This window comes from Heterodontus francisci, chromosome 38 (assembly GCF_036365525.1).
Source record: "Heterodontus francisci isolate sHetFra1 chromosome 38, sHetFra1.hap1, whole genome shotgun sequence".
Lineage (NCBI taxonomy): Eukaryota > Metazoa > Chordata > Chondrichthyes > Heterodontiformes > Heterodontidae > Heterodontus > Heterodontus francisci.
In genome coordinates, this window is record NC_090408.1 from 11,017,007 (window position 1) to 11,089,095 (window position 72,089).

At 44.3% G+C, this 72,089-nt stretch overlaps 1 protein-coding gene across 1 annotated transcript; it reads right to left on the reverse strand.

The window, feature by feature from the left end:
- Window positions 1–7,879: 7,879 nt before the first annotated feature.
- mesd (mesoderm development LRP chaperone) lies at window positions 7,880–41,213 on the reverse strand. The gene is made up of 3 exons (XM_068017725.1): window positions 41,006–41,213; window positions 37,986–38,218; window positions 7,880–8,656 (listed from the first exon to the last, which is right to left on the reverse strand). The coding sequence occupies exons 1-3, from the start codon at window positions 41,150–41,152 to the stop codon at window positions 8,428–8,430; spliced, it is 609 nt and encodes a 202-aa protein (XP_067873826.1). The 5' UTR covers window positions 41,153–41,213; the 3' UTR covers window positions 7,880–8,427.
- Between the last annotated feature and the right edge of the window lie 30,876 nt (window positions 41,214–72,089).

Genomic DNA, 72,089 nt, shown 5'->3' on the forward strand with positions numbered 1-72,089 from the left:
CTCTATCCCCCTCTTCACCCACCCCCCACCCTCTACCCCCCTACCTCCACCCCTCCACCACAGTTGAATATCTGAAGTGCAGTTGCAAAGTCGGGGAAATAGCATGCAAAACAAAACCTCAACAATTCTGGGTTTAATTATTGAAAAGTTTTATTAAGTTCATTAAGTATCCGAGGAACTGCTGTGCATGGATACATGAGTGTTGTGTCCAGCATTCCCGTGAGACAGACAGGCCGAGTCTATGCTATGCACAGCTAAAGAGATTGTTCCTGGAGAGCCTTGGCTCTCTATTCCACTACTGTATTGTCCATGTGAAGAAGGCAAAGTCACAAGAGTCTGAGCTCAGTCTATTCTTGGTGAATGTTCCCCAAGCGCATCCCAATGTGCATTCCCAATTCATCCATAAATGCAATGTTCCTTTCCACATCATGATGAGCTCCGCAGCATGATCCAGTTGCCTTCGTTGCTTGAATGCTGACCGTAAGTCTCGAGGATTGTTTTCTCGACGGCATGTTTTACATGAAAAGAAGAAAAGCAAATCAGAGTCAGAGCTTGCCTCCCTCCATCCACTGAAATTACTGTTGCGCACACCTTAAGTTCTGCAGTGAAGGCACCAATTGATAACGTCGCCAATGAAGCACTTATTACGCACCTCAGATGCAGGAATCATCACATCCTTGCGTCATCTCCTGTACTGCCTCCTTTGCTGGAATGCCGTCCTTAAGTGTCAAGGATTGTTTTCTCAAGGGCACATTTTACATGAAAGGAAATAATGAAAGAACATCAGTGTCAGAGCTTCCCTCCCTCCAATGAAATTACTGTTGCGCATGCTTTATGCTCTGCAGTACAGGCCAATGAATCACTTAGTACCCACCTCAGCTGTAGGAGTCAGGATGATGTAACTGCCCCTATCTCGTGATGGTTTCAATGATGCTCTCAGGGAAAACATGAATGATGTGAGGGTGCTGGAAAAAGAAGCACATTTCTTTTGGACTATGAACATAAAGCAGGCCATTTAGCCCAGCTGTTCCCTGCTAGTGGTTAGGCTACTCGTGCGTCTTCCCATCCATTCCCATTTAATCCTGCCTACTACTATCAGCATCATCTTCCATTTCTTTCACTCTTATCTACCTTTGCCTTAAGGCAACACTGAGGATGGAGAATGGTGTGGCTGCACTCCACCTCACCAGTTGTGTACGCAGCAAGAGCATTCACATTTGTGCTACCACTGGACACGGCATGCTTGTTTCTTTTAGTGCTCAGTCTCTTCTTGCTGAATGTTCCCCAAGTGCTTGACCCCTTTGGACGCCTTCTCTGCTTGACAGGCAGCAGCTGGCAATTGCGGAGTCTCACAAGGCTCTGCATGGTTGTTTCAAGGGCGGATGGGGAAACATGTGGCTGTGTGTCCACGTGCACTGCTCGGATGGGTGCAGGAACAGGTGGCTGTGTGTCCATGTGCACTGCTTGGATGGGTGCAGGAACAGGTGGCTGTGTGTCCATGTGCACTGCTTGGATGGGTGCAGGAACAGGTGACTGTGTGTCCATGTGCACTGCTTGGATGGGTGCAGGAACAGGTGGCTGTGTGTCCACGTGCACTGCTTGGATGGGTGCAGGAACATGTGGCTGTGTGTCCACGTGCACTGCTTGGATGGGTGCAGGAACAGGTGACTGTGTGTCCATGTGCACTGCCTGGATGGGTGCAGGAACATGTGGCTGTGTGTCCACGTGCACTGCTTGGATGGGTGCAGGAACAGGTGACTGTGTAACTGAACAGCAAGGAGAGGCCAGGGAGTGAAACGCTCAGAATCCATGGATTGTGGCACACGACTGATGTCCAGCGCATGGCCACCTCCATCCGAAGGTGCTTCCGGGCAATTGTTGGGCAAATTAATTGGCACCATCTCATCAGCCAGTCCTTGTGTTTATGGTGCATGCACAGAAAAAGGCACTCCTCTTCCGCTCCGCTGCTCCCCCCGTCCCTCCCTCCCTCCCTTCCCTTCTTCCCTCCCTCGAAGTGTTTTCAGACCAACTTAACAACAGGGACTGGAGCACATGCAGTGCCCCAGACAATGTAAATATTTTCAGAGCAACTTACCTTGGAACAATCTCCTCTGTCTGATAAAAATGAAGCAAATGTCCAAAATGACTAAATAATTGAGATAAAATGCCCGCCGAAACCTCTCCTTCCATTTTCAAAAACTCGCGCCGAAGCTTTCGGAAGATTGACGCACATGCGCACACGGGCTCCGGCCATCTGTGCACGCGCTGTGGTCCGGTTTGCCAGGACCAGTTTGCGCATGCGCAGAGGCCAACCTGGCGTGTTCCCCGAAGATGACGTCACGCGATGACATCATCTGCGCATGCGCAAACTGGTCCTGGCAAGCCGGACCGCAGCACATGCGCAGAGGGCCTGAGACAGTGTGCGCATGTGCGCACCGCGGCGCATCCTGTTGACGTAGCGTTGTCATCAATCACTTTGTTAAAAATTAAACCCTGTTACAATGAGACCGGGTGAAGTCTAAAAGGGACCCTAGACACCTTTCTCACCTGGTTGTACACAAGCAAAAGGGAGGAGGGTGGAGGAGAGAACAAAGGGGAAGGTGTTTGATAGGGCAGGAGAGATTAAATAACAAAGCTGTCCTGGGACAAAGGCAAAGCGGGTGTTAATGCTTGTGGTGAAAGACAAAGCATTAGTCCAGAGAGAGTGTTAATAGCAGAATAATGAGCAGCTCTGACTACATGAAAAGCAGGCACATGGTTAAAAAATAAAATATTTTTAAAAGGCCAATCATGCTCTGAAGTTATTGAACTCACGGTTCAGTCTGCAAGGCTGGAGAGTATCTAATCGAAAGATCAGGTGCAGCTCCTCGAGCTTGCGTTGATGTTCACTGGAACATTGGAGCAGATCAAAGGCAGAAATGTTGGCGTGAGAGCAGGGGGGAGGGGGTGGAAAGTGTTCAAATGGCAACAACCGGAAGCTCGGGGTTATGCTTTCAGACTGAGCGGAGGTGTTCAGCAAAGTAGTCACCCAATCTCCCCAATGTAGAGGAGACCGCATTGTGAGCAGTGAGTACAGTAAACTATATTGAAAGAAGTACAAGTAAATCACTGCTTCACCTGAAAGGAGTGTTTGGTGAGGAGAAAGCAGGTAAAAGGGCAGGTATTACACCTCCTGTGATTGCATGGGAAGGGGATGAGGTGTCCTCCAGTGTGAGCCACCACCAAACACATCTTCCCCTCCCGTCAGCATTCTGAAGGGATCATTCCCTCCGCAACACCCTGGTCCACTCTTCCATCACACCCAACACTTCACCGCTTCCCATGGAAGTGCAGGTGTAATACCTGCCCTTTTACCTCCTTTCCGAGCATGACTGGCCTTTTTTTATTATTTTATTCCATGTGCCTTAAACTGGGTGTTTCACATTTGTGTTTTTGGCTGGGGCTGTTTGTTATTCCGTCATTAACACCCTTTCTGCACTAATGCTTCATCTTTCACCACACCACTCGCACTCTCTTTGCCTTTGCCCCACGACCTTCTTGTCAGTTAATCTCTCTGGCCCTCTGCCCTATCACACACCTTCCCTTTTGTTCTCTTCCCCCTCACCCCTGCTTTACTTGCTTAAAACCTATTACATTTCTAACCTTTGCCAGTTCTGATGAAAGGTCACAGACCTGAAACATTAACTCTGCTTCTCTCTCCACAGATGCTGCCAGATCTGCTGAGTATTTCCAGCACTTTGTTTTTATTTCATATTTCCACAGTATTTAGCTTTTATTGCAGTTATTTTATGGTATTGCCTTTGAACAATATTGTATTTAGACAAAACATGGAATACAGTGGTTCAAGAAAGTGGCTCACCACCACCTTCTCAAGAGCAATTGGGGATGGACAATAAATGCTGTTCTAGCCAGCAACGTCCACATCCCATGAACGAATTTTTTAAAAAGTACTATATAAGCTGATATTTCAATGGCACATTTCAAAAATTGTCAAGCTATTTTTAACAGTTGCAATCACTGATTAGGTAAAATCAATTGATCTCTTTAGAATGGGTCACTTTAGCACCTATATAGGCTCTGATAAATGTTTCCCTTCCAGAGATTGGTATCTCCATCAGCACACATGGCACATTTATTAAATGTTCCATTGGCATTTTACAAACAAGTTGCTAATAAATGTCATGGTTCTAAATGTAACACATGATGCAAAGCTGCCGTCATAAGTATTATGAGAATTACAAAGGAATAAAGTTAAAGTAGGAACAAAATGTGTGCTGACTCATGAAAAAGATTAAAGTATTTAAATATCATTGAAGTAATTAGATGGAAAAAATCCATTACAACAAAGACAAAAATAACCCTTATAAAGCAATGGAAATCCCTAACATTTCTGGATGTAAAACACTTAACTGAATTCTCTTTTCACGACACACAGTTCTGATGAAAGGTCATCAATCTGAAATGTTAACTGTTTCTCCACAGATGCTGTCACATTTTCTGTTTCTCTTTTCACTATGCACAAGGCATATGCCAGTTTCAGAAGGGCGAGAGATGGGAAGGAGCTTAAAGCATGCACAAGTAAAGGATTATTAAGCCCATATATGCAGTGCATCTGCTTAATTGTGTTTAAAAATTTAAAGCTCAACTTCCATGGCGCACTGCTCAATTTTGTTGTGGGCTGGCAGTAGAGGGCATTGAGACAGAGATCTGTAATGCTAAATCTCTGTCCACTTTTTGTGCCTATCTCATTTAATACCAGCATTACAGCGAACAGCATAGGAAAGGAAAAACTTGTATTTCTCTTGTGCCTTGCACAATCTCAGGACATCTCAAAGTGCTTTATAGCCAATGAATTACTTTATAGTCACTGTTGTAATGTAGGAAACACAGCAGCCAATTTTTGGACAGCAAAGTTCCACAAACAAGATAAATGAATACATATTTAAATGATGTTGGCTGAGTACTGGTCAGGATAATGGGAGATCTTCAAATAGTACCATGGGATCTTTCACACCTACCTGAGAGGATAGACAGAGCCTTACTTCTCACAGGCAATTCTAACATTAAATAACTATTTTTTAACTATATCCCATCAAAATTGTATATTATTTTATAATGCTATTTCTAGTTGCAAAGAAAGTAACATCCACCACCAGCACTAAGAAACTAAATCAACTGATTTTTATTTAGTTAATGTTTCAAGTCAATTACTTTTGATTGGAAATAGAAAGCTAGATATGTGACAGGTTTAAGGCAAGAGCCAGGAAAAGAGGGTTGAGGAGGATAGAACAAAGGGGAAGGTCTGCGATAGGGTAGAAGACAGGAGGAATTAAATGACAAAAGGGATGATGATGCAAGGTAAAAGGGGGTGATTTTGTCATTTGCCCCATTCTCCCCTGCCTCTATATTTGCTTTAAACCAGTCACATCTTTATCCAGTTCCGATGAAAGGTCATTGCCCTAAAATCTGAATGGTTTCTCTCTCTCCAATACTGAGCATTTCCAGCATTTTCTGTTTTTATTTCAGATTTCCAGCATCTGCAGTATTTTGCTTTTGTGTTAGTGTTTTTTCTAGTTACTTGATTACTGAGTGAAAGCTTCAATTAAGAAAGATTATCACCGACCCTCATTCGGCACAAAGTAGAATTTGAAATTAATGCCGAGGTATAAAAGCGTTATAGAAATGGCTCAATTTTCCTTTTAACTTAAAGGTAAAAATACCCAAGAGTGGAAGTAGCATTGTTTATTTTGGTTGTGTAAATCTACAGATACAAGTTCCTCTGAGGCACCATTAGACTTTTGGACCACTCATTCTACTGCAGGCACAAGTGATGAACTTAGATCTGAATACAGAAATAGAGGTACTTACGCTCACCAACACTGGTTTTTAAACTGGGTCCCTAGCTAAGGGGTTAGCATTAGACAAACAAATTGTTTCTGTTGCTCTTTAGGTTAATTTCCTGTAACCTTTGAATAATTAAATGTTTAGAAATTATAGCAGGGTCTTCAGGCAATGTCAGTATTTGCAGGGGCGTTTGTACTATATTTTTCCAGCTATAATCAATAGAAATAAAATATACAAATACTTGGTTCCCATTTACGAAAGAAAAACATAGCAGACAGTACTTACAGCACAAACAGGCCATTTGGGTGAACAGCTCTCTATTGATGTTTATGCTTTACATGAACCACCTTCCACCCCTCTTCATTTAAACTAGTCAGCATCACCTTCCATTCCTTTCTTCCATAAAAGCATCTGTGCTATTTACCTCAACTACTCCATGTAGTAGAGAATTAATATTCTGACTACGCTAAGAGGTTTCTCCTAAATTCCTTATTGGATTTATTAGCGACTATCTTCTACTTATTGCCCCAAACATTGGTCCCCCCACCCAACCCGAATCACATCTCCCCTATCAAACCCCTTCATAACTTTAAAGACCTCCATCAGGTCACCTGTTAGTCCAATTAATTTGAAACAGAAGCAGTTTATACATGCATACTGCCAATTACTGATGGCTTGAATAAATAGTCATATTTAACAAGTCACATATGGTACTAATTTTAATATGCAAGTTAGTGAATGAATATCAATACAGAATGGCAACTTTTTTTTTTAAACTGCAAAAGTCAAAGATGTTAATCGTACTGCAGACTTGTGCCTAGAAAAAGGACAGATTATTCTAATTTCCAATCAGTAAAACCTTGTGTAAGAGGAGCATTGGCCCACTTGGATACTTTATTGCCTGGGATCCCAGGGGCAATCATACAGTGTTGCAGTATGCCCAGGCTCACTGCTTCTGCATGTTAGGCAGTCTTTTGGCCCTCCATGATCAATTGCATGCTTTTTTACCTCCATACAGTGTTTAAGCCCACTATACTTCACTAGTAACAACATCCAGCATTTAAAAACATTTGTAGAAAACACAAAAGTGACAGGAGATGAAAAGGCCAGACACTAAATCTTTCCTAAAGTGGCAATACCAAACTGAAGCCTCATATATTTTGGTCTATGGGACACAACTAATAGAATAACTCAAACCTGTTGCGCCAAATGATGTTTCTTTCTCCGGATCCTTCCCCCCCACCCTTCCAAAGTGGGACTAAGTTTAGTGAAGGATGCAGGAAGACAAATTAATTTTATCCACCCTACTAAAAGGTGTTAGTAGCTGCATCTGCTCCAGCACTGGGAAGAAAAATGTAAGAGTTCCCCACCACACACCGCCCCTCCTTCCTTGCAATTAGCTGGACGCTTCATTTGCTCAGGACACTGTCCCACTTGTGAAGATAGCGCAGGGTAGCGTCAGCAGCCATCTGCATCATGTGCTTACGCAATGAAATTGGAAAACCCTTTCGGAAAGAATCGGCACCGGTACATCGAGTCATTACAGAAGAATAGTTGCACAAACACTGCCTCCTTAGAGCAAGTGAAGCTTGATCAGTAAATTTCAGCACAATTAATTACGGTTGCTACAGCAAGAGCAGTAGGAGGTCAGACAACATATTTGAAGTTCTAGGCAACTTTCTACAGCAACGGAATGACACCAGCTTGTTCTGACGACATTATACATGAGGTCCCATGGTTGCTTCATTCTATAAAAAAATTATGTACGTAGTAAGATAAAGTTAGCAACTCAGGAAAGTGGTGTATATATTTATGAGCGATTTTCTTTGAAACATCCGAAGTTACTGACAACTAAATTGTTTCTTTGCCCCGCATATGCAAAATATGCATCTGCAAGACTGAAATGTACCATGTATCATGGCTACAGTGCAGATTAGACATAGATTTGGCTCTGTCACCATGAAGGCTGATGATGGTGTGAAGACAATACAGAAACATACATGAATGCAGTACAGAATGTGTGAATACCGTCTGAAACATCTTAAAATCAGTTTAATACATAACACTGCTGAATTGGCCATATAGTAACTGGATTTTCGATCATTTCACTGAGGTTAGAAACCGTATGTATATCGAGTTAGTCACCGCTCCTAAAAGGCATCAATACAAAATAATGGCCTGTGTCAAAAGAGTACTTAAATCACAAAAAGAAACTTGCATTTACATTGAAGTGTAAATCAGAACAAAATGAAGAGAAATCCCATTCAGTGTTGAGGTGCAAGGTACAGGTAGCAAATGTGATTTATAAAGTCTACCGACTGTACCTTCAGTGGTTTTCATTTTTACCTTTTTTAAAAGGTTGAAACTCAAGAAAACGTGATGCAGTGCCTTCATATTAGGAATGAACGTTAGGGGTTCACACTGCAGTTTCACCTCCAAAAACTTGTACCGTGAGCTATAAAATCCTCCACCACGGATTTAATAATAGCTCCATAATAAGAAATCTCAACATCAAAAGGCAAGCTAATACAAAAGAAAATGTCATTTCATTTAGTATGTGAACACCATCTAACTCAACTTCCGTCATAGTTCATTTTTGTTTGCTCGGTTGTCTTTCTGTGAAACCGTCGCATCTTTTTTCTTATCAGACTTGATTTCATTTTTCTTTTTCTCTGCTCCTTTTCCAGGATATACCTGCCCTTCAACCGTAACATCTGCACAGCGATCCTGATTTATCAGGAAGTCTTTAATCTCCCATGCGTAGCTTCCATCACGCAGCATAAATATGGCACGATCAGAACCAACAACAAATCTAGGAAAGGAAACAAGAAGGTGAATTTTTCTCAAATCTAAGAGCAGAAGTACCCAGTATCCAGATGACCCAATCAAAATTAAGAAACCTTCAATAAACACGAGACAAAGTGACAGGAGATCGATCCGAACCCCCAACCCTATACTGACAAAGTTACTTATTTCTGCTGTACTTTTACAGTCAGGCCTTTCCATTCCTTGTGCTGAGCCTAGGAAGTGCACTTGCTTTTTAGCCATTTGTCTATGAGTGCATGGGAACGAAGGACAATCAAATAGACTAATGGAATGTTGGCTTTTCTCTCAAGGGGTCTGGCAAACAAAAGGGTGGAAATTTTGTTACAGTTGTATCGTTCCTTGGTCAGACCCCATCTGGAATACTGCATTCCGTTTTAGACACCACACCTTAGGAAGGATATATTGTCCTTGGAGGGGGTGCAATGCAGATTCATGAGCTTAAAAGGTTACATTAGGAGGACAGATTGCGTAAACTTGGCTAGTATTCACCAAGTTCTAATCAAGTTGTTTAAAATCATAAAAGGATTTGTTAAAGTACAGGGAAGCTATTTCCTCTGGTGAGAATCCAGAACAAAGGAGCACAATCTTAAAATTAGAGCTAAGCCATTTAGCGAAACCAGGAAGTGCTTTTTCCACACAAAGGGTGGTGGATATCTGAAATATTCTCCCCAAAAGACTGTGGAAGCTAAAACCAAAACTGAAAATGTTATTAGACTAAGAACATTGAAGGATATGAATCAAAAGGCAGCTAAGCAGGACTGAGGTACAGATCAGTCATGATTTAACTGAATGGTTGAACAAGTTTGAGGTGCTAAATGGCCTACTCCTGTTCCTATATGTTCCAAAGGTCATTCCTTGGCTAATGTTGCTGCATTTTCTTAGCCGCATGTCTCTCTCCGCTTGCTTTTGTTCCTTCATGCATTGGAAAAACGTACGAGACAAAAATGAATGTGAGCTCCAATTTTATTGCCCCAGTCTGTCTTTCACGCAGCATGATCAGCCACAAGAATCCTTCAGCAACAACTTGCATTTATATAGCGCCTTCAATGTAGTAAACCATGCCATGTTTTCATTGAGCATTATCAGACATAATTTGACAATGGGCCACAAAGATATTAAGACAGGTGACCAAACATACCATCAAAGAAGTAGGTTTTAAGAAGCAAATTAAAAAGGAGAGGAAGGTAGAAAGGTTTAGGAAGGGAATTCCAGAGCTAAGGACTCAAACAGCTAAAGACACAGCTGTCAATGGAGGAGTGAATGAAATTGTAGATGTGCAAGAGGCCAGAATTGGAGGAGTGCAGAGATCTTGCAGGGTTGTAGGGCTGGAGGAGGTTCCAGAGATATGGAGGGCTGAGGACATGGAGGGATTTGAAAGCAAGGGTAAGAATTTTTAAACCAAGATGTTACCAGACTGGGAGCCAATGTGGGTCAGCAAGCACAGGGGTGATGAGTGCATGGGACTTGGCACAAGTTAGGATACGGGCAGAAAACTTTTCTGGAGCATGAAACACAAACATCTGAAACCTACATTCATAGCTAGGACTACAGGCTTACCGACAATAACACTAACATACAAAATATACAAAAACAGAGAGAAAGACCAGCTGGTCCATCAAGTCTGTCTTTCCCAGATGTTTGCACCTAAGAATCAGTTTTCTTTCATCCCGCCACCCATGGACAGTCTCACCTGCCTGCACATCAGGAATGCTCGAGAATATAGCACAAGGTTTTTACACCCATAAACTGCACAGCTGTTTCCGAAATGGAAACTTCAAGTTTGAAGCAATGGTTCAAAAATAGTGAGTCATTCAGATGATGTCCTAACTTAGGCTACAATGCGATGACATCAATGGGAACATCTCTCACCCTCTTCAAAGAAATGAAACAGTGGAGGGGAGACAAATACAAACTGAGTTTCAGATTTTAAACGTTCAGATTAACTCACTGTTGAAAGCAATGCAGTACATCAGCCAGACCTCCAAAAGCTAAATGCTCTGACAATTCAGAGGAAAAGCAAGAGGTTAAGATGGGAATATATAGGAACTCTGGAATACAAGACATAAAAAGGGAAATAACTGTTTACTGCACCTCACAAGAAAGTTGCTGAAGGTCCTCTCAGGTGAGGATGTAAGCGTGGAGATTCTTATCTTTTGGTCCAATATTCTTGCGGGATTGTTTGTGATGAACTCAATGTCAAATAAAATAGATAGCACTCACTCTGAATTATGTTTTTTTTGTAAACTATTGTTATGCATTACCATCCGTGGATCTTTGATTTCAGTTGGTAAACATTATAGACCTGTGGCTATCCAATGAATTAAAAACTTTTGACATCTCATAAGAATCTATTGCAACATACTGAAAAGTTTGATATGTGCATGGGGGAAAATTGATCAGCTCAAATGTAGACCTCTTAGATTATTCAATGTCCAATTCAGGAACAAAGTGTCTCCTAACAACGCAGAGAGAACTATCGCCGACGTTATCAGTGGGTTGGAACATTTGCCAGCTTGCCAGTATGAATCTGCGCGTGTGCATAACCATGTCACCACACAATGATGCCAGAGCGTTGCCTCACCTCTCAATGGCTGCAATCGTTGCCTCCATTTACCCCCAAAAGTACCCAGCTTATCTGATCTATGTGACTCAATATCATTTTATTTTATAATGCCTGGAGAAGCAGTCTTAGGACATTTTATGTTAAAGTTCCTATACAAGTTGTTGGTGTTGGCCATCTTCTGTCACTTTTTTGATCTTAATTCTCCTGCATTACTGGGTTTTCATGATCGGTGGCGCTGTTGCATTATCTTTGAGACGCTGACCATCTCTGGCTCAGCAGCATTGTGGCAGTCGGCGTCAGGCCCTCTAGTCTTCAGCTTTCAGGTGAGTTTTAAAAAGAGAAAACACCAACAGCTAATTTACAATGGGCCCCCTGCAACACCTCAATAACACTCACCAAGGTGGTCTTTCCCACCTACCTGACCAAAGATGATTTGGAGGGCTTGAGTAATAAAGAGAGATTGGATAGGCTGGGTCTGTTTTCCCTGGAGCGAAGGAGGCCGAGAGGGGACATAATAGAGGTATATAAAATTATGAGAGGCATAGATAGGGTAGATAGCCAGAGTCTGTTTCCCATGGTAGGGGTGACTAAAACTAGAGGGCATAGATTTAAGGCGAGAGGGAGGAGGTTTAAAGGGGATCGATCAAAGGGGTAAATTTTTCACACAAAGAATAGTGGGTATCTGGAATGAGCTGCCTGAGGAGGTGGTGGAGGCAGGAACAGTAGCGACATTTAAGAGGCATCTGGACAGGTACTTGAATAAGCAAGGCATAGAGGGATATGGAATTAATGCAGGCAGGTGGAATTAGTATAGATAGGCATTATTGTTGGCATGGACGCGGTGGGCCGAAGGGCCTGTTTCTATGCTGTACGACTCTATGGTACACTGATTGTGGGGGAGAGGTGCGAAGAATCAGAGAAGATAAAGGAGTAAGCAGCGAGGAAGGAACGTTTTTTTTTTATTCGTTCATGGGATGTGGGCATCGCTGGCCAGGCCAGCATTTATTGCCCATCCCTGCAATCCATGTGGGGTAGGTACACCCACAGCGCTAGCGGTTAGATACAACTGAGTGGCTTGCTAGGCCATGTAAGAGTCAACCACATTGCTGTGGGTCTGGAGTCACATGTAGGCCAGACCAGGTAAGGACAGCAGATTTCCTTCCCTAAAGGACATTAGTGAATCAGATGGGTTTTTACAACAATTGACAATGGTTTCATGGCCATCATTAGACTAGCTTTTTTTTTTAAATTCCAGATTTATTAATTGAATTCAAATTCCACCTTCTGCTGTGGTGGGATTTGAACCATGTCCCCAGAGCAATACCCTGGGTCTCTGGGTTACTAGTCCAGTGACAATACCACTATGCCACCACCTCCCTTAAAGTGCTTAAATATATTCCTGCTTACAGCACGACCCCAATTCAGCAGTGGGGTGCAAGAATATCTCCTCCTCGCCCTCCTCTACAAGCAACATCCCTGAAATCCATAGACCCTGGCTGGAATCTTTCATGGGAAAAGATGACCTTCAGCACTCAGCAGCTGCCTCCTGAGCCCAAAAAGGACTGAATAGGGGTGGGGCAGAAAGAAAGGAGAAGCGTGAAAACAGTGTTAACAGGAAAAGAGAAAGCAGATCTCCAACTTATCCTAAGCAACACACAGGAGATGTACCAGCCATGGCCCAGTGGGAGTAGCACTCTACTGAGTCAGAAGGTTGCGGGTTCAAGTCCCACTTTAGCGACTCGAGCACAAAATCTAGGCTAACACGCCAGTGCAGTACTGAGGGAGTGCTGCACTATCAGAAGTGCCATCTTTCAGGCGGACAAAAAGTTTAGCATAACTTCCTAGCTTTTGTACTCTATGCCTCTATTTATAAAAGGCCAGAATCTGACATGCTTTATTAACTGCTTTGTTTACCTTCAAATATCTTGCACTCCCCTTAAAATTGTACCTTAAGCTTGTAATGTTACCTTCTACCAAATTGTATTGCCTCACACTTGCTTGTGTTGAATTTCAGCTGCCATGTGTCCACCCATTCCACCAGATTATCTGGTCATCAGATTGCTGTTTGTGGGAGCTTGCTGTGCACAAATTGGCTGTTGTGTTTCCTCACATTAACCACAAATCAAAAGTACTCTGGGATGCCCATATGTCATGAAAGGCATCATAAAAATGCAAGTCTTTTATTTTACTCATGTAAAAGTAAAATTAGAGGTATGTATACGTCTGCTTCCTGTTTAGTCATACTTTGATTTTCATACTCACGTATGTGAGATCCTTCCAGCTAAATTTACAAATAGAAAGTTTGAATTTAGTGACAAGTCAGAGTTACAGGAACAGTGATAATATATATAAAAAAGAAACCCATTGATATCACATTTCAAAACCTTTTCATCCAACATTTTCTTTCTAACATGCAGGTCCCAGAATATGGCAACTAATATAAAAACTTCTATTTCACAATAGCATAATTTAGTTTAGTTGTCTTGTGGATCTAAATTCCTAATTAGCATGTTTACTCAAGATACCTCTCCAAAGCTTGTGCTTCCACTTGTTTCTCCCTCTCCTACTTATAATTCCTGTAACTCAGCATCATTTATTTTCAGATTCAGAAAGGAGAGAAAAGAGTAAAAAGAGGGGAAAAGAGAGAGGAGGCGATCTTGAAATTTATTCCAGCAGCTGCAGTAGGTAGGGTAAACATTTTTTCAGGAACCAATCAAGTCAGACTTGCTGTCACTGGGCGGAAGTCTTCTGGTTCTTGGTGCAATTCCCCTGCTTTCACACTCACCCCTTTAATCTGACTCACCATAAACACCACAGGTCTGCTAGCAATACTAAAAACTATACAAAAAATCAACACTAGATAGAATGCTCCATTACCAATACAATCTTAAAAATAATGCAAAAGCAAAATACTGCGGATGCTGGAAATCTGAAATAAAAACAGAAAATGCTGCATACACTCAGCAGGTCTGACAGCATCTGTGGAGAGAGAAACAGAGTTAAGTTTCAGGTCGATGATCTTTCATCAGAACCTAAAACAATTGGATACTTCGGACTTGTATTTCAAACCTCCAGCCTGAACCAGACAAGTACATTTCAATTTAACCAAACAAAAATTCAATAATTTGAACATTTATTTAAAAGGAGGTATAAACTGACATTTATATAGCACACTGATGTTACTACTTGCAGAATACTTTTGAAGTGGAATCACTCATGTAGACAAGCACAGCAGCCAATTCACACAAAGCAAGATATAGGAACAAGAGTAGGCCATTTAGCCCCTCGAGCCTGTACTGCAATTAAATCCTTGGTTCCAAATCCCCAATACCCTTGTCTAACAAAAAATTATCAATCTTGGTTTTGAAATTTTCAACCTAACCTCAATGTGGAAAGGGAGGGGGGTGGGAGCGGTGGTGGGGGAAGAAAATAAAAAATGTCCCATATTTTAACTGAGCTTTGTGTGAAGAAGTGATCAAATTTTACAAGTTTATAAAAACTTCAAAGATCCAGATAATTGACTGAACAATGTGTTTTGGTGTTGGTTGAGGTAGGAATGCTAATTCAGACACCAGGAACACCCCTTGAATACCATGGGATCTTGCACATTTTCCCAGAACTTGCTCCAACATGCTCCCAATTTGGAGAAATCTCTCAGTAAAAGCAATTAACATCTAAATGACCTCAGGATATACCCATTTTGAACCAGTCCCCAAGGGAGTACATTTTATGACCTTATAGGAACAGGTCAGATTAAACAAAACCTCACTTCAGTAGCTAAATACTACATCCGTGCTCTAGACCCCAGAGCGCACATAAATAACAGAACACAAGATCAGCTGGTATTTCCAAAAAAGACCAAGAGTAAAACATATTCTGACATTTGAAAAATTGAATGTCAGACAGCAAACATTCACACGTTACTGCCTAATCCTTCTTGTACCCTGCGTCAGAAGGATGAGTTCACTTTTTGGATAATCCAGTTATTTCCTTATTCTATCAATCCTGCCTTTAAATTTAAAATGAAGTGTTTGAGTCACCATGCAGTCACCAAATAGTAGTGTGCCTTGTTTACCAGTGTGCAGAGTCTAGGATACAGTTCACTGGCCACAGAGAATAGATCACCACCTAAATTAGTCAATTGTGCTGAATCAGACTAAAGAACTTAAATGCAAAGTAGGACAGTCTCACCACAATATGCATCACTTCATTTAGTCATGTAAAGAGCAATGGGGAATTTATGCAGCAGGATGTTACCAGGATATTTTTCCCAGATATGAATCGACAATCTGGCAGAAAATTAACAGCTTCTTGGACAAGCATGGACTATTTAAGGAGAGTCAGCATAGATGTTTTATGGGTAAACCATGTTTGACTAACTTGATTTGATTTGAATTTTTGTGATGAGGTAACAGAGGGTGATGAGGACAGTGTTGTGCATATGCATTTTCCAAAGGCGTTTGATGAGGCTTGTTACTGCCCGTGGGACAAAAGAAACTGTAGCAGCATGGATACAAAATTGACATAGGAATAGGAAATAGGACTGTGGAGAATGGCTGTTTTTCAGACTGGATAGAGGCATCAGTAGAATTCTCCAAGGTTCAGTAGCAGGACCACTACTGTTTTTGATTACAGTTGGACATTTAGCCCTTTGAGTCTGTTCTGCCATTCAATGAGATCATGGCTGATCTGTGACCTAACTCCATATACCTGCCTTAGCCAATATGTTTGGGATATGGGCAAACAAAAATCGATCACAGATTTAAAATTAATAATTGATCCAACAACAATTGCTGTTTGTGGAAGAGTGCTCCAAACTTCTACCACCCTTGTGCATATAAGAAGTGTTTCCTAATTTCACTCCTGAAAGGTCTGACTCTAATTTGGACTATACCCCCTAGTCCCTGACTCCCCAACTGCAGAAATAAGATAGATGGAGAGAAACTATCAGTTCCTGTTAATATCTTAAACTTTCTAAATTCCAAGTAATGCAACCTTAGTTTGTGCAGTCGCTCTTCGTAATTTAACCCTTGGAGTCCAAGTATCATTTTGGTAAACCTACGCTGCAGTCCCTCCAAGGCCAATATATTCTCCCTAAGGTGTGGTGCCCAGAACCATTCACATTACTCCAGGTGTGGTCTAACAGGGGCTTCGTATGGTTGTAACATAACTTCTTCCCCCTTGTATTCTAGTCCACTAGATATAAATGCCAGCATTTCATTAAGCTTTTTGATTATTTTCCATACCTGTCCATTATATTTTAATTATCTATGTACATGGACTCCCAACTTTATTTGGACTTCCACTATTTCTAGCTTTCCACTGTTTAGAAAGTAGTTTGTTCTGTTATTTTTATGTCCAAAGTGGTTGGCCTAACATTTATCAACATTGAAAGCTATCTGCCACAGTTTTGCCCATTTGGTTAATCTATTAATCTCTTTTTTTTTCTTCCATCTACACTGCTTACAATGCTACCTATCTCTGTTTCAACTGGTAATGACTTGGACTGGGGGCACAGAGCACAGTTTCTAAACTTAACGATAACAATTCTTGGAAGTGTAGTGAACAGTGAAGATGATAGCAACAGACTTCAGGAGAACAAACAGGCTGGTGTAATGGGAGGGCATATGGCAGATGAAATTCAACGCAAAAGTGTGAGGCAATACATTTTGGCAGAAGAGTAAGGAGACAATACATGCTAAATGGTATAATTTTAAGGGGGGGCAGGGGGCAAGTACAGGAAATCCTGGGATTGCTTGTGCACAAATCTTTGAAGGGAGTAGGACAGGTTAACAAAGCAGTTAATAAAGATACAAATCCTTGGTTTTAATCAATGGAGGTGGTGGAAGCGGAGACAATGACTTCAAGAGGAAGTTGAATGGCCACTTGAGGGAAATAGACTTGCAGGGCTACGGGGATAGAGCAGGGGAATTGGGACTGACAGGATAGCTCTGTGGAGAGTTGGCATGGACTTGATGGGCCGAATAGCCTCCTTCTGTACTGTAAATGACGATGACGCTATCACAATAGTTAGGCCCCAGCTGGAATAGTATGTCCAATTCTGAGTACATTTTAGAAAGAACGTGAAGGCTTTGGAGAGTGTACAGAAGAGATTTATTTATTTATTTTTATTTATTTAGAGATACAGCACTGAAACAGGCCCTTCGGCCCACCGAGTCTGTGCCGACCAACAACCACCCATTTATACTAACCCTACAGTAATCCCATATTCCCTACCACCTACCTACACTAGGGGCAATTTACAACAGCCAATTTACCTATCACCTGCAAGTCTTTTAGATGTGGGAGGAAACCGGAGCACCCGGCGAAAACCCACGCAGACACAGGGAGAACTTGCAAACTCCACACAGGCAGTACCCAGAATCGAACCCGGGTCCCTGGAGCTGTGAGGCTGCGGTGCTAACCACTGCGCCACTGTGCCAGGGATGAGGGATTACAGTTATGTGGATAGACTGGAGGAAGTGGGGGTTATTCTTAGAGCCGAGAAGGCCAAGAGGAGATTTGATAAAGGTGCTTAAAATCGTGAACAACCAATAGTTATATAACACCTTTATTGTAATAAAGCCTCCCAAGGCACTTCACAGGAGCATTATAAAACAAAATGTGACACCAAGCCACATAAGGATATATTAGGTCACACTTGGCACAGTGTCTGAAAGGAGGAAAGCGAGGTGGAGAGGCAGAGAGGTGTAGGGAGGGAATTTGAAGATTAGGGTCTAGGCTACTGAAGGCGCAGCCAACAATGGTGGAGGGATTGAAATCAGGGATGCTAAAGAGGCCAGAATTAGAAGAGCGCAGATATCGCAAATTGTTGTGGGTCCAGAGGAGATTAGAGATAGGGCGGGGCCAGGCCATGGAGGGATTTGAAAACAAGAATGAGAATTTTAAAATCAATACATTGCTTGACCGGGAGCCAATGTAGATCAATGAGCACAGAAATGAAAGAGGAATGGGTCTTGTTACCAGTTAAGAAACGGGCAGCAGAGTTTTGGATGACCTCAAGTTTATGATGGGTAAAATGCAGGAGACCAGCCAGGAGTGTGTTGGAATAGCCAAGTCTAGAGGTAACGAAGTCATTAAGGAGGGTTCCAGCAGCAGATGATCTGAGACAGGGTGAAGTCAAGCGATGTTAGAGGAGGAAATAGGCAGTCTTAGTGGTGGCACAAAAATGAGGTTGGAAGCTCATCTCAGGGTCAAATGTGACATCAAGGTTGCAAAAAGACTGGTTTAATCTTGGACTGTTGCAGTGAGTGATGGAGTCAGTAGCTAGAGAATAGAGTTTGGAGCAGAAAATGAAAACAACAGCTTCAGTCTCCCCAATATGAAGGGGTTATATAGAGTAAATTAAGATAAATCCTTTCCAAGAGTTCATAACCGGAGGGCACAAATTTATGATTGGCAAGACAGCCAAATCGTTGAAGCTTTTTTAAAAAACGCAAGTGGTTAGGATTTGAAATATACTGCCTCATAGGGTAGTGAATATAGATTCAATAGTAGCTTTCAAAAAGGAATCCAATAAAAACTTCAAAGGGAAAAAAATTGCAGGGATATGGGGAAAGGGCGGGTGCATGAGTGGGACTAACAGTGCTCCTCAAAAGAACCAGCGCTGACTCAAAAGGGACAAATGGCTCCTTCTGTGCTGTACTATTCCATATCAATCAACACATGACACAATGGGGATTTTATGCGGAAGGATGTTACCAGAATACTTTTCCCACATACTAATCAATCAAAACGTGACACATCAGAATCTACGTCCTGGAGTGAATTGCCTACAGGACTGCTCTGCTCTCCTGACCAGCAAGCAGGGTCTAAAGACTGACACTGATGGTGTAAAAAAATACTGCTTACTATCACAGTAAGGATTAGTTAACCATTTGCACAATCCCCCACTTCTCCCCACCGTGCTTCACCTCAGAAGGATCAGACTGAGCATAGAATCAGCATGTAAAGACATAGCTGAATCCGAAACTGTACTATCTAAAGTACCAGATTGGTTTTGTGATTACAATCTTAAAATCAATGTTGATCAGCAGTTCCACTGAAGATCACAGATCTAAACACTTAACAAAGTGATGATATCTCAATGTTAATCAATTAACTTTGCAATGGAAGTTTTGATGCAGAAATTCCTTTCAAATTAATATAAATTCAGCATTAATGACTTGGCGAGTTGCACTGCCTGTGGAAAAAGTGAGCTTGGTCATATTTCATTACATACTTTGTGTAATACTAAACCTGTCAATCATTGGGTAGGCCAGTTAGAATATACTTTGTCCAGTTTTGGAAAGATATCCAGTCGATAGAGAGATTACAGAGACTGTTAACATTCTCACTTTTTCCTATCCTGACGAAAGGTCATCAAACTGAAATTTTAACTGTTTTCCTCTCCACACATGCTGCCAGACCTGCTGAGTCCTTCCAGCATTTTCTATTTTTATTTCAGATTTCCAGCATCCGCAGTATTTTACTTTTGTATTAGTCCAGAACATAAGAAATAGGAGCCAGAATAGGCCACTTAGCCCTTTGAACTTGCTCTACCATTCTTCTACCTCAATCCCACCTTCCCGCACATTCCCACATCAAGTGCCTCCTGATAACACAGAGCAAGTGCAGAGTGATTGCTGTAGTTGTCAATGCATCTGGACATTTGGCAGCTTGCGGTATGAATTCACGAGTGCGGCGACGTCACTACGTAATGATGTCCAAGCATTGCCCCACTCCTCAATGGCTGCGATCACTGCCTCCATCCCCAATAGTACCCCACTCCCACAAACACCGCTTCTCTTCCCTGCTCCCTCCTGTGCCCGCATGCTACCTTTCCCTCCTGTCGCTCCCGACTGCTCGCCGCTCTTTCCGACACCCGTTTGCTCACTATTGCCTCCCACTGCTCCATCCTGCCTTGCCACCCGGAAGAGCGGCAGGGGGTTAGCAAGCAGGGTGCGAGCAGCAAGGTGGGGAAGCAGTGAGGCGGGATGGAGCATTGAGCAGTTGGGAGAGAAGAGAATGAACGGCGAGCATACAGGCATGGTAGAGAGTGAAGAGAAGCAGCAATCACGGGAAAGAGAAGCGGCGATTGAGGCAGTGATTGAGAGAGGGAGCGGGGTACTGTTGGGAAGGATTGAGGCGGTAATCGCGGCCATTGAGGGATGGGGGGGGGGGGTGTTGGGTTAAACTTGACTTTTTTTTGTCAAATTGAGCAGTGCCATCTCTATTACTGACAGTTGCCTGAGACGTCACAGACAGTGACGTTACAGTCGATGAGGCTGCATTTGCGCATGTGCCAGTACTACGTTGCGTTGTCAGCAAAACGCAGCCATTCCCATATCCCTTAATGCCCAAAAATCTACCGACCTCTGCTTTCAATATACTCAATGACTGAGCATCCATAATTCTCTTAGGTAGAGAATTCCAAAGCTTCACAACTCAAAGAAGAAATTTCTCCTCGTCTCAGTCCTAAATGGCTGATCCCTTATTCGGAGACTGTGAACCAGTGTTCCAGATTCCTCAGCCAGGGCAAACATTTTCTCAGCATTTACCCTGTCAATTAGATCACCTCTCATTCTTCTACACTTCCAGGAATACAGGCCTAGTCTACTCAACCTCTCTTCATAGGACAATTCACTCATCCCAGGAAACAAACAGTCGAGTGAATCTTCACTGCACTCCCTCTAGGGTAAGTATGTCTTTCCTTAGGTAAGACCACCAATACAGCACTCACTATTCCAGGTGTGAGCTTGACAATGCCCTATATAATTGTAGTAAGATTTCTTTACTCTTATACTTCAATTCCTTTGTAACAAAAGCTAACATACCATTTGCTATCCTAATTGTTTGCTGTACCTGCATGTTAACTTTGTGATTCACTATGATCCCAGGCTAAGAGGCTTTTGGTATGAGAACAAAAAGGGCTTTCACTACAACAAAAAAGATCTAATAAAGGGATCTAAAATGGGCAGATTTTAATGAAGTATATAAAGCTGCTTTTTTTAGTCGGTGAGTTAGTAACTAGAGAGCACAAAATGTGGCATTAACCGAGGGGGAGGGGGCTAGAGGAAGAGAGACAGAGAGGAAGAAAGAGAAAGACAGAGAAAATCACAAAGGTCACAGCAGAGACGAGGCCATTCGGCCCATCATGTCTCTGCAGCTCTCCGCAAGAGCAACTCGGCTAGTCCCACTCACCCTCCCTTTCCCCACAGTCCTTCAACTTTTCTCTCTTCAAGTGCTTATCCAACTCCATTTCGAAAGCCATGACTGAATCTGCCTCCACCGAAGCTCTCAGGCAGCACATTCCAGACCCTCCTAACCACTCGCTGGGTAAAAATGTTTTTCCTCATGTCTCCGTTAGTTCATTTGCCAATCACCCTAAATCAATGTCCTCTGGATGTCGACCCTTTTGCCATTGGGAACACTTTCTCTTGATCTACTGTCTAAACCCCTCAATCAAATCTCCTCTCAACCTTCTCTATGGGAAAATCTAGTCACGTAATTGATGTCCCTCATCCTTGGAACCATTCTAAAAATTCTTTTCTGTACCTTCTCTAAAGGGATAGGGAAAGGCAATATCGACTAAATGACACAGTTCTAAACAGTATACAGGGACAGAGGGACCTAGGTGCTCATGAACATAGATCGTTGAAGGTGGCAGGTCATATTAAGAGTAGTTTGCAATGCATATGGGATCTTGGGTTTCATAAACAGAAGTATTGAGTATGAACATATGAATTAGGAGAAGTAGGCCATTCGGCCCCTCTAGCCTGCTCTGGCATTCAATAAGATCATGGCTGATCTGTGTGTCTCGAATTCCACACTCCCATTTTTTTCCCTGATAACTCCTGATTCCCTTGTCTAACAAGAATCTATCTATACGAACATACGAATTAGGCTTTTCTATGGAGTACAAAAGCAGGGACGGTTATGCCGAACCTTCTTAAAGCTCTGGTTAGACTACAACCAGAGTATTGCATCCAGTTCTGGTCACCACACTTTAGGAAGGATGTGGGAGTTCTTGACAGGGTGCAGAGGAGATTTACCAGGATGTTTCCAGGAATGAGGGATTTTAGTTATAATGGAGCAAACCAAGGGGTACAGTCAAGGCAGGAGAGCAGAACAGCAATATAGGAAATGAAGGTCAGAGAATGGTAGGAACGGACAGAGAGAAAAAACCCAAGACCACACCAACAGTCGAGACTAGATGTGACAAAGATAACAAAAAGACAAAACTAAAGTTTCTGTGCACATAGCATTCATAAAGTAGACGAAATAATGGTGCACATTGAAGTAAACAAATATGATCTGATAGCCATTACAGACATGTGGCTGCAGGAGGACAAGGATTGGGTCCTGAATATTCAGGGGTATATGACATTCAAGAAGAATGGGAAGCTAGGTAAAGGTGGAGGGGTAGCACTGTTAAACAAGCATGGCATTGGTGCAATAGTTAGAGATGACCTTGCTTCAGGAGATCAGGATGTAGAATTGGTTTGGGTGGAGATAAGGAAGAAGAACAAAGAACAACTGTACAGCACAGGAACAGGCCATTCGGCCCTCCAAGCCTGCGCCGATCTTGATGCCAGCCTAAACTAAAACCTTCTGCACTTCCGGGGACCGTATTCCTCTATTCCCATCCTATTCATATATTTGTCAAGATGCCTCTTAAACGTTATTATCGTACCTGCTTCAACCACCTCCCCCGGCAACAAGTTCCAGGCACTCACCACCCTCTGTGGAAAGAACGTGCCCTGCACATCCCCTCTAAACTTTGCTCCTCTCACCTTAAACCTATGTTCCCTAGTAACTGACTCTTCCACCCTGGGAAAAAGCTTCTGACTATCCACTCTGTCCATGCCTCTCATAACTTTGTAAACCTCTATCATGTCACCCCTCCACCTCCAGCGTTCCAGTGAAAACAATCAGAAATGTATCCAACCTCTCCTCATAGCTAATGCCCTCCAGACCAGGCAACATCCTGGTAAACCTCTTCTGTACCCTCTCCAAAGCCTCCACGTCCTTCTGGTAGTGTGGCGACCAGAATTGCACGCAATATTCTAAGTGTGGCCTAACTAAAGTTCTGTACAGCTGCAGCATGACTTGCCAATTTTTATACTCTATGCCCCGACCGATGAAGGCAAGCATGCCGTATGCCTTCTTGACTACCTTATCCACCTGCGTTGCCACTTTCAGTGACATGTGGACCTGTACGCCCAGATCCCTCTGCCTGTCAATACTCCTAAGGGTTCTGCCATTTACTGTATACTTCCCACCTGCATTAGACCTTCCAAAATGCATTACCTCACATTTGTCCGGATTAAACTCCATCTGCCATTTCTCCGCCCAAGTCTCCAACCGATCTATATCCTGCTGTATCCTCTGACAATCCTCATCACTGTCCGCAATTCCACCAACCTTTGTGTCGTCCGCAAACTTACGAATCAGACCAGCTACATTTTCCTCCATACCATTTAGATATACTGCAAACAACAAAGGTCCCAGCACTGATCCCTGCAGAACACCACTAGTCACATCCCTCCATTCAGAAAAGCACCCTTCCACTGCTACCTTCTGTCTTCTATGACAGAGCCAGTTCTGTATCCATCTTGCCAGCTCACCTCTGATCCCGTGTGATTTCACCTTTTGTACCAGTCTGCCATGAGGGACCTTGTCAAAGGCTTTACTGAAGTCCATATAGATAACATCCACTGCCCTTCCTTCATCAATCATTTTCGTCACTTCCTCAAAAAACTCAAATTAGTGAGGCAAGACCTCCCCTTCACAAAACCATGCTGCCTCTCGCTAATAAGTTCGTTTGTTTCCAAATGGGAGTAAATCCTGTCCCGAAGAATCCTCTCTAATAATTTCCCTACCACTGATGGAAGGCTCACCAGCCTATAATTTCCTGGATTATCCTTGCTACCCTTCTTAAACAAAGGAACAACATTGGCTATTCTCCAGTCCTCTGGGACCTCACCTGTAGCCAATGAGGATGCAAAGATTTCTGTCAAGGCCCCAGCAATTTCTTCCCTTGCCTCCCTTAGTATTCAGGGGTAGATCCCAACAGGCCCTGGGGACTTATCTACCTTAATGCTTTGCAAGATACCAAACACCTCCTCCTTTTTGATAAAGAGATCACTGAGACTATCTACACTCCCTTCCCTAGGCTCATCATCCACCAAGTCCTTCTCTTTGGTGAATACTGATGCAAAGTAATCATTTAGTACCTCGCCCATTTCCTCTGGCTCCACACATAGATTCCCTTCTCTGTCCTTGAGCGGGCCAACCCTTTCCCTAGTTACCCTCTTGCTCTTTATATACGTATAAAAAAACCTTGGGATTATCCTTAATCCTGTTTGCCAATGACTTTTCATGACCCCTTTTAGCCCTCCTGACTCCTTGCTCAAGTTCCTTTCTACTGTCTTTATATTCCTCAAGGGATTCGTCTGTTCCCAGCCTTCCAGCCCTTACAAATGCTTCCTTTTTCTTTTTGACTAGGCTCACAATATCCCTCATTATCCAAGGTTCCCGAAACTTGCCAAACTTATCCTTTTTCCTCACAGGAACATGCTGGTCCTGGATTCTAATCAACTGACATTTGAAAGACTCCCACATGTCAGATGTTGATTTACCCTCAAACAGCCGCCCCCAATCTAAATTCTTCAGTTCCTGCCTAATATTGTTATAATTAGCTTTCCCCCAATTTAGCACCTTCACCCGAGGACTACTCTTTATCCTTATCCACAAGTACCTTAAAACTTATGGAATTATGCTCACTGTTCCCGAAATGCTCCCCTACTGAAACTTCGACCACCTGGCCGGGCTCATTCCCCAGTACCAGGTCCAGTACGGCCCCATCCCTAGTTGGACTATCTACATATTGTTTCAAGAAGCCCTCCTGGATGCTCCTTACAAATTCTGCCCCATCTAAGCCCCTAGCACTAAGTGAGTCCCAGTCAATTTAGGGGAAGTTAAAATCACCCACCACTACAATCCTGTTACCGTTACATCTTTCCAAAATCTGTCTACATATCTGCTCCTCTACCTCCCGCTGGCTGTTGGGAGGCCTGTAGAAAACCCCCAACATCGTGACTGCACCCTTCCTATTCCTGAGCTCCACCCATATTGCCTTGCTGCACGACCCCACCGAGGTGTCCTCCCGCAGTACAGCTGTCATAATCTCCTTAACAAGTAATGCAACTCCCCCGCCCCTTTTACAATCCCCTCTATCCCGCCTGAAGCTTCTAAATCTTGGAACATTTAGCTGCCAATCCTGTCCGTCCCTCAAAAAAGTCTCTGTAATGGCAACAACATCATAGTTCCAAGTACTAATCCAAGCTCTAAGTTCATCTGCCTTACCGGTTATACTTCTCGCATTGAAACAAATGCACTTCAGACCACCAGTCCCGCTGTGCTCCTCAACATCTCCCTGCCTGCTCTTCCTCTTAGTCTTACTGGCCTTATTTACTAGTTCCCCCTCGTTTATTTCACTTGCTGTCCTACTGCTCTGGTTCCTACTGCTCTGGTTCCCACCCCCCTGCCACACTAGTTTAAACCCTCCCGAGTGACGCCAGCAAACCTCGCAGCCAGGATATTTGTGCCCCTCCAGTTTAGATGCAACCCGTCCTTCTTGTACAGGTCCCATCTGTCCCTGAAGAGATCCCAATGGTCCAGATATCTGAAACCCTCCCTTCTACACCAGCTGCTCAGCCACGTGTTTAGCTGCAGTATCTTCCTATTTCTAGCCTCACTGGCACGTGGCACAGGGAGTAATCCCGAGATTACAACCCTAGAGGTCCTGTTTTTTAACTTTCTACCCAACTCCCTAAACTCCCCCTGCAGGACCTTGTCACTCTTCCTGCCTATGTCATTGGTACCGATGTGTACCACAATGTCTGGCTGTTCACCCTCCCCCTTCAGAATGCCCCCTGTCCATTCAGAGACATCCTTGACCCTGGCACCAGGGAGGCAACATACCATCCTGGAGTCTCTTTCACGTCCACAGAAGCGCCTATCTGTGCCCCTGACTATACACTCCCCTATAACTATTGCTCTTCTGCGCTTTGTCACTCCCTGTTGAACAACAGTGCCAGCCATGGTGCCACTGCTCTGGCTGCTGATGTTTTCCCAATAGGCCATCCCCCCCAACAGTATCCAAAACGGTCTACTTGTTAGAGAGGGGGATAGCCACAGGGGATTCCTGCACTGACTGCCTGCCCCTTCTAGCGGTCACCCATCTATCTGCCTGCACCTTCGGTGTAACCACTTCTCTAAAACTCCTGTCTATGACGCTCTCTGCCACCTGCATGCTCCTAAGTGCATCCAGTTGCCACTCCAACTGATCCATGCGGTCTGTGAGGAGCTGCAACTGGGTACACTTCCTGCGGATGTAGTCATCCGGAACGCTAGAAGCGTCACGGACCTCCCACATCTCACAGGTGAAGCACTTGACCTCTCTAACTGACATTTCTAGCACTAATTAATAAATTAATTTAAGATAAATACTTATTAAATCCTTACTAAATTGTTATAACTATATGGTCCCTAGTGCTAGATTCCTACAATAAATATTAAATGCTAACTAAATACAGTAATCTCCTCACTCTGGTTTAGTTACTCTACTTATTAGTTAATTAGGGTTTTAATCAATTTTTATCAATGTTTTATTTTCAAATTCAGTTAAAAAAAAATTCCCTACCAACCAATCAGGTCACAGCTTTCCTGTGACATCACTGTTTTTTTTAACCAGAGGTAAGTTTTTTTTATACTTAGCGGTCCGGAACTCTGCCCTACGAGTCTTCGCCCAGTCAGCTGTGCTCTTTGGAAGCTCTGGGCTCCCCTCACTCTGAGGACAGGTAGGAAATGAAAGGAGCTCCTCGCTCCCTCCTTACCAAACTTCCTCACTTACCAAACTTCCACTGTAGCACTCTACTGCAACCCAAGTCAGCACTCTAGTGCAACCCAAGTCAGCACTGTAAGATGGCTCACTTTTATACTGACTCACTCTAGCCCCCTGAAGACTGGTTTAAACCAATTCTCTAATTAACAAGGTGCAGCTGCAAGCAGAGCCTGAGTGAACCCTGTTTAAAGCTGGTCTAAAACTCACCTTCCCCAACCCTAACAGCAACTGTTAAGTTGATCTGCTAAATAAAAGACAGATTAGATTGAAGATAAAATTAACCCTTAATTATCCTCACTTACCAAACTTCCACTGTAGCACTCTACTGCAACCCAAGTCAGCACTCCAGTGCATAGTAGGGGAAAGAAGTCACGAGTGGTTTACAGGCACCCGAACAGTAATCACAATGTTGGACAAAGTATACAAGAAGAAATATTGGGTGCTTGAAATAAAGGGACGACAATAATCATGGGTGACTTCAATCTACATATAAACTGGAAAAATCAGATTGGTCACAGCAGCCTGGAAGAGGAGTTCATAGAATGCTTCTGAGATAGTTTCTTAGAGCAGCATGTTCTGGAACCAACCAGAGAGCAGGCTATATTAGACTTGACATTGTGTAATATGACAGGATTAATTAATTATCTCGGAGTAAAGGCACCTCTAGGTAGCAATGACCACAATATGATTGAATTTTACATCCAGTTTGAGAGAGAGAAGAGTGGGTCTAAGACTAGTATTTTAAACCTGAATAAGGGCAACTACTGGGCACGAAAGCTGAGCTAGCTGAAGTGAGCTGGGTTATTAGGCTTGGAGATAGATCAACAGAGAAGCAGTGGCAGACATTTAAGGGGATATTTCAGAATAAATCTATTCCTGCTATAAAGAAAAATTCTAAGGGAAGGACCCATCATCCATGGTTAACTAAAGAAGTTAAGGAAAGCATCAAATGCAAGGAAAAAGCATATAATTGCACAAAGATGATTGGTCAGACTTTCAAGAACAACAGAGAATGACTAAAAGGTTAATCAGGAGAAAGAAATTAGAGTATGAGAGGAAGCTAGCTAGAAATGTAAAAACGGTAGCAAGAGTTTCGACTTGTATTTAAAAAGGAAAAGTGTAAGTAAAATGAGTGTTGGTCCTCCAGAGAGTGAGAATGGAGAGTTAATAGTAGATAATAAGAAAATGGCAGATGCAATGAACAAATATTTTGCTTCTGTCTTCACTATAGAGGATACAAAAAAAATTCCGGCAATAGCTATAAATTAGGAGGTGGAAGGAAGAGAGGAACTTGGTGAAATTACAATCACCAGGGAAGCAGTACTGACTAAACTGATAGAGCTGCAGGCCGACAAGTCCTCGGGTCTCCTGATGGACTTCACCCGAGGGTCTTAAAAGAGGTGGCTAATGAGGTAGATACAGTGGTGTTAATTTTTCAAAATTCGCTAGATTCTGAGGGTTATGCGACTTTGGAACTCTCTGCCTCAGAGAGTGGTGGAGGCGGGGACATTGAATATTTTTAAGGTGGAGGTAGATAGATTCTTGTTAGACAAGGGAATCAAGGGGTATCGGGGGTAGATAGGAGTGTGGAATTCAAAACACAAACAGATCAGCCATGATCTTATTGAATGGCGAAGCAGGCTCCAGGGGCCGAATGGCCCGCTTCTGCTCCTAATTCGTATGTTCGTATGTTAGGTTGAAGAAGCTGGGGTTGTTCTTCCTGGAGGAAAGGAGATTGAGGGGAGATTTGATAGAAATGTACAATTTATAACAGGTTTAGGTAAGGTAGACAAAGGAAAGCTGTTCCCATTAGCTAGCTGATGGTACAAGGACTGTGGAACACAGATTTAAGGTTTTGGGCAAGAGATGTAGGGGGGGGAATGTGAGGAACAACTTATTTTTTTAATGCGAGTGGTAATTGTTTGTATTCTTTCATGGAATGTGGGCATCACTGGCAAGGTCAGCATTTGCTGCCCTTCCCTAATTGCCCTTGACAACTGAGTGACTTGCTAGGCCATTTCAGAAGGCAATTAAAAGTCAACTACATTGCTGTGGGTCTGGAGACACATGTAGGCAGAATTCCTTTCCTAAAGGACATCAGTGAACCAGATGGGTTTTTACAACAATCAATTATAGTTTTCATGGCATCATTAGAGACTAGCTTTCAATTCCAGAATTTTATTAATTAATTGAATTTAAATGCCATCAGCTGCTGTGGTGGGATTTGAACCCCTATCCCCACAACACTAAGCTGGATCTCTGGATTACTAGCTCAGGTGACATTACCACTACACCACCATCACCCCCTCAATGACCTGGAGCTCCCTGCCCATGAGGGTGGTGGGAGTGGAGATGAAGAATGATTTCAGAAGGAAATTGGATGGGCACGTGAGGGATATAAACTTACAGGGCTATGGGGATAGAGCAGAGGAATAGGAATGACTGGATTGCTCTGGAGAGAGTTGGCATGGACACACTGGGCCAAAAGGCCTCCTACTGTGTCATCATGATTCTTCTGAAGTGTGATGCTCTGAATTGGACACCATATTCCAGTTGAGACCAAACCAGCATTTGATAAAAGGTTCATCAAAACTTCTTTGCTTTTGTACTCTATGCATCTATTTACAAACCCAGGATACTGCATGCCTTTTTAGCCACTTTCTCAACCTGCCCTGTCACTTTCGACAATTTGTGCACATATACCCAGGTCCCTCGGTTCCTACACCCCCTCCAGACTTTCACCCTTTGTTTTATATTTTCTCTCCTCATTCTTACCAAAATGTTGCACTTCACACTTTGCCGAATTAAATTTCATCTGCCACTTGCCTGCCTATTCCACCAGGCTGTCTATGTCTGTTTGAAGTCGATGGCTATCCTCTTCACAGTTCACACTACTTCCAAGTTTTGTGTCATCTGCAAATTTTGAAATTATACCCTGTACTATAAGCAAGGAAAGCAATGGTCCTCATACCAACCCCTGGGGAACCCCACTGTGTACCTTCCTCCAGTTAAACAACTGTTCACCACTACTATTTACTGTCACTCAACCAACATAATAACTGTGCTGCCATTGTCCTTTTTATGCTATGGGCTTCAACACTGCTAGCAAGCCTATTATGTGGCACTTTATCAAATAAAAATACCTTTGGAAGGCCATGTATACCACATCAACTGCATTACCTTCATCAAGACACTCAATCGAGTTAGTTAAACAGAGTGGGGGAGTGGTTAGAATAAATGCTTTTCAGTGTCCCACTGGAAACTGTGGTGAAAGATGAATCCTTAATATACAAAGGGTGAGGAAAAATACTTGAAGTTTGGAAAAAGGGCAAATATATGGGACTAAGTGAATAGTTCTTTCAGAAAGCCTGTGCATGAAATGGAGTGAATGACCACATTACTGTAAAAATAATGTTTATAAAATCAAATTCACATGTAGAGCCTTAGAAAATAGGCAAGGAGCAGAATTTAGCACACTCCAAAATTGAAGTAAATGTAGGAAATCATGACCAAGATAAGCCATATAGAGCTATAGGAAGTACTAAGCAAGTATGTTAAATGGGACCAGGCATGTCATATTGTTCCTAGTTGCACTACAACTGTCCCAAGACACTGATTAAATACTTAGAAAAATTCTGTTTCAAAACTTACAGCATTTGCACTACAGTAAAACAGCAGATAACGGAGAACAGGTAGTAAGATTAGGAAATACTGCTAGATTAGAATGAGAACAGAAAGGAACAGAATTCTGAGTTTTCAAGAAACAAATATACTGATGGAGACCACACTGTTAGCTGCATTATAATCCCTGAACATGCCAATGGAGTTGACTTTCTTGCAGGAAATCTATAATAGCTGCCATGTAACTGTCAATAAATGCTGGGCTTAGCCAGCGACGCCCAAACCCCAAGCACCTTCACTATGTTATCACTAGGTGTCATCAGTATATTTGTACCAATGTCTTTCTTTCTTTTGGGCCTCCTTATCTCGAGAGATTATCACGCCTGGAGGTGGTCAGTGATTTTGGAGTGACCTCTCCAAGGCGCATGCCTGGGCAAATTTATGGAGGTTGAGAGTTGCCCAGTCGTCAAAACCCCCCTCTCGGCCTTTCTGGTGGGGTCCAAAGGAGTGCAGGACACGACGTTTGGCACCAGTATGGCTGCAGGAACTGCCGGAAACATGCCAAAGGTGACACATGACCGCCTACGGGGTTCCGCTCCGGATTTTCTGTTAGGGTTTACTCCCTTAGCCTTGGTCTCTCCCGAGACGCCCACAAGGCAGTGGGGTTGTTGGGGCCCCTACACAGGTGTAGGATGGTGCCGGTGGGAGGAGGGGATGCAAGGGGGAGGGGTAGAGGGAGGGGGTGGGGGGGGGTGCAGGGGAAGGGGGTGCGGGGTGAAGATGGTGCGAGGGGGGGCGGGCTGGGACGGGGTTGTGAGGGGGTGAGCTGAGAGGGTGGAGCAGGGAAGGGGACGGGGGTGGGGGGGTGTGGAAGGGGGGTAAAGGGGGGGGGAGGGGGGGTGGAATCTGGTGCAGGTAATAAGCCATTTCCTCAGTGCCCACCCTCGACGTCCGGAAAGCTCATCCACGTCCTTCGGGAGGTGAAGCATCATTTGGCAGACTTAGAGGTGATTACATTTGCTAAGGGTTTTTTTTTTGCAGTGGTTTAAATAAAGGCATGCAGCATTGCCGACAGTGCGCTGCAGATGCTCTCCGAGCCATCTCCCGCGGGCGCTTTGAAGTTGCGGCCGGGGGGGCCGCTCGTGGATGTTTTGGGTGTTCGGGGCACCTTTTCACAGGACTTCTCTCGGGTCCCGCAGCTCCTTCTTCACCTCAATGGACTTACCGCATGCCGTGGCTGCAGACACTCTGGACTGTGAAGACAGCAGGATCGGAGATTGAAGTATCGGCAGCTGTGCTCGTCAGTTTCATCCGGATCAATTTCATTGAGAAAACAAAGAGCAGGTGTGGCTGGGGGAGGGCAGTGGGCCCAGGTAACATACACTAAACTAACTGTTAACTTTTAGATAGGGCTAAAATGAACTGATTTAAAGAGCCAGGGGAATTTAAACCAAGAGGAAAAATTGGAAATTTAAGTCAATACTTCTTAGCATTATGTTAATAAACCTGAAGTGGTACTCTCATCACCCCAAATTGCTCCAATTACTGCCATCCTAACACTTCACTCAAATGTTACACAACTCAAAAAGCTCCTTCCAATCACAACCCAAGTTAGGAAGAACAGGATTCTAATTATACTGTTTTTCTAGAGTTCAAGTGTATAAAAGTACAAAAATTTCACATGATCACCAGTCATTACACTTGACTGAAATCCTAATGTCACTGAATTCAGTACATCACAGGACATTGGCTACAAAACAACTTGTTGCATGGTTCAAGACCAATTAATATTAGCTTCATCAGAGTAATAAGATCAGCAAATAAGTAGATATACAATCTGTAATAAGGCCGTTTTGCAGCTTAAGCAAATGAAACTAGCTATACCTCACTTATTCTAAATATGCAATTAATAATTTGGACCTCTGAACAGAAAGTTAACCTGCCATTAGACCAGCATCTTGGGAAGCTCTTGTTCCTGCTGGTACTGAAAAGGCCAGTACAGTCTACTCATCTTAAATCAAAATTTAATTCAAATTTTCTGATAATTTAAATTAACGCTAGATTCTAAATTTACTTTTATTTTAAAAATTGCTTTAAAAATTTGAATTCAGTGCAAAAAGTGACAATCTGGAGGAAATGACAAGTTATACAACTACAATTATGGTCAACGTCACATAAGCAGCTAAATAATTAAACAAGGATATTATTAACTGAAGGTCATAGATCCAAACCCTTGGCAAAAAAATCCAGAAGGCAGATGAGAATTTTTTTCTACTCAGTTTTGAGAATCTGGAACGCTCTATCTGAAAAGGTGGCGGAAATTAATTCCATAAGTAATTTTAAAAGGGAGTTTGACAGGGGATGAGGATGTGGAACTTACAGGTTTGCAAAGAAAAGGCGGGGATGTGGGACTAAGGATAACTGCTCTTTCAAACAGGCCGAATGATCGCCTTCTGTGGTGTATGTTTCTATGATTCTGTGATTATAGATCATATTAAACAAACTAGCACAACTTTCAAGTAAAGAATATCGAATCCACCATGATAAAAGTGATTAAGTTTTTAATCAGTGTATTGCTCATTCGATGGCTGTTTCATTCATCATAAATCTTTAGCACTATTCCTTACATTAAAAAGACGAACTCTACTTCAGAATTAGCTATGGACTAATAAAACTAACATATCAGGGGCTGGGAGAAAAATGTGCCTCACCCAAGTTTAGGCAGACATTCGCACCTCAACTCTAACATTTTTTCAAGAAATTCAAAATTAGTAAAACTTTCTTTTTCTATGTTGATTGACCTTCAGTAAGTTATGCTTTTCTAAATATTCACTTATGAGATCTCTCATGGTCATTTCAAAGATTATCTGCATAGTTAATCTTACATTTATTGTTTTAGTGTCCAGGTATGTGTCTTAAGCCTCTTCACAGAATCATAGAATTGTTACAGTGCAGGAGGCAGCCATTCGGCCCATCATGTCTGCACCAGCTCTCCGAATGAGCAATTCACCTAGTGACATTCCCCTGCCTCTCCCCATAACCCTATACATTCTTCCTTTTCAGATTACAGTCTAATTCCCTTTTGAATGCCTTGATTGAACCTGCCTGCACCACACAGACAGTGCATTCCAGACTTTAACTACTCACTCCATGAAAAAGTTTTTCCTTGTGTTGCTTTTGTTTCTCTTGCTACTTTAAATCTGTGCCCTCTCATTCTCCATCCTTTCACAAGTAGGAACAGTTTCTCCCTATCTACTCTGTACAGACCCCTCATGATTTTGAATACCTTTGTCAAATCACCTCTCAGCCTTCTCGAAGGAAAAGAGTTCCAATTTCTCCAATCTACCTTTATAACTGATGTTCCTCATCCCTGGAACCATTCTTGTGAATCTTTTCTACACTCTCCGATGCTTTCACATCTTTCCTAAAGTGCGGCACCCAGAACTGGACACTATGCTCCAGCCAAGGCCGAACTAATGATTTATACAAGTTCAACATAACCCTCCTTATTCTTGTACTCTATGCCCATATTAATAAAGCCTAGGATACTGTAGGCTTTATTAACTGCTCTCTCAACCTGTCCTGCCACCTTCAATGACTTATGCACATATACACCCAGGTCCCTCTGCCCCAGTACTCCCTTTAGAGTTGCACTCTTGATCTTATTTTGTCTCTCTAAATCCTTCCCACCAAATGAATCACTTTACATTTTCCACATTAAACTTCATCTGCCACTTGTCCGCCCATTCCACCAACTTGTCTGTGTCTTTTTGAAGTTCTACACTATCGTCCTCACAGTTCACAATGCTTCCATGTTTCATATCATTTGCAAATTTTGAAACTGTGCCCAGTCATTAATATACATTAGGAAGAGCAAGGGTCCCAACGCTGACCCCTGGGGAACTCCACTACAAACCTTCCTCCAGCCCAAAAAACATCACTACTCTGTTTCCTGTCACACAGCCAATTTTGTACCCATGTTGTTACTGTCCCTTTTATTGCATGAGCTATAACTTTGTTCACAAGTCTGTTATGCAGCACTGTATCAAATGCCTTCTGGAAGTCCATGTACACTACATCAACAGCATTGTCCTCATCAAGCCTCTCTGTTACCTCTTCCAAAAAAACTCCAGCAAGTTAATTAAACATGATTTTCCCTTGACAAATCTGTGCATGGCTTTGTCCATGTTGTTATTAATTTTGTCCCGAATTATTGTTTCTGCAAGTTTCGCCACCACCGAAGTTAAACTGCCTGGCCTGCAGTTGCTTATACCCTTTTTGAACAAGGGATAAACATTTGCAATTCTCCAATCCTCTGGCACCCTCGAGTCTAAGGAAGACTAGAAAATTATGGCCAGTGCTTCTGCAATTTCTACTCTCACCTGCCTCAGTATCCTTGGATGCATCTCATCAGTCCTGATGCTTTATCAACTTTTAAGTATCGACAGCCTATCTAATACCTCAATTTTAAATCCTTCTAGTGTATTAATTACTTCCTCTTTCACTGTGGCCTGGGTAGCATCTTCTTCCTTAGTAAAAACAGATGCAAAGTATTCATTTAGCACCTCAGCTATTCTCCTGCCTCTGCCCTTTTTGGTCTCTAATTATAAAAAAAAATTTTTTAAAAGGCAGCTTTCACGTGAATACCTTTCCAATCCCCAGGAAGCTGTCTTGAATTTAGTAACTTCACAAAAGTAAAGGTCAGTTAAAGCCTCACTTATTTGAGGTCCCGCCTCCTTTAAGGGCAACAAGTCCAGGTTGTCCACATACTTGATCCACTTTAAGATACCTTGGGCTGGATTTTACGGCAGGCGGACGTGAGCTTGCCACCGACGTAAATGTCGGTGGCGCAACCGCCTATCCCAGGGATCTGACCCACATTTTACGGGTCCACAGTCTTTAATTGTTCAGAGGCAGGACTTCCACCCGCTTGAGGGAGGAAAGCCCGCCTCAATGAGCTGACAGCAAATCATCGGGCCAGCAGCTCTTAGTCCCAGCTGCACCACCAGGAGCAGTGGCCACTGCTGGGACTGCAGCCCAGCCGAGGACATGGAGCCAGGACCGAGGCAAGTTTGGTTTGCCTCGTCAGGCAGATTGGTCGTGGCCCAGCGTGGCAAGTGTGGTTGTTTTGGGGGGGGGGGGGGGGGGGAGGGTGTCTCGGGTCCTGGGGGTGATTGGGGAAGCGGGGGCAGCCCTCAATCGGGCACCCTGTGCCCGTTTGTCCGGCCCCCCCCCCCCACGTGCACTGGAAGGCCACAGGTATCGCTGGGCGGCCTTTCACGTCTACCAGACGCCTGCTTACCACGGGTAAAATACCCATAGAGGTGGGTGAAGGCCCTTAAGTGGTCGTTAAGTGGCCACCTTAAGGGCCTCGATTGGTCTGGGGCAGGCGGCCCGTTTCTCCCCCCGGGGCCCACAAAGTGGGGCGGAGGCAGTAGCAGGCCAGGAAGGCCTCCCAGAGCCTTCCGCTTCATTTCACGCTGCCACCCCCCGGCCACCATCTGGCTCCCTGGGGGTTCTGTAAAATTCTGGCCCTTGTCTCTATACCATAAAGACAAAAACAGCAGGTTTAGAAAATCTGGAATAATGACAGAAAATGCTGGAAACACTCCCACATGTCAGGCTGATCAATGGAGAAAGCAGAGATAATGTTACGGGCATAAGCTTTGATGAAGGATGCTGCTTGACCTGGAGTGTTTCCGGTATTTTGTACCTTGGTTTCTTTTTATAATCACAACCAACAGTATTTGCATATTGCTGGCTCTTCAACCACGGATTTAAGGATCTTTCCCTCTTTCTCCTGAGGAAAAGACATAGAAAATGACTGCTACAGACTCCCACTCCTGTTTCACATTAACTAATACTTGCTTTAACTTTGATGGGTAAACCCATCATTATTGGAGATGCTCTCAGCAAGCTTACAGGGAATGTTTTGTGTCTTTTAAAAATAGACAGACAGGTTTAGGATTTATTCAATCCTTCCGCCTGCCAGTATTTCAAGATAGTTAAAGCCTAAAGTAGCAGTAAATTCATCAACTTCAGCAAATAATCTCAAGATCATTGTATTTGTTCAAGTGTTAGAAAGAACAAACTTGCATTTCTATAACATCTTTCACAACCTCAGGACATCCCAAAATGCTTTACAGCCTATGAAGTACCATTGATTTGCAATCATTGTTGTCAAGCACAAAATGTGCCAGTCTATTTGCACCCAGTAAAATCCCACAAACAGCAATGAGATAAGGATCTGTTTTAATTTTGTTTCAGGGATAAATATCTGCTAAGACTCCAGGGAGAACTCCCCTACTCCTCTTCGAATAGTGCCATTGAATCTTTTATGTCCACCTGAGGGGGCTGACGGGGCCTCGGTTTAATGTCTCATCTGAAACAGGACAGCTCCAACAATACAGCAGTTGCTGAGTACCACATAGTTAGTACTTACAGATAAGTTTCATAATCCTAATCTATGGTGCCTATTTACACACATCACAGTGACTCAACTCCAAATATTCAGTGTAACTGGTCATGTTTGAGTTTGCGCCTTGAGCTTCAAAAGTAACCAACTTCAAATACAGGGAACGTTCCTGCAATTGGGCCTTGCAGCAGCAATTTATCAGATATAGGAAAAGGCGGCGGCCATTCAGCCCCTCCAGTCTGTTTAACTATTTAATTAGATCATGGCCGACTGGCACCTTAACTTCATTTGCCTGCCTTTGGTCCAAAATTCCTTGATATCCAAGAAAAATTTGTTGATCTCAGTCTTGACAATGTTAATACATTCCTTTTTAAAAATAATGTTTAAATCTCCTGCTTTCCTCCTACTCCAAAATTGCTCTCAAATGCAATGGCCTATACTGGGGTACAGATCCAAAAATACTAACACTCCCCCACTACACCATCCAAGCAGCAACTGTTCACATGCAAATATAGACAGTAATGTCAGTTGGTTATTCAACCAGGATCTGTTTTCACCCAGCACGTGCATTTTTCAGCTGCGATCACTGAACAGATTACTGGACTGAACAGACCTCATTTCATTTGTTAATACAAGAGCAGAGACCAGTTTAAAGCTCTCATGCGCATAGCTCAGCACAGATGAGAGATCCTTTCCCATCATCATGCAACAATACTGCCAAAATATTGTAAAATTAAGCTTCAGAATTAGTTTTGTCCAGTCACAAGTTAACTATAGCTTTTCAACTATAATGCTCAGACACTTACCTCTGTACATCATAGTTTGCATTGTACAGACTGCCTTGCCAAAGACTGGTAACCTCCTCAGTGTCCTTCTCAGTGGGATTCCCAGACACTGTCGCAAATATCATTAACGTCTTGCCTTTCTTGGTCATCTTCAGAAGGTTTTCAGGATTGCCGGCATCAATTTTGGAAAAGTCTATTGGTGGAGGAGTTCTCTTGTGTTCTGGTAGGTCCCCTTCCTCTATATCATCGTCTTTCTGTATAAAGATAATGCAATACAAATTTCTGCTGGAGAATAAATGATCATTTTGCTAAGTGCACTTCAATTTTCTGATTGTTGTAGATTTAAATATTAATCTGAACTCCACTCCATCGTGCTCCACTGGCATAAGCCCAAAAGGACACCAATCAAGTATGCTGCTTCTAAAGTTTTCTGCAAGTTGAAAACTTTCTCGGCTTTTGCAATTGAATAGCCTCTTGCCTATGGGCATTGACTTAAGTATTTAAGGGTTTGTGGTGGAAAGGGTCCACAGTATACTGACTTTTTAAATAAGCTTCACCTTTAGCATAGACCATAGCCTGCTCAATATTGAACATATACAGAAACAACTTTGAAGACATAAATTTTTTACAAACATAAACCCACAACAGGAATTATTTTGTGGAACGTCCGGAATTTGCAAAGCTTGTTTCCGTAATACTTTTATCTGCAAAATCATCCCAGGGTCAATTCTTGAAAACAGACAATAAAAATATTAAACACTGAAGATTTGCAACATTTTGTTTGCTAAACAAAACACAATGGCTGGGCACTTCCTCAGAGCTGCAGCTGCTTAACTTTACTGGAAGTGAAGTATGTAAGTGAGGTTTATGTCCAATTTCTGATGGCAAAATGGGAGCAGCTTTGAGGAACTTCCCAGTATGTTTAATTGAGCAGCTTGTCAACTGGTTTCTGTGGATGCCGATCGTGGGGAATGAAAATCATGAAAGTATTTCATGGAACTATTTATTGCTGATTTGAGACCCTAAAGTTGGATCTCCAACATTTGGCTGTTCAGATGATAATCTACCATTCTTCAACTGCAACATGTCCAAAACTCAGCTGATTGACTGCTGCGCCACCCAGTCAGCCTCCTTCCTCATCGATACACCCTGGCACCCTGTCTCTTGAACTGATGAAAGATCACAGACCTAAAACGTTAACTTTGCTTCTCTCTCCACAGATGCTGCCACACCTACTGAGTATTTCCAGCACTTTTTGTTTTTGCTGCAAAGTCCACAAGTCTGGCTACAGCAAAGCCACCCGGGCTTTCCATTGTTTCCAGGTATTAGCAGCTGCCATGCACATTTACATCCGAAGAATCACTGACTCCTTGTTTACAAACTGAAAGTCTGGGAGGATGAAACCCATTGCTTTTCAGGTGCTATACCCCTGCAGTCTCTGCTGTTCAAAAAAGGTCTTTGATCTGGGTTCTCAGCTGTCCTGATAACCAAGATTTCTGTCTTGTCTTTAAGCACAGCTGATGTGAGCTCATCTGACTTCTGTGATTCCATCTTAAACTACATGGAAAAAAAAATCACTTTTTTAAAACATAATCAAGTTACAAAGTCCAGCATTATTAACAATTTCCCAATTTGAAGCTGAAGAGCAGATTCATAGTTGTGGAAGATCAGAAAACCAGCACACAGACTGGGAATCTAGATCCAGTTTGTTGTCTAGTTTCTAGTGGCTTCAAATTGGCTCTCAGCCCAATTTGAAATGATAGTCCCTGCTGATCGCTATAGTGGTTGGCAGATCATTAACTAGTGAATATAGCTTTAAGATCACCAAAAGAATGATAGGTTAATGTTCTACTAGAAAGTGCTGGAAGCACAATCCATTGTAACTTTGAAGTGAGAAGAATAAATATTTGAAAAAAAAACATTTTATAGGGGGCTGGAAAAGGTGGGCATGAGCACCATGGCTCAAATGGCTTGCTTCTGTGCTGCACTCCCTTGCGCTCACTGACCTACATTTGTTCCTGGTTAAGCAACGCCTCAATTTTGAAATTCTATCCTGTTTTCAATCTCTCCAATTTCCTCACCCTCCCAATCTCTGTAAACTCCTCCAGTGGCACAACTCTCTGAGAGATGCACATTTATTAATTCTGGCCTCAAACATTCCCAATTTTAATTGTTCCATCATTGGTGGCCATGCCTTCAGCTGCCCAGGATCCAAGCTCTCGAATCCCTCTCTAGGCTGCCCCATCTCTCTCCTCCTTCAAACTGACCTCTGACCAAACTTTTGGTCATCTTCCCTAATATCACCTTAAGTGATTCAGTGCCAAATTTTGCTTTATAACACTCCTGTGAAGCACTTTGGGACGTTTCACTGCATTTATATAGCATCTCTAATGCAAGTTGTTGTCGCAAATTTCTAGAGAGCTGCTCATCAGCAACATGTCCTGATGATCTGGAATGCACTGGCTGAAAGGATGATGGAAGCAGATTCAATAACTTTCAAAAGGAAATCACAGAAACATTTGAAAAGGAAAGATTTACAGGGCTATGTGGAGTGTGGATAACTGGACAGTTCTTTCAAGAAGTCGGCACAGGCACGATGAGCCAAATGGCCGCCTCTGTGCAAGATGCCCATAGCAACACTAACACTGATATTTCTCCAAAGATAAGCTATTCGCGAGTTATTGTATTCTACGTATAGAACTGAGGCAAAAAGACTCTTTAGCTCATGGAGAATTTTCCACATCGGTGACAGAACCTGATTTAAACAAAATCAGAAGCACTGACAAGATTATTTCAAACCCACTTCACGGTCTTGGCTCCCTCCCTCAGTGTGGGATAAATTCAGAGGCTGAGCCGGCGGACCAAGCCTGACTCCTGGATCCCCACACTGAGGGCCGGAAGGTGCCCACAGAGAGCGGCCAAGCCTGTGTCTCTCCAACTCCAGCACTGGGGCTTGGAGGCCGCGGAGAGGCCCCACAGGCCGCCCCAGTGAGAGCTCCCAAGGCCGGCCTCCCCCTCACACAAACCCCGGGGCTCCGCACCTCCCACTCCTCCAGCAGCCTCGCCATGTCGGCATCGTTATAATCGCGGATATCCTTCTTCTTCTTGCCGGCCTTGGGTCGATTCTCCTCCCCACCAGCACCGATGCACAGCAGCAGGAACAGCAACACCCAGGCCACCGTCGCCATCTCACAGACAAGGCCGCCGGCTCGCGCTCTCGCTTCACCTGCCCGCCGTGCGCGCTCCGCCCCCGCCCCCGCCCCCGCCCCCGCCCCCGCCGTGCGCGCTCCGCCCCCGCCGTGCGCGCTCCGCCCCCGCCCCCGCCGTGCGCGCTCCGCCCCCTGCCCCGCCGTGCGCGCTCCGCCCCCTGCCCCGCCGTGCGCGCTCCGCCCCCTGCCCTGCCGTGCGCGCTCCGCCCCCTGCCCCGCCCCCGCCGTGCGCGCTCCGCCCCCTATCCCTACCACTCCCCCTCCCCCACCCCCACCGGCCCTCAGCCTATTGCTGTTACTGTCAATCAGCTGGGCTGTGAGCATCTGCAAAATCACCTGTCAGTGCAACACTGTAGCTCAGGTACATTCATTGGCAAGAATGCTGGTAAATTTATTCCATTATATTGTAAGCAAAATTGAAGCCCATGGATGAAAAGTACAGTGGCAGCGTGGATACAAAATTGACCGAGAGATGGAAAACAGAGATCAGTGGTGAACGTGTGTTCTTGGACTGGAGGGAAGTTTACAGTGGTGTTTCCCGGGGGTCGGTATTAGGACCGCTGCTCATTTGGGTATGTAAAGCCAGGTGACCAACACTGGTTCAATGAAGAGTGCAGGAGGGCATGCCAGGAGCAGCACGAGGCATATTCAAAATGAGGTGTCAACCTGGTGAAGCTACAACCCAGGACTAACTGCGTGCCAAACTGCGTAAGCAGCATGTGATAGACAGAGCTAAGCGATCCCATAACCAACGGATCAGATCTAAGCTCTGCAGTCCTGCCACATCCAGCTGTGAATGGTGGTGGACAATTAAACAACTATCTGGAGGAGGTGGCTCCACAAATATCCCCATCCTCAATGATGGGGGAGCCCAGCACATCAGTGCGAAAGATAAGGTTGAAGCATTTGCAACAATCCTCGGCCAGAAATGCCGAGTTGATGATCCATCTCAGCCTCCTCCTGCAGTCCCCAGCATCACAGATGCCAGACTTCAGCCAATTCGATTCACTCCGCATGATATCGAGAAACGACTGAAGGCACTGGATACTGCAAAGGCTATGGGCCCTGACAATATTCCGGCAATAGTACTGAAGACCTGTGCTCCAGAACTTGCCGTGCCCCGACCCAAGCTGTTCCAGTACAGCTACAACACTGGCATCTACCCTGTAATGTGGAAAATTGCCCAGGTATGTCCTGTACACAAAAAGCAGGACAAGTCCAACCCAGCCAATTACCGCCCCATCAGCCTACTCTCAATCATCAATAAAGTGGTGGAAGGTGTCATCAACAGTGCCATCAAGCGGCAGCATTTGACCAAGTATGGCATCAAGGAGCCCTAGCAAAACTGAAGTCAATGGGAATCAGGGAGAAAACTCTCTGCTGGCTGGAGTCATACCTAGCACAAAGGGAGATGGTTTTGGTTGTTGGAGGTTAATCATCTCAGCTCCAGGACATCACTGCAGGAGTTCCTCAGGGCAGTGTCCTAGGCCCAACCATCTTCAGCTGCTTCATCAATGACCTTCCTTCAATCATAAGGTCAGAAGTGGGGATGTTCGCTGATGATTGCACAATGTTCAGCATCATTCGTAACTCTTCAGATACTGAAGCAGTCCGTGTAGAAATGCAGCAAGACCTGGACAATATCCAGGCTTGGGCTGATAAGTGGCAAGTAACATTCGCGCCACTCAAGTGCCAGGCAATGACCATCTCCAACAAGACAGAATCTAACCATCTCCCTTTGACATTCAACAACATTACCATCGCTGAATCCCCCACTATCATCATCCTAGGGGCTACCATTGACCAGAAACTGAACTGGAGTAGCCATATAAATACCGTGACTACAAGAGCAAGTCAGAGGCTAGGAATCCTGCGGTGAGTAACTCACCTCTTGACTCCCCAAAGCCTGTCCACCATCGACAAGGCACAAGTCAGGAGCGTGATGGAATATTCTCCACTTGCCTGGATGGGTGCAGCTCCAACAACACTCAAGAAGCTCGACACCATCCAGGACAAAGCAGCCCGCTTGATTGGCACTCCATTCACAAACATTCACTCCATCCACCTCAGTGGCAGCAGTGTGTACCATGGGAACATCACCACCTGCAAGTCACACACCATCCTGACTTGGAACTATATTGCCGTTCTTTCACTGTCACTGGGTCAAAATCCTGGAACTCCCTTCCTAACAGCACTGTGGGTGTACCTACCCCACATGGACTGCAGCGGTTCAAGAACCACCACCTCCTCAAGGGCAAGTAGGGATGGGCAATAAAATGCTGACCTGGCCAGCGACGCCCACATCCCATGAATGAATTTTTTTTAAATGACTTGAACTTGGGTATACAGGGCATAATTTCAAAATTTGCAGATGGCATAAAACTTAAAAATGTAATAAACAGTGAGGAGGAAAGTAACAGACCTCAGGAAGCCATTGACAGTCTGATAAAATGGGCAGGCACTTAGCAGATGAAATTTAATGCAGAGAAGTGTGAAGTGATACATTTTGCAAGGAAGATGAGACAAGACAAAAAAAAAACTGAATGGTACAATTTTAAAAGGGTTGCACGAACAGAGACACCGGGGGTTCACATACACAAACCTTTGGAGGTGGCAGGACAAGTTGATAAGACGATTAAAATACATGTGGAATGCTGGGCTTCATAAATAGAGGAATAGAGTGCAAAAGAGGTAAAGTTATGCTAACTTTATAAATCTGGTTAGGCCTCAGTTGTAGCATTGTGAGCGATTCTGGGCACTGCACTGTGGGAAGGATGTGAAGACCTAGGGGAGGATGCAGAGAAGATTCATCAGAATTGTATCAGGAATTAGGGAGTTCAGTTACATAGAGGGACTGCAGAATCTGGATTATTCTCCATAGAGCAGAGAAGATTAATGAGAGATTTGAGAGAGGTATTCAAAATTATGTAGGATTTTGATAGAATAAATAAAGAGAAAAAGTTTCTTGCGGCAGTGGGGTCAATAACCAACAGATTTAAGATAATTTGCAAAAGAACCTGATGGGAGATGAGGAGAATTATTTACACAGCAAATTGTTATGATCTAAGAACAGACGAAATAGGAGCAGGAGTAGATCATATGGCCCCTCGGGTCTGCTCCACCATTTAATATGAAGATGGCCGATCTTCTGCCTCAACTACACTTTCCCACCTGCTCCCCGTATCCCTTGATTCCATGAGAGACCAAAAATCTGTCTACCTCAGTCTTGAATATACACAATGAGGGAGCATCCACAACGCTCTGGAGTACAGAATTCCAAAGATTCACAATTCTTTGAGTGAAAGAATTTCTCCTTCTCAGTCCTAAATGATTGACTGTGCCTCCACGGGAATCAACCTCCTAGCGTTTACCCTGTCAAGCCCCTTCAGAATCTTGGATGTTTCAATTATATTATCTCTTATTCCTCTAAAGTCCAGAGAGTATAGACCCCAATTTACTTGGCTTCTCATCCCAGGGACCATGCTAGTGAACCTTTGCTGCACCCACTTTCAAGGCAAGTAAAGCCTTCCTTAAATATGGAGACCAAAACTGCACACAGTTTTCCAGGTGTGGTTTCATCAAAGCCCTACAGAATTGTAGCAAGACTTCCTTATTCTTGTGCTCAAATCCCCTTGCAATAACTCCCAACATGCTATTTGACTTCCTAGTCGCTTGCTGTACCTGCATGCTAAATTGCATCAATGGCTGCCTGAAAGGGAAGTGGAAAGCAGATTGAATAGTAACTTTCAAAGGGAAAATGCATATATACTTGAAATGGAAACATTTGCACAGCTATGGGGAAATAGCAGGGGCGTGGGGCTAATTGGATAGTTCTTTCAAAGAGCCAAAACAGTTATGTTGGGCCAAATGGCCTCTTTCTGTGCTGTAAGATTCTATGCTTCTATGGAAAGTTGGTACATCAAGTTGTCAACAAAAACAGGGCTCAAGTGACAGGAGTATGATGGAATATAGTCCTCGCATGGATGAGTGCAGCTACAACATCACTTAAGACGTTTGTTCCCTTGATCAGTATTCCCGCAACTGGACTCAATATCCACCCCCTCTACCGCTGGGGCATGTGACTCCAGTATATAAAATATACAGCAGGTCACTGAGGATACTTCAACAGCACCTCCCTCCCCTGCGACCTCTACCACTAACAAGGACAATGTCAGCCATGCTTTGGGAACATCATCACTTCCACACTGGCCCCCAAGTCATGCTTACTCCAGACTTGGGCATGGCCTTTCCTTTATCATCACTGGGCTAGTATTCTGAAATTTGCAATCTAATACTATCGTGGGAATACCACCATCACCATCACAACTTCTATTTATAAAGCACCTTTAACAGAATAAAACGTCCCAAAGCACTTCACAGTAGTCCTATAAAGCAAATTTTGACCCAAGCCACATAAGGTGAAATTAGGGCAGATGGCCAAAAGCTCGATATAAGAACCAGGTTTTAAGGAACATCTTAAAGGACGAAAGCAAGGTAGAGAGGGAGGAGTAGGGAAGGAATTCCAGAGCTTAGGGCCAAGGCAGCTGAAGGCATGGCCATCAATGGTGGTTGCTCAAGAGGCCAGAATTAGGTATCGCAGAGGGTTGAGAGGCTGGAGGAGATTACAGAGATGGGGAGGGACAAGGCCATTAAGGGCATTTGAAAACAAGGATGAGAATTCTAAAATCAAGGCGTTGCTTAATCGGGAGCGAATGTAGGTCAGTGAGCGCAGGGGTGATGGGTGAATGGGATTTGATGAAAGTAAGGACAAGGGCAGCAGAGTTTTGGATAGCCCCAAGTTTACAGAGAGTAGAATATGGGAGACCGGCCAGGAATGCATTGGAATAATCAAGTCTAGAGGTAACAAAGGCATGGATGAGGGTTTCAGCAACAGTTAAGTTGAGGCAGGGACAGAGTGGGGCGATGATACAGACTGGTGTTCTTGATGATGGTGCGGATATGTGGTCAGAAGCTCATTTCAGGGTTAAATATGACACCAAGGTTGCGAAAAGTCTGGTTCAGCCTCAGACAGCTATCAGGGACAGGGATGGAGTCAGTAGATAAAGAATGGAGCTTGTAGGGAGGACTGAAGAAAATGACTTTGGTCTTTCAAGGACTGTGGGTCGAGGAGAGTGCCTACCACCTTCTCAGGGAAAATAGGGATGGGCACTAAACACCAGCCTTGTAGAATCATAGAATGGCTACAGCACAGAAGGAGGCCATTCAGCCCATCGTGTCTGTGCTAACTGGAAACAGAGAGTAGGCATAAATGGGTCATTTTCTGGTTGGCAAGATATAACGAGTGGTGCTTCCCCTTGCGGGAGAATCTAAAACTAAGGATCACTGTTTAAACATAAGGGGTCGGCCATTTATAACAGAGATGAGGAGACATTTTTTCTCTCACAGGGTCGTGAGTCTTTGCAATTCTCTTCCTCAAAAGGCGATGGAAGCAGAGTCTTTGAATATTTTTAAGGCAGAGATAGATAGATTTGTGATAAGCTAGGGGGTGAAAGGTTATCGGGGCTAAGTGGAAATGTGGAGTAATCAGTCCGGCCATGAACTTATTGAATGGCAGAGCAGGCTGGAGGGGCTGAGTGGCCTACTCCTGCTCCTATTTTGTATGTTTGTATGTGCCACAGGGATCAGTGCTGCAGCCTCAACTTTTTACAATTTATATAAATGACATGGATGAAGGGACCGAAGGTATGATTACTAAATTTGCTGATGACACTAAGATAGGCGGAAAGTAAGTTGTGAAGAGGACATAAGGAGGCTACAAAGCCATAGGGGTTGTTCTGCTGACCAGAGGAATCGTGGAACATTCTGGCTGCACTCTGCATTGTATAGTGAGTGAACTGGCTTCTCAGATCCTGACGGCCCAAGACAGTCAGGCAGCGACTGTGATCACCTTCTTTGAAGAGCTGATAAAAGATCCCTGGGTTTCAGCGCTGCAGCTCACAACGGACACCTTGGTGAACAGTTTATTAAGCTATTTGCAGATAGCTTCTCCTGCTACCCAGTTGCTGGCTGTCAGGGCCCTAGGAAATGTGAAATTTGGACCTAAGAGACGGCCGCAGAGCGTGATGCAGTCAATGATGAGCCTGTTGGGGAATAAGCAGAATCCAGATGTTCTAACGCTTGCAGTGCTGTCCTGCTTGCGTAAGATCATCAATCAGTCAACAGCAAACACCATCCAGCCCTTTCTGGATTCAATCCTCAACAGAATTCAGCCACTCTTCGGGGCAGAGTGTGAGAAAGTGCGGGCGGAAGCGTTCTTCCTGCTGGGAATCTTGACCAAGTGCGGGATTGGAGGATCCAGATCTTTGTTCTACCAGCAGATCCAGTCCAACCTGGTGCGTTTGTTGTTGCACTTGGATGGACAGAGTGAGGAGATCACCCGATCATGTAGCTTAACACTGCAGAAGATCTTCCCACTCATTGGATCTGCCAAGGGCTCCTCCTTGATTGACAGATATCTAGAGGAGCCCAACTGCAATTACTTGAACTTCCTTAAATGCATATCACACCACTTGGTTCAAGATTTCCCCAACAGGGTGAATTGCTATGCCATTCTTCAACACCGACCAGGAGCCGCTCCGAGTGGAGGTGTGCAAAGGAAACCCGACAAGAGCCCGCATTCTGGACCCGGAAGTCCGGCCTGACCCAACCCGAACACGACATATGTCGTCAGGACTCGTCGGGGTCGGGTCGGGTGGCAGGCCTTTACATCAGTACATGGGTAAAGGCCTGCTAATCGACTGGACCCCAACGGGATCCGACAGCATGTGTCAGGTTCAGGTCGGTCGGGTCAGGCTTCCGGGTCCAGCATTCGGACTTGGGTCGGGTTTCCTTTGCACACCTCTATCTCCGAGATCACGCTGTAGACTTTTCAGCTTTCCTCCTCAGGCAGCCAGCATGTTTCCGATTCAGCCGGTGGGTCAGCTGGTGGAAGAACTGTTTCATAAACTGCTATTGTCCAGTTCCAGAATGAACCCTAAAAACACAGGTTCCGATCCACCCCTTCCACCTCCTCCTCTTCTGAACACCGAACTGATCACTCTCCCAAAATGATATGTAAATCTGTAAATTAATGTATATAAATATTTGCTTGTACTGTAAATAAATATTCGGTTGTACCACTGTAACTATTGTCTCCTCACCTGCTTCCCTTTGGACAAATATATCAGAGATGTGTGGAGAGCAGTGCCTGTGGACATGGAATGTGTAGTACGTGCAATCAAAGAGCTGGTTTACACCCTCGGAAAAAGAACTTTCCCTGTCAGTGGGAAGAGAACAGAATATTCAAACAGTGCAGGTTCTCCCAATGTACACACACTCACACACGCTCTGATACAGCCACACCCACACACCAGACGTGGTAAATGGTTATTTTTCAGGCTGGAGGATGGTAGATTGTGGTGTTCCCCAAGTGACAGGACCACTGCTTTTTTTCTATATATTAATGACTTGTATCTTGGAATACAGAGTGGAGATTCAGAATCTGCCTGTGATACCAAACTTAGAGGAGTGGCAAACAGTGAGGATGATACAGAACACCTGCAACAGGACATAGATAGGCTAGCAGAATGGGCAGACAAGTGGCAGATGGAATTTAATACAGAGAAGGAAAATATGAACTTGGCAGGAAGAATAGAAAAGCAGAATATTATTTAAGTGGAGAGAGATTGCAGAACTCTGCAATACAGAGGGATCTGGGTGTCCTGGTGCATGTTTCACAAAAAGTTAGTTTACACGTACAGCAAGTGATTAGGAAGGCAAATAGAATGTTGTCTGTTGAGAGGTAGAGGTAAAGATAAAGAAGAAAAAATGTGCTTATGACAGATACCAGGTCAAAATTACTATTGAGAAACAGGCTGAATATAGAAGGTCCAGAGGGGAAGTGAAAAAGCAAATAAGAGAAGCAAAGACAGAGCATGATGAGAGACTGGCAGCTAAAATTAAAGGAAATCCCAAAGTTTTCTATAGGCATATAAATAGTAAACGGGTGGTAAAAAGAGGAGTGGGGCCGATTATGGACCAGAAAGGGGATTTACACATGGAGGCCAAGGGCATATCTGAGGTATTAAATGACTACTTTGCATCTGCCTTTACCAAGGATTTAGATGCAACCCAGGCAATGTTGAAAGAGGAGGTAAGTCAGACACTGGAGGGGTGTAAAATTGATATAGAGGAAGTATTAGATAGGCTGTCTATACTTAAAGTGGATAAAACACCAGGACCAGATGATATGCATCCACGGATAAGGAGGGAAGTGAGGGTGGAAATCGCAGAGGCACGAGCCATAATTTTTCAGTCTTCCTTAGACTCGGGGGGTGGTGCCAGAGGACTGGAGAATTACAAACTTTACACCCTTGTTCAAAAAAGGGTGTAAAGATAAGCCCAGCACTTACAGGCCTGGCAATTTAACTTCGGTGGTGGGAAAACTGGTAGAAAAAATAATTTGGGACAAAATCAATAGTCACATGGACAAATGCAAGTTAATTAAGAAAAGCCAGCATGGATTTCTTAAGGTAAAATCATGTTTAACTAACTTGCTGGAGCTTTTTGAAGAGGTAATGGAGAGGGTTGGTGAGGGCAATGCTGTTGATGTGGTGTACATGGACTACCAAAAGGCATTTGATACAGTGCCACACAACATACCTGTGAGCAAACTTGTAGCACATGGAATAAAAGGGACGGAAGCAACATGGATATGAAATTGGCTGAGTAACAGGAAACAAAGAAGTTCCTCAATTAACAAAGGTCAATCGAAATCTTTTGGGCTGGAGGAATGTTTGTCGTGGAGTTTCCCAGGGATCAGTGTTGGGACTCTTGCTTTTCCTGAAACATATCAATGACCTCGACCATGATGTACAGGGCACAGTTTCAAAGTTTGCAGTTAACAAATTAATTAATAAGTAGTGGAGTAACTAAACCAGAGGGAGAAGATTACTGTATTTAGCATTTAATATTTATAGTAGAAATTTTGCTTTACGGCAGCGAGGCCTGGACAACTTATGTCAGCCAAGAGCGACGTCTCAATTCATTCAACCTTCGCTGCCTCCGGAGAATCCGTGGCATCAGGTGGCAGAACTGTATCTCCAACACAGAAGTCCTCGAGGGAGCCAACATCCCCAGCGTATACACCCTACTGAGCCAGAGGCGCTTGAGATGGCTTGGCCATGTGAGCCGCATGGAAGATGGCAGGATCCCCAAGGACACATTGTACAGCGAGCACATCACGGGTATCAGACCCACCGGCCGTCCATGTCTCCGCTTTAAAGACGTCTGCAAACGTGACATGAAGTCCTGTGACATTGATCACAAGTCGTGGGAGTCAGTTGCCAGCGATCGCCAGAGCTGGCGGGCAGCCATAAAGGTGGGGCTAAAGTGTGGCGAGTCGAAGAGACTTAGCAGTTGGCAGGAAAAAAGACAGAAGCGCAAGGAGAGAGCCAACTGTGTAACAGCCCCGACAACCAATTTTATCTGCAGCGTCTGTGGAAGAGTCTGTCACTCTAGAATTGGCCTTTAAAGCTACTCCAGGCGCTGCTTCACAAACCACTGACCACCTCCAGGCACTTACCCATTGTCTCTTGAGACAAGGACGCCAAAGAAGAAGAAGAAGAAGAGTAGAAATCTAGTGCTAGGGACCGTATAGTTAATTGTAATTTAATTTAGTAAGGATTTAATAAGTATTTATTTTAAATTAATTTATTAATTAGTGCTAGAAATGTCAGTTAGAGGGGTAAAGTGCTTCACCTGTGAGATGTGGGAGGTCCGTGACGCTTCCAGCGTTCCGAACAACTACATATGCAGGAAGGGTACCCAATTGCAGCTCCTCACAGACCGCATGGATCGGTTGGAGCGGCAACTGGATGCACTTAGGAGCATGCAGGTGGCGGAAAGCGTCATAGACAGGAGTTTTAGAGAAGTGGTTACACCCAAGGTGCAGGCAGATAGATGGGTGACCGCTAGAAGGGGCAGGCAGTCAGTGCAGGAATCCCCTGTGGCTATCCCCCTCTCTAACAAGTATACCGTTTTGGATACTGTTGGGGGGGATGGCCGATCAGGGGAAAACAACAGCAGCAGCCAGAGCAGTGGCACCACGGCTGGCTCTGTTGTTCAGCAGGGAGGGACAAAGCGCAGAAGAGCAATAGTTATAGGGAACTCTATAGTCAGGGGCACAGATGGGTGCTTCTGTGGACGTGAAAGAGACTCCAGGATGGTATGTTGCCTCCCTGGTGCCAGGGTCAAGGATGTCTCTGAATGGACAGGGGGCATTCGGAAGGGGGAGGGTGAACAGCCAGAGGTTGTGGTACACATTGATACGAACAACGTAGGCAGGAAGAATGACGAGGTCCTGCAGGGGCAGTTCAGGGAGTTAGGTAGTAAGTTAAAAAACAGGACCTCTAGGGTTGTAATCTCGGGATTACTCCCTCTGCCACGTGCCAGTGAGGCTAGAAATAGGAAGATAGTGCAGCTAAACATGTGGCTAAACAGCTGGTGTAGGAGGAAGGGTTTCAGATATCTGGATCATTGGGATCTCTTCCAGGCCAGGTGGGACCTGTACAAGAAAGACGGGTTGCATCTAAACTGGAGGGGCACAAATATCCTGGCTGTGAGGCTTGCTAGCGTCACTCGGGAGGGTTTAAACTAGTGTGGTAGGGGGGTGGGAACCAGAGCAGTAAGTCAGCAGGTGAAATAACTGAGGGGGAACTAGTGAATAGGGCCAGTAAGACTGAAAGGAAGAGCAGGCAGGGAGATGTTGCTGAGCATAGCGGGACTGGTGATCTGAAGTGCATTTGTTTCAATGCGAGAAGTATAACAGGTAAGGCAGATGAACTTAGAGCTTGGATTTGTACTTGGAACTATGATGTTGTTGTTATTACAGAGACTTGGTTGAGGGAAGGACAGGATTGGCAGCTAAATGTTCTGGGATTTAGATGCTTCAGGCGGGATAGAGGGGGATGTAAAAGGGGCGGGGGAGTTGCATTACTGGTTAAGGAGAATATCACAGCTGTACTGCGGGAGGACACCTCGGAGGGCTCATGCAGCGAGGCAATATGGGTAGAGCTCAGGAATAGGAAGGGTGCAGTCACGATGTTGGGGGTTTACTACAGGCCTCCCAACAGCCAGCGGGAGGTAGAGGAGCAGATATGTAGACAGATTTTGGAAAGATGTAAAAGCAACAGAGTTGTAGTGGTGGGTGATTTTAACTTCCCCTATATTGACTGGGACTCACTTAGTGCTAGGGGCTTAGATGGGGCAGAATTTGTAAGGAGCATCCAGGAGGGCTTCTTGAAACAATATGTAGATAGTCCAACTAGGGATGGGGCCGTACTGGACCTGGTATTGGGGAATGAGCCCGGCCAGGTGGTCGAAGTTTCAGTAGGGGAGCATTTCGGAAACAGCGACCATAATTCCGTAAGTTTTAAGGTAGTGGATAAGGATAAGAGTAGTCCTCGGGTGAAGGTGCTAAATTGGGGGAAGGCTAATTATAACAATATTAGGCAGGAACTGAAGAATTTAGATTGGGGGCGGCTGTTTGAGCGTGAATTAACATCTGACATGTGGGAGTCTTTCAAACGTCAGTTGATTAGAATCCAGGACCGGCATGTTCGTGTGAGGATGAAGGATAAGTTTGGCAAGTTTTGGAAATCTTGGATAACAAGCGATATTGTGAGCCTCGTCAAAAAGCAAAAGGAAGCATTCGTAAGGGCTGGAAGGCTGGGAACAGCTGAAGCCCTTGAGGGATATAAAGAAAGTAGGAAGGAACTTAAGCAAGGAGTCAGGAGGGCTAAAAGGGATTCATGAAAAGTCATTGGCAAACAGGATTAAGGAGAAGCCCAAGGCTTTTTATACATTTATAAAGAGCAAGAGGGAAGCCAGGGAAAGGGTTGGCCCACTCAAGGACAGAGAAGGGAATCTATGCGTGGAGCCAGAGGAAATGGGTGAGGTACTAAATGAGTACTTTGCATCAGTATTCACCCAAGTGAAGGACTAGGGAAGGGAGTGTAGATAGTCTGGGTCATGTTGATATCAAAAAGGAGGAGGCGTTGGGCGTCTTGTAAAACATTAAGGTAGATAAGTCCCCACGGCCTGATGGGATAAAAGAACAAAGAACAAAGAAAATTACAGCACAGGAACAGGCCCTTCGGCCCTCCAAGCCTGCGCCGATCCAGATCCTCTATCTAAACATGTCGCCTATTTTCTAAGGGTCTGTATCTCTTTTCTTCCTGCCCATTCATGTATCTGTCTAGATACATCTTAAAAGACGCCATCGTGCCCGCATCTACCACCTCCGCTGACAACGCGTTCCAGGCACCCACCACCCTCTGCGTAAAGAACTTTCCACGCATATCCCCCCTAAACTTTTCCCCTTTCACTTTGAACTCGTGTCCTCTAGTAATTGAATCCCCCACTCTGGGAAAAAGCCTCTTGCTATCCACCCTGTCTATACCTCTCATGATCTTGTACACCTCAATCAGGTCCCCCCTCAACCTCCGTCTTTCGAATGAAAATAATCCTAATCTACTCAACCTCTCTTCATAGCTAGCGCCCTCCATACCAGGCAACATCCTGGTGAACCTCCTCTGCACCCTCTCCAAAGCATCCACATCCTTTTGGTAATGTGGCGACCAGAACTGCACGCAGTATTCCAAATGTGGCCGAACCAAAGTCCTATACAACTGTAACATGACCTGCCAACTCTTGTACTCAATACCCCGTCCGATGAAGGAAAGCATGCCGTATGCCTTCTTGACCACTCGATTTACCTGCGTTGCCACCTTCAGGGAACAGTGGACCTGAATACCCAAATCTCTCTGGACATCAATTTTCCCCAGGACTTTTCCATTTACTGTATAGTTCACTCTTGAATTGGATCTTCCAAAATGCATCACCTCGCATTTGCCCTGATTGAACTCCATCTGCCATTTCTCTGCCCAACTCTCCAATCTATCTATATTCTGCTGTATTCTCTGACAGTCCCCTTCACTATCTGCTACTCCACCAATCTTAGTGTCGTCTGCAAACTTGCTAATCAGTCCACCTATACTTTCCTCCAAATCATTAATGTATATCACAAACAACAGTGGTCCCAGCACGGATCCCTGTGGAACACCACTGGTCACACGTCTCCATTTTGAGAAACTCCCTTCCACTGCTACTCTCTGTCTCCTGTTGCCCAGCCAGTTCTTTATCCATCTAGCTAGTACACCTTGGACCCCATGCGCCTTCACTTTCTCCATCAGCCTGCCATGGGGAACCTTATCAAACGCCTTACTGAAGTCCATGTATATGACATCGACAGCCCTTCCCTCATCAATCAACTTTGTCACTTCCTCAAAGAATTCTATTAAGTTGGTAAGACATGACCTTCCCTGCACAAAACCATGTTGCCTATCACTGATAAGCCCATTTTCTTCCAAATGGGAATAGATCCTATCCCTCAGTATCTTCTCCAGCAGCTTCCCTACCACTGACGTCAGGCTCACCGGTCTATAATTACCTGGATTATCCCTGCTACCCTTCTTAAACAAGGGGACAACATTAGCAATTCTCCAGTCCTCCGGGACCTCACCCATGTTTAAGGATGCTGCAAAGATATCTGTTAAGGCCCCAGCTATTTCCTCTCTCGCTTCCCTCAGTAACCTGGGATAGATCCCATCCGGACCTGGGGACTTGTCCACCTTAATGCCCTTTAGAATACCCAACACTTCCTCCCTCCTTATGCTGACTTGACCTAGAGTAATCAAACATCTGTTCCTAACCTCAACATCCGTCATGTCCCTCTCCTCGGTGAATACCGATGCAAAGTACTCGTTTAGAATCTCACCCATTTTCTCTGAGTCCAAGCATAACATTCCTCCTTTGTCCTTTAGTGGGCCAATCCTTTCTCTAGTCACCCTCTTTCTCCTTATATATGAATAAAAGGCTTTGGGATTTTCTTTAACACTGTTTGCTAAAGATATTTCATGACCCCTTTTAGCCCTCTTAATTCCTCGTTTCAGATTGGTCCTACATTCCCGATATTCTTTCAAAGCTTCGTCTTTCATCAGCCGCCTAGACCTTATGTACGCTTCCTTTTTCCTCTTAGCTAGTCTCACAATTTCACCTGTCATCCATGGTTCCCTAATCTTGCCATTTCTATCCCTCATTTTCACAGGAACATGTCTCTCCTGCACGCTAATCAACCTCTCTTTAAAAGCCTCCCACATATCACATGTGGATTTACCTTCAAACAGCTGCTCCCAATCTACATTCCCCAGCTCCTGCCGAATTTTGGTATAGTTGGCCTTCCCCCAATTTAGCACTCTTCCTTTAGGACCACTCTCGTCTCGTCTTTGTCCATGAGTCTACCCCAGAATACTGAGGGAGGCAAGGGAGGAAATTGCTGGGCCCTTGACAGAAATCTTTGTATCCTCATTGGCTACTGGTGAGGTCCCAGAGGACTGGAGAATATCCAATGTTGTTCCTTTGTTTAAGAAGGGTAGCGAGGATAATCCAGGAAATTACAGGCCGGTGAGCCTTACGTCAGTGGTAGGGAAATTATTGGAAAGGATTCTTCAAGACAGGATTTACTCCCATTTGGAAACAAGTGGACTTATTAGCGAGAGGCAGCATGGTTTTGTGAAGGGGAGGTCGTGTCTCACTAACTTGATTGAGTTTTTTGAGGAAGTGACGAAGATGATTGATGAAGGAAGGGCAGTGAATGTTGTCTATATGGACTTCAGTAAAGCCTTTGACAAGGTCCCTCATGGCAGACTGGTACAAAAGGTGAAGTCACACGGGATCAGAGGTGAGCTGGCAAGATGGATACAGAACTGGCTCAGTCATAGAGGACAGAGGGTAGCAGTGGAAGGATGCTTTTCTGGATGGAGGGATGTGACTAGTGGTGTTCCACAGGGGTCAGTGCTGGGTCCTTTGCTGTTTGTAGTATATATAAATGATTTGGAGGAAAATGTAGCTGGTCTGATTAGTAAGTTTGCGGATGACACAAAGGTTGGTGGAGTTGCGGATAGTGATGAGGATTGTCAGAGGATACAGCAGGATATAGATCGGTTGGAGACTTGGGCGGAGAAATGGCAGATGGAGTTTAATCCGGACAAATGTGAGGTAATGCATTTTGGAAGGTCTAATACAGGTGGGAGGTATACAGTAAATGGCAGAACCCTTTGGAGTATTGACAGGCAGAGAGATCTGGGCATACAGGTCCACAGATCATTGAAATTGGCAATGCAGATTGATAAGGTAGTCAAGAAGGCATACGGCATGCTTGCCTTCATTGGTCAGGGCATTGAGTCTAAAAATTGGCAAGTCATGCTGCAGCTGTACAGAACCTTAGTTAGGCCACACTTGAAATATTGCGTACAATTCTGGTTGCCACACTACCAGAAGGATGTGGAAGCTTTGGAGAGGGTACAGAAGAGGTTTACCAGGATGTTGCCTGGTCTGGAGGGTATTAGCTATGAGGAGAGGTTGGATAGACTCGGATTGTTTTCACTGGAACGACGGAGGTGGAGGGGCGACATGATAAAGGTTTACAAAGTTATGAGTGGCATGGACAGAGTGGATAGTTAGAAGCTTTTTCCCAGGGTGGAAGAGTCAGTTACTCGGGGACAGAAGTTTAAGGTGAGAGGGGCAAAGTTTAGAGGGGATGTGCGAGGCAAGTTTTTTACTCAGAGGGTGGTGAGTGCCTGGAACCTGCTGCCGGGGGACGTGGTGGAAGCAGATACGATAGCAACGTTTAAGAGGCATCTTGACAAATACATGAATAGGATGGGAATAGAGGGATACGGACCCCGGAAGTGCAGAAGGTTTTAGTTTAGACAGGCATCAAGATCGGTGCAGGCTGGGAGGGCCGAATGGCCTGTTCCTGTGCTGTACTGTTCTTTGTTCTTTGTTCTTTTGTGTGATAGGAAATTTGGAACAGTTGTGAACTGTGAGGAGGATAGTTTAGAACTTCAAAAGGACACAGACAAGTTGGTGGAATGGGCAGACAGGTGGCAGGTGAATTTCAACGCAGAGAAATGTGAAGTGATTCATTTTGGTAGGAAAAACATGGAGAAACAATTTAAGATAAAGGGTACAATTCTTAAGGGGATGCAGGAGCAGAGGGACCTGGGTCCCACTTTTTTGCACAGGGAGTGTTAATAACCTGGAAAGAGGTAAACCGAATGGCCTGTTCCTGTGCTGTACTGTTCTTTGTTCTTTTTGTTCTTTGAGGGCGGTGGAAATGGAATAATCAATGATTTCAAAAGAAAATGGGATGGGCAGTTGAAGGAAATAAACTTGCAGCTTAACAGGGATCGAGCAGGGGAGCGCAACAGAGAGCCAGCATGCACTTGATGGGCTGAATGGCCTCCTCTGTGCTGTAAATAACTCTAGGACTCTAGAGCAGATGTGTGAAAATAGCGCTCCTTAAACATCTAGTACCTGTTATTCACATGTAGTTACATGCTACAGAAGGTGCAATTCCTGGAATAGCTTGAACTGACATTAACCCATATTGGGAATCATCAGCATTGTAGCCATGAAAGTATTTCAATATTTAACTGGTCTCATTGCACTTTCTCACTGGGACTATCTAGTTGCACTTCTGTTGCAGTTTAAACTCTCCTCTAAAGTTTTTTCAGCTTATCTGTAAGCATGTACACGAGGAGCTGCATTAATATCAAAACCATTCACTTGATATCACATTCACTGTTCTGTTTAATGAGGTCCAACGTGTTGCAAGATATTTATTCAGACAGGGGGATTTCTCTTCAATTCCATCACTGCCATAGAAGACTGTTCTCACCAATTAAAACAGGAAATTAAGGCACGGGAACAGGAAACATTAAGGAGCTAAAATTTTAATTGAATCATATGTTTTTGTTGCATCAGTAAAAATAATTTTATGTCAACGTTTCACATCTGACAGCTGACTTAAGATATATTTGTAAATTATGGAGAAACTAAAGTGTTCTTAACACAGCGATGATTCTGTCAAACCGCAGTCATTTTTTTTTTGCTTTGAATTATCCAGTAATTAAAATTAAGCAATTTAAATAAAACAACCTAGAGGAAAGGAGTTGCATTTATATAGTGTCATTCTCAACCTTAGGACATCTCAAAGTGTTTAACAGTCAATGGAGTATTTTGGAAGTGTATTCATTGTTGTAATTCAGAAAAGCAAGCAGCCAATTTGTGCACAGCAAGCTCCCACAAGCAGTACTGGCATAAGTGACCAGATAATCTGTTTCAGTGGTATTGGTTGAGGGATAAATATTGGCCAGGACACCAGGGATAACTCCCCAGCGTTTCAAAAAGGTCCCTATTACATTCCCTATTACGGCACTATTACATTCGCCTGAAATGATGGAGGAGACCTCGGTTTAAAATCAAAAAGATAGACCATCCAACAATGGTGCACTGAAGTGTCAGTCTACATTATGCACTCAGATTTCTGCAATAGGGCTTGATCTGTGCCTACCAGGGTGGTGGAAGTGGAGACAAGAAATTGCATGGGCACTTGAGGGAAATAAATTACGGGGCTACGGGAATAGAGCAGGGGAATGGGACTGACTGGATTGCTCTACAGAGAGCCGGCATGGACTCGATGGGCTGAATGGCCTCCTTCTGTGCTGTACTGTCTTTATGGGAGAATCTAGAACTAGGAGTCACTGTCTAAAAATAAGGGGTCGCCCATTTAAGACAGAGATGAGAATTTTTTCTATCAGAGGGCCATGAGTCTTAGGAACTCTCTTCCTCAACAGGCGGTGGAAGCAGAGTCTTTGACTATTTTTAAGGCAAAGGTAGATCCTTGATAAGCAAGGGGGCGAAAGTCTATTGGGGGTAAGCGGGAATGTGGAGTTGAGGTTACAATCAGATCAGCCACGATCTATTGAATGGTGGAGCAGAATCCATTGACCTACTCCTGCTCCTAATTTGTATGTACGTATGCTCGCATGCCAGTTCTCTACAAAAGCAACTCACCTAGTCCCACTCCCCTGCCTTTTCCCCGCAACCCTGTAAATGTTTTCTCTTCAGATAATTATCTAGTTCTCTTTTGAAGGCCTTGATTGAATCTGCCTCCACCACACTCTCAGGCAATGCATTCCAGATCCACATGAGGTTTTTCCTCATGTCGCCATTGCTTCTTTTGCCAATCACCTTGTAGCTCTGGATCCTTTGGCCAATGGGAACAGTTTCTCCCTATCTACTCTGTCCAGGCCCCTCATGGTTTTGCGCACCTCTATCAAATCTCCTCTTAATCTTCTCCAAGGAGAACAGCCCTAGCTTCTCCAACCTATCCACGTAACTGAAGTACCTCATCTCTGGAACCATTCTTGTAAATCTTTGTAAATATCACCCCTGGAACAATTTTTTAAAATTGGCACTTTTACCACAACCAATCTGCTAATCACAAAGTGCAATGTTATTTCGCAGTAATTAGCTAGGGATGAAAAAAGAACAATAATCATAAAATGATTACATGACAAATTGAACCCTTCCAGCAGGATGTTATGACAACGCAGTATCCTGGCCCTGACACACTTATTGCTGATGTGAAAATACTGCACAGTAACAGCAGGACTGCATTCAATTTATGAACAAAACAACACGGATGGTGTTAAATATTCTCACAGTTTATTAAAGGAATACAGAGCAAATAATCTCATTTTGTGGTTCACATAACCATGAACTCTGAGTTTCCCTGTTGTGGCTTATGATGTTATCCCCTTGGTGAGGTTAGTCATTCCGAGTAATCACTGGTGCTTTCTTGATACATAGGAGGAGAAATGTGTTCGCATAGCACCATTTCAAGTGCACCATGCAGATTTACATCGATTCCCCAGAGGCAGGCAATGCTGCAGAACATTATCTAAGTGACCTACGTGGGTTTCCTCATTGATATCATAGAAACATAGAAAATAGGAGCAGGAGTAGGCCATTCGGCCCTTCGAGCCTGCTCCGCCATTCATTATGATCATGGCTGATCATCCAACTCAATAACCTGTTCCCGCTTTCCCCCCATACCCTTTGATCCCTTTCGCCCCAAGAGCTATATCTAACTCCTTCTTGAAAACATACAATGTTTTGGCCTCAACTGCTTTCTGTGGTAGCAAATTCCACAGGCTCACCACTCGCTGGGTGAAGAAATTTCTCCTCATCTCAGTCCTGAAAGGTTTACTCCGTATCCTTAGACTATGACTCCTGGTTCTGGATTCCCCCACCATTGGGAACATCCTTCCTGCATCTACCCTGTCAAGTCCTGTTAGAATTTTATAGGTTTCTATGAGATCCCCCCTCACTCTTCTGAACTCCAGTGAATATAATCCTAACCGACTCAATCTCTCCTCATACATCAGTCCCACCATCCCATGAATCAGTCTGGTAAACCTTCGCTGCACTCCCTCTATAGCAAGAACATCCTTCCTCAGATAAGGAGACCAAAACTGCACATAATATTCCAGGTGTGGCCTCACCAAGGCCCTGTATAATTGTAGCAAGACATCCCTGCTCCTGTATTCGAATCCTCTCACTATGAAGGCCAACATACCATTTGCCTTTTTTACCGCCTGTTGCACCTGTATGCTTACCTTCAGCGACTGGTGTACGAGAACACCCAGATCTCGCTGCATATTCCCCTCTCTCAGTTTAAAGCCATTCAGATAATAATCTGCCTTCCTGGGTCAGATAGTGGCTCATTATAAGTCGCACTGCAAGACTTGAGCACAAACTCTAGGCTGACAGTTCACTGAGGGAGTGCTGCATTGTCGGAGATATTGGCCTGGAAATACACGCATGCCCATTTGTGGGCACCTGGGAGGTGCAAGGATCAATCCGGTGAGATTCGAGGCACACTTGATCTTGGTCTTCATTACCATGTGCTACAGATATCTGATAGGCGTCCCCTGGCAGCTCACCATGAATAGGAGTGAAAGATCGGACTGCTGTCACACCAGCAGTTGCCCTCAGGTTAGCGGGGCAACTGAGCGGGTGATGATCAGGAAAGGGGCACTGGGAAGAGGGCAAATGGCAAGAGGGGATCTGGCAACAGGGGAGTTGAGAAAGGGGTACTGGGGAGTGGGGGGACTGGGACGGGGGCGATCATGTTGGAAAGGTGGTGGTGGTGATCAGAATGAGGAGCAGTGGCCAGGGGGTGGGTAACCATGGCGATTTGAGTCTGGAGGCGGCATTGGCTGCCAATGACCTGTGGTTTCACTGTGGGCTCATGAGCCCACCTGGTCCTCCCAGCTTTACACTCATGTAAGTATATTTAAAAATCTTGCCGTGTTATTTGCAGTCGAACAAGCTGCCCCTTTAAGGACTTCCTGTTAAGCTGCAGGTAGACCTGGTTGGCAAACCAATCATGTAGTGAGGACCTCAAACAGATCTTAGGCCTATTATTTGCACATGGAAAGGGCCTAACACCAGTTTCAGGTATGGGCACTACATGCTGAGATTTTGGCCTTTACCCATATGAAGGACAACATACCTCTGGCTCGTAATGAGCGTGCGTTTCCTGCCCGCCATGCCAGAGGCTTAGGAGGCCATTTAGCAACTGAAAAATGGGGGCTGCACGGCCGAACTTCTATAATGCTGTGTTTGGAATGGGACGGTAAATCTGTCTGGCTAAAGAAGCCTAGGGGGTCTCCTGGGCAATAATTATCCATCAACAAAACCACCAAACTAAATATCTGGTCATTTCTCTAATTTTCTGTTTGTGAGATTAAACTGTGAAAAATGGGTGCTGAATTTTCTTACATAACGCTGACTAATCTTGAAATATACGTTGAACTGTGAGGAACTTTCAACTATCCTGAGGATATAAAAGGTGTTGCATAAATGCAAGTTATTTCTTTCATCAAGTCATAATAATTCTCGTATAAACATTGTTACAGACCAAGAGCACAACAGTGAATTGTGTTGATAAATACGATAGCTCCGATATTACTGGGAGGTTATAGGGAGCACGTATTTGCCTGAAGAATCTGGCAAGGTCTGGAACACGAGGGCCCTGTTGATCTAATGGTAGGGCCTCGTTTTAATTTTGTTGTAGCTGGCCAAATGAATGGGAAGGGGCTGGGGGAGTGAGGCAGGAGGGAAAACTAGTGGTAGGAGGCTGCAACTAGTGACCTGTGGGGATGGTCCCAGTAATGAGGCAAGGAGCATTAGCTCTGGGTCTGATTGGGAGCACAAGGGAGGTTCACAATTGGAGCCAGGCAGGAGGTCGAAGGCTTCATTGTGAGGCCTGGGGGCAGCCACTTACTCCTCCTGGACTACAAGCAATGCTAGCAGAGCCGATCTTTAGCACTTTCCTTCAAGAGTCTACAGCTTCCACCTCAGACCAGCTGCCATGATTACCACAGCTCAGGCCTCTTCCTCACTTCCAGTTCAACTTAATTTGTGTCGCCGATGATGTGTCATTAAACTGTGACTTTGGGATATTAATGAGGCCCCCGCCTGCCTTTTTGTAGGTGCCTCGTCAATGGCCTGATTGCCGTGTGTTAAAATTTAAAGGGGTGGGAATGGGGTTGGGCTGGGGCCAAGTTGCTCGATCCTGATATTTTAGCAGCCTCCTCCCAACCCTCTCCTTCCGGGATGATGGGAGAGGGTTAAAATCAAAGCCTACTAAATAACTAAAAACAGAAAATCAGCAAGAACAACTTACATTTATATAGCACATTTAACATATTAAGTCATTCCAAGGTGCTTTACAGAAGCGTAATCAAACAAAAATTGACACAGAGCCGAAGAATGAGATGTTAGAGTTCGGGACTTAAAGCTTAGTCAAAGAGATAACTCTAAAGGACCATCTAAAAGGAGGAGCAAAAGCTGGAAGGCAGATAGGTTGTGTGAGGGAATTCCAGATCTCAGGGCCGAGATGGCTAAGGCACACCTGCCAATGGTGGGACAAAGGAATTGGGATATACACAAATCCAGAATTGGAGGAGCACAGAGAACTCAGAGGGTTGTAGAGCTGGAGGAGGTTACAGAGATAGGGAGGGGCAAGGCCAAGGAGGAATTTGAAAACAGGGATGAGAATTTTAAAATTGAGGCACCGGTGTACCAGGAGCCAATGTAGGTCAGCGAGCACAGGGGTGATGTGCTTGCATCAAGCACACAAAACTCACATCATATTGAAGCAGTAAATATTGTAAAGAACAGACACCAGGTAGTAATTAGAAGGTTGTAATCTAATTTAGAGACTCATTATATTAGTTATAACCTGCTCAAAGTTGCTTTATAGTTTATGATACTATAATATAATCATGTGAACCCATTACTAGATTACATCCATGTAATCATTCACAAGTATCATATGCCTTTTTGCAGGCATGATTTAAATTCGTAATTTATAAATCCAATAAGGAATTCAGGAGAAACTTCTTTGGCTCGAGAGTGGTTAGAATGTGAATCTCGCTGCCACATGGAATATTTGAGGCGAATAGCATTGATGCATTTCAGGGAAAGCTAGCTAAGTACATGAGGGAGAAAGGAATAGAAGGCTGTGCTGATTGGGCTCAATGAAGTAGGGTGGGAGGAGGCTGACGGAGAGCATAAACACTGGCATTGACCTGTTGGGCTGAATGGTCTGTTTCTGTGCTGTGAATTCTATACAATTTTATGTACTTACAAGGGTAACTGTTGAACTTACCATTGAAGTCAATGGGAATGATAATTGGGCAATGGATCTACAATGCCAGTTTTATTCCTGGGTGGCAGGTTGAAAATCTGCCCCATAATGTCTTATCTACACTGGCTAAATCATATGTAAATATTTACAGCTGTATAAACTTCCGAATAATACGTCAACAGAGTAGAGCTTCCATGGAAAGATGCAAGGATGATTTTTTTTTCTGGTTTAGGGAACAAGCTGTGTTTACTTGACAGAAATATAAACATAACATACATGCAGGTAGGAAAAGTGTGCTCTGACTTTATATAAATGTACGAATCATTTTATTTATCAAATTATTTTTGGGGAGACAATGGCCTAGTGGTAATGTCACTGGACTAGTTCTCCAGAGGCCCGGGCTAATGCCCTGGGGACACATGTTCAAATCCCACCACAGTAGCTGGTGAAATTTCAATTCAATTCGTTCAAAAAATCTGGAATTGAAAGCTAGTCTCGGTAATGGTGCCATGAAACGATCATTGATTGTCGTAAAAACCCTTCTGGTTCATTAATGTCCTTAAAGGAAGGAAATTTGTCGTCCTTACCTGGTCTGGCCTACATGTGACTCCAGAGCCACAGCAATGTGGTTGACTCTTAACTGCCCTCTGAAATGGCCTAACAAGCCACTCAGTTGTCAAGTGCAATTAGGAATGGCAACAAATGCTGGCCTGGCCAGTGATGACCATGTCCCATGAAAGAATAGAAACAAAAATCATGCCAGTTGAGTCTCAATACCAAGCTACTGCTGTAGAAAATTTAGATAAAAGCTTTCAGAACAGAGAGACTGAAAAGAGTAGCTCTGACAATTCGGACCAGTTTGTTCGGGTTGTCAACCCTGCAGAATTGGTCCTGGAGTCTCCAGGAATTAAGATCAATCTGCTGAACACGGCTGCAAGCAAAACCCGGGAAAAAAGCAACATAGAATAGATCTGTTTTTTTGATTTCCTTTGAACATTTTTATTTATTAGTTATAAAAATATTGGAGATGAGGGAAGAAAGGTTGTTTGACTGACAGTCAAGAATCATCCAATTAGGTAACAAGAAGTCTGTTTGCTTTGTTATGATCGAGGCGGGAGGAGTGCACTGTTAATTCAGTCCCACTTCTCCACAGGTCACAACATATTATTTTAAATTATCCCACTTAACAATATGGTCAATCATAATACTCTATTTTTCCCAGAATAGAACACACTAACCAGATTTCTTTAATGAATAACAAAATTATCAGTTATTATAAAACAAGTCTTAACTAGTAATGAAGTAAAACATAAACACACCGATTAAAATGTTTAAAGCCTCAACATTAAACTTTTAAAAGTCCCCTTTTACCTTAACCAAATTTTAAAGTCCTTTTTTACCTTAGTCCCTTCACACTCACACACACACACACACACACACACACACATATACACAGGTTAACTGGGAAAAAAAACAAAAGGGATTTTTATAAATTCAGAGCTCTGTTACAGACAAAAAAACTTGGGCAGATTACTTGCTCATTTTTGAAGAAAACAGCAGATGAGATATGTTGTTCCAAAACTGGCATACAGTCTAACTTCTGAGTACACGTAGACAGGTCACTGAGATCGTTTAAAATAGTTCTTTTCAGGTGGCGTTGAAAAGTAATTTAGCAGGCTTTCTTCAAATACAGGAAACAAGATATTGGAAAATGAAGCTGGGTTGTGGTCTTCTCTCCTTTTTATTCTTCTTCAACAGACTTGACTTTATCTCCGCTCACTCCAGAAGGTAAAACACACACACTGACCCACAACCAAAAAGCTACTGGGCTTGTCCAATCAAGGGAATGCTTGATACTTCTCTGCCCCTGTTTTTAGTTTTAGTTTTAGTTTTAGAGATACAGCACTGAAACAGGCCCTTCGGCCCACCGAGTCTGTGCCGACCATCAACCACCCATTTATACTAATCCTACACTAATCCCGTATTCCTATCACATCCCCACCTATCCCTATATATTTCCCTACCACCTACCTATACTAGGGGCAATTTATGATGGCCAATTAACCTATCAACCTGCAAGTCTTTTGGCATGTGGGAGGAAACCGGAGCACCCGGAGGAAACCCACGCAGACACAGGGAGAACTTGCAAACTCCGCACAGGCAGTACCCAGAATCGAACCCGGGTCCCTGGAGCTGTGTTACCAGGGTTTCTGTTCTATCTTTAACTTGAGTCATGTGACAACCAGTAACATTGTTGCCACCAGTTCCTTCAGTGCTTCCTTGATGGCTCGCTTTTTTTAAAAAAAAAGGTCCAACATTTATTTAGTTTAACTATAAATTCCTTTAAAAATATTTTTATCAGAAACAAAAGCACCCTCATAACAGCTTTTCCAATCGGCATGGGAAGGCCGTGAGGATGGACATGTCGGGTGACCGATGGAGGGAGGCTGGGGGTGGGGCTGTTAGAGGTTGGAGGTTGTGTGATGAAATCTCCCTCCCAGAATAGATCCATTCATATTTGACAATTCTACCTACCTGCACCTTGAGTAAAGATAATTCCTACCACAAAGGAATAAAAGGTCATCAAAACGCCTTTCCTGAATTAACATTCCTTATTCTTTACCGGCCTACTTTAGAAATACTTGCATTTATATAGTGCCGTTCATGACGCCAGGATATCTCAAAGCACTTTACAGCCAATTAAGTACTTTTGAAATGTAGTCATTGTTGTAATGCAGGAAACACAGCAGCCTAATTGTGCACAGCAAGATCCCACAAACAGCAGTGAGTATGACCAGATCATCTGTTTTAGTAATGTTGGTTGAGGGGAAAATATTGGCCAGGACACTGGGACAACTCCCCTGTTCTACTTCGAAATCGTGCCATGGATCTTTTCCATCTACCTGAGAGAGCGCACGGGGATGAGAACCGCAAGTGCCGGAAATACTCAGCAGGTCTGGCAGTATCTGTGAGAGAGAAACACGGTTAACTCTGCTTCTCTCTCCACAGATGCTGCCAGACCTGCTGAGTACTTCCAGCACTTTCTCTTCTCATTTCAGAGTTCCAGCATCCACAGTATTTTGCTCTTATTTTAGAGCATACAGGGCCTTGATTTACTGTCTCATCCAAAAGACAGCACCTCTAACAGTGCAGGACATTCTCAACACTGCGGTGGAATATCAGCCTAGATTTTTGTATTCAAGCCTCTTGAATGGGACTTGAACCCATAACCTAATGACTCAGAGGTAAGAGTGCTAACAACTGAGCCTTGGCTGACATAATTTTGAATATGCAGGGGCCAATACTGCATCCCTGCCTTGTTCAATGGGATTGCTGTGCTCAATCCATCGCTCACTACACCATTTGGTTCAGTTGCTAGGACTATTGTCTCTAAGTCAGATGGTTATGGGTTCAAGTCCCAGTCCAGGGTCTATAAACATATAAACCTAGACTGACACTCCAATGCAGTACTGAGAGAGTACTGCTCAATCAGAGGTGCTGCCTTTCGGATGAGATATTAAACTGAGGCCCCTGCCCCTTCTCAGTTGGATGTAAAAGATCCCACTGCACTATTTCGAAGAAGAGCAGGGGAGTTATCTTTGGTGTCCTAGCTAATATTTGTCCCTCCACTAAAACAGCTTCTTTTATCAGATTTCTGTTTGTGGGATCTTGCTGTGCATACAATGGCTGTCTTGATTCCTACATTACGACAGTGACTACACTTGAAATGTATTTCATTGGTGGTATAGTGCTTTGGTACACCCTGAGATCGAGAACGGCAGTCTGCCAATGTAAGCTTTCCTTTTCTGTTTTAGGGAAGCTGGGATCATTCTACTTACAGCACAGAAGGTTAAGTGGAGATTTAGTAGAGGCACATGAAAGGTTTGATAAAGTCAATAAGGAGAAACTGTTGCAACTGGTAGAATAGCCAGTAACCACAGATTTGGATTGTTGGGGAGATGAGGAGAAATTGTTTTATAGTGAGTTGTTATAATCTGGAATGCACTGCCTGAAAGGGTGCTGGCAGCAGGTTCAGTAGTAAATTGGATAAATACTTGAAAAGGGGAAATTTTCAGAGCTTTGGGGAAAGAGGTCAAAGAGTAGGACTAATTGGAGAGCGCTTCCAAAGAACTGGCAAAAGCACAATGGGCCAAACAGCTGTTTTCTGTGCTGTATAATTCTGTGAGTCTTAATCCTATGAACATATCTCCAGGCAAATTATAACATACGAAGGCACTGTTCTCAACAACACTCCAGTGGTTTAACCATATAGATTGTGGAAATTCCTGATAAAGACCAGATCCTCGTGTGACCAGTAAACACAGAAACACCAAAAATCATTTTGACATTGCAATTGAGACAGTCCTGTTGATTGGAATTGTACTCGCGATACAATATATAACAACTTGCATTGAGATAGCCCCTTTAATGTAATAAAACGTCCCATGATTCTTCACAGAAGCAATTGTCAAACAGCATTTAGCACCGATACGCATAAGGAGGTATTAGGACAGGTGACCAAAAGCTTGGTCAAGCAGGAAGCTGTTAAGGAGCGTATTAAAGGAGGAGAGAGAGAGGTAGAGAGATTTAAGGAGGGATTTCCAGAGCATAGGGGGTTTAAAGGTATGGCTTTCAATGGGTGGGGGAGCAAGGAAAATTGGGAATGCACAAGATGGCAGAATTGGAAGAGTGCAGAGATCTTGGAGGGTTGTAGGTCTGGAGGAGGTTACAGAGACAGAGAGGGGTGAGGCCAAGGTCAGATTTTCAAACAAGGATGAGAATTTTAAAATCAAGGTCTTGTCAGACAGACCCAATGTCAGTCAGGTGTGATGGGTGAATTTGACTCTTATATTAGTGGTTCATTACTGCCTAGTACTGCAATATGAGCTAATGTCCGGAATTTTACCTTAATCGCTGGCTCTGGTACAGGTGGAACTCAAACGGATGCGGCCTCCGATCCCGCATTGCATCTCCTGTTCACACACAGGGCAGTCAATTAGCAGCCCCGCAGCGTAACTGAGACCTGAATCGGCTCGTGAGGGCGGGAAGATATACATCATTGGGGGCGGAGCCACATCCGGGAATGTCTGATGTAAACCCTTGAAAAATGTTTACTTTAATGAAATTGACCAGGTACTCATTCATTGTTTAAAAACCTGCTGTATTAGTTGTGGTTCACTGAGAGGCTACAGTTCTGTGAGTGCAGAAGGACTTAGAGATTTAAACACAGGTGGAGGAAGTCATGGAGGGGAGAAGCACTCCCCCATTTTTCAAATGATTCACTACAGGTCCTCCTTCAGGCGGTTGAGCAGAGGCGTGAGATCCTGTTCAACCCAGATGGTAGAAGGCGACTGTCGACAGTGACAAAGAGGGCCTGGCTGGAGGTCGCGGAGGAGGTCAGCAACTGTGGCGTCGTTTGGCGCACATGGATACAGTTCCGCAAGCACCTAAATGACCTGCTTCGCTCTGCCCGGGTAAGGGGCATTCCTGATTCATCTAATGGTTACTTTGTCAAGGGAGTGTGTATTTGTATTCATGATGAAATGTGGAACCCCTGTGTGATCATTGCCTGGCTGCCTGCTTGCATTGGGATGCAAGATGGGCATATGTGAGATGAACGTTGAGGAGGGATTGCTGAGGGCATGCTCAGCAATGGCACAGCTGTTAAATGTCACATCAACCCATTTGGTTGATTGCGTGACATGCCCACAACAATGTTTGAACTAATTTTTTTCTTTCATTCGGAAAAGAGGGCACACAACGCCCGAGAGAGGTCCCGGACAGGTGGTGGCGTGGCCTGTCCTGCATTCCTCAGTCAAATGGAGGAGGACGCATTGATGATAGCAGGGGAGGAAGGAGGACGAGCCGTAGCAGATGGCGAGGCCGGTGAACATGGCCATGATAGTGAGTGATCCAGAAAGTGGTGTATTAGTGCATTTTGGGGGGGGAGAGGGCAGGGTGGGGGAGCGTTGGTGGGCCAATGTTCTGATGATTTACTAATGAACATAATTTGGCCCTCAAAAGTCCCATCACACTGATGTGACCATAATGGACTCAAATACATGTTCTCCACTCTGGCTTTCTGATCAAATTGATCAATATGATTTTCCCAGCAGGTGACCAACTGCATGGAACAGGAAGCGTCTCGGTTGTACCACCATCCACCTCTGAGGTTGAGGAGGGCGCCTCAGAGGGCGCACCGTCACATCCTCGCAACGCACCAAGCACCAGCGCAGATACAGACACCTCGGTTGGGATTTGCGTACCCATGGATTCGATTTCACATCCAGGTGTCAGCACAGCACAGGTGCTGGGCCAGCCACTGGAGACAGAATCGGCCGATGCCTCACACAGTCGGAGGAGCGTGGGAGGCCAGGCCAGTGCAGAGCAGCAAGCTGATGACATGCCTTTGAGAACATCCATTCGGCAGGAGATGTTGCAGGTGCAGCAAGCGGTCCTTGAAAATCTGGCGGAGCTGCCTGAGACACTGCACGCAATTAATCAGACTCTGGCTACATCCATCGTATTGTCGTCTGCTGTATGAGTTCTGCTCACTCTCAGGCAATTGAACATCTGGCTTCCCCCATTGACAGATTGGCGGCTGCAGTGGAGGGGCCAGTTCTGGATGCACTTCGTGACGTCAGATCGAGTGTGGCCTCCCTGGACCAGAGCACCAGAGAGCAGAATCTGATGCGCTGGCGCCAGGTCGAGACCGCTCATCCCTCTGATGTCACCACTGAGGATCGTCCGAGCCTCACAAGGGCACAGGGGCAGCAGATCGCATATGGGAGCTCCTCTCAGGGCATTACTGATGCATCCTCCAGCTCCTTGCTCCCTCTGCCAGGGACGTGTGATCAGCGAAATCCCAGGGTGTTACAGGGTACTCATGAGATTTCTCAGGAGAACCCTGAGATGCCGGGGCCCTCACGGCCGCGAGCAAGCAGAGGACGTCTGCCAAAGTCATCACAGCAGGGCAGCAAACATTTCAGCCACCTGCCTCTGGTGGCGAGGGATCATGCACCCGAAAGAGCACTCGGAAAAGATTTAAGAAATCACTTTAACATCACTAATGGTTCACAGGGTGAATTGAAAGGTTTTTTATTTGAATGTGTTATAAAATATTGTAATAAAATCGGGTTCTCTGAGATTTTGTCATGGCTTTCCTGAAGTCAATTGCAACATCGTTGCTCAACAAAAGTAGTTCAACATGTGAGGTCTCACACTTGGGTTGCGTTCCTCATGATGTGAAGGATTGCATCATCGCATTCTCTCTCCCCGTGAAGGTGAGTGAATTTGCCCTTTCAGAGCCTCACAATTAGTCTTGTCATACGGTAATCCCAATTGTTGGAAAATTTACAGACTCTCAATGGAAACGTCTATTAAAGACATCCTTGTCTATCGAGCACTTAGATCCAAATTACATTCAGCTTCCTCTCCATGACCATCAAGTCAGTGGTGTCCAGCTTCATCATCAGAAACATCATCGACATCTGATGACACATCGCGATGACACCGATCCTTCTCCAGTGCCTCTCCATTTTCAGTCACCAGGTTATGCAAGGCATAGCAGACGACAATTATATTTGAAACCCTTGAAGGTGCGTACTGCAATGCTGCACCTGAGCGGTCAACACACCTGAACCTCATCTTAAGCAGGCCTATAATTTGTTCGATGGTCACTGTGGTGGCCGCATGGCTCTCATTGTATCGTTCCTCCGCATGACACCTTGGATTCCTCACTGGTGTCATGAGCCATGTCTTCAGAGGATAACCCCCTGTCGCCAAGTATCCATCCCTCCATTCTGTCTGGAGGCCTGAAAAATGCAGGTACGTGGGAGTTTCGGAGAATGAAGGCATCATGACAACTCCCAGGGTAACATGCACACACCTGTATGATTCTCTGACGATGATCACAGACGAGCTGAACGTTCATTGAATGGTATCCCTTGCGGTTAATCAATGCCCCTGACTGACCTGCTGGGTCTCTAAAGGCCACATGAGTACAGTCGATCATGCCCTGTACCATTGGAAACCCAAATATAGTGCTGAAGCCTCTGGCTCGCTCAGCCTCACAAGTGTTGTCCGCCTTGAATGTGATGGATTGGTTACCACGTTGGAACAATGCATCAGTCACAACCTTGATGCAGTGGTGCGCTGCTGCTTGTGAGACTCCGCACAAGTCTGCTGCTGAGGCTTGGAATGAGCCAGACGCATAGAAGTTAAGAGATATTGTAACCGTTAGAGCAACCGGCATTGGATGGCCTCCGATACAGTTTGAGGAAACATCCA

Bases quoted from the DNA above. Each gene is read 5' to 3' on its own strand.
- mesd (XM_068017725.1), bottom strand. From the start codon at position 41,152: ATGGCGACGGTGGCCTGGGTGTTGCTGTTCCTGCTGCTGTGCATCGGT. The intron at 38,219-41,005 runs GTGCGGAGCCCC...ATCTTTATACAG, and splicing joins GGCTGCTGGAGGAGTGGGAG to AAAGACGATGATATAGAGGA. The intron at 8,657-37,985 runs GTAAGTGTCTGA...TTCCTTTCCTAG, and splicing joins GCAAACTATGATGTACAGAG to ATTTGTTGTTGGTTCTGATC.